At 44.9% G+C, this 72,089-nt stretch overlaps 3 protein-coding genes across 3 annotated transcripts; all 3 read left to right on the top strand.

The window, feature by feature from the left end:
* Positions 1 to 35,295: 35,295 nt before the first annotated feature.
* On the top strand, positions 35,296 to 36,213 carry LOC144601138 (putative G-protein coupled receptor 139; the record flags this gene model as incomplete). Its single annotated transcript, XM_078413094.1, has 1 exon — positions 35,296 to 36,213. A coding segment is annotated over one exon (918 nt), but the record flags the coding sequence as incomplete, so codon positions are not given.
* A 6,320-nt stretch (positions 36,214 to 42,533) lies between these two features.
* On the top strand, positions 42,534 to 49,896 carry LOC144600800 (putative G-protein coupled receptor 139). The gene is made up of 2 exons (XM_078412692.1): positions 42,534 to 42,641; positions 48,955 to 49,896. Exons 1-2 carry the CDS (start codon positions 42,534 to 42,536, stop codon positions 49,894 to 49,896), a joined length of 1,050 nt encoding a protein of 349 aa, XP_078268818.1.
* An 11,484-nt stretch (positions 49,897 to 61,380) lies between these two features.
* Positions 61,381 to 62,301, top strand: LOC144601137 (putative G-protein coupled receptor 139; the record flags this gene model as incomplete). The annotated part of the gene is made up of 1 exon (XM_078413093.1): positions 61,381 to 62,301. A coding segment is annotated over one exon (921 nt), but the record flags the coding sequence as incomplete, so codon positions are not given.
* Between the last annotated feature and the right edge of the window lie 9,788 nt (positions 62,302 to 72,089).

The raw sequence follows: 72,089 nt of genomic DNA on the forward strand, positions 1-72,089 counted from the left end.
GCAAATGACCGGAGAAAAAGTACACAAAAACAAGAAGGTTGCCAATGTTCGCATTCATGTTAAACGTGACGATAGAAAATAGTGATTATGAATATAGAAAATAGTGCTTTCTAAACTATTAATTAGATGTATTTATGGTTCATTTGTCTGAAACTACGATGATTTTGATGGTTTAATTGGCTTTTCCTTGGTCACTTGCTGGCCCGCGTTGGTGAGTAATCACTATTTTCTATAATCAGTACTCCATTCGCATTCATAGGTCGTCTAAAATGGTTTATCATCCTGATAAACACTTTACCCATCACTTTAGTTCCGCATATTGATGACATTTTCAACGTCTGCGCAGCATTATGTAATCCACTGCCTCCTTTGGTGTGCAAATGAGATGTTGTTGCACTTGCAGATCATTTTGACCAGAAGTTCAAATTTATGTTCAACCAGATTTGATATGAACTGAAATCCAGAACTCAATCAGTAAATGTACAGAAGTTCATACAACTCTTAATTTCTTTCATTTCATTTAATCATTAATCAACCATTTTCAGTGTACATTATCCATTAAGTTACATGTATATGTTTGGAAGTAGTTAAACAGAGTTCCACCCAATACATACACAGAGTTTATACAGCGCTGCGTTCGCGATCACTAGCAACGCTCTTTGTTTATCCCGAATGTCCTTTGACAAATCCCATGATTCTTTGCGTTTATCAAGCTACCCAACTCGCTTATAGGTTTATAAGTTAATTGGTTTTCGTATAAATGTAAATGGTCCCTAGTGTGGGTAGGGTAGTGCTAATATGTGGGTATCGCTGGTCGGCGAAGACTCGGTGGGCCGGAGGGCATCTTTGGTTACCTTAGATTCTACCTTAGATTCCCTCATAGTTTACTGAAGAGGGAGTTACTACAACAAGTTTAAAATACATTTGGACAGGTACATCCATTAGAAAAGTTTGGAGGGATATGGGCCTAGCGCGGATGAGTGGGATCGGCATCCTGTTCGCCATCGGTAAGTTGGGCAGAAAAGCTTGTTTCCATGATGTATGACTCTATAAGATCACACCTTAGTTCCCTGGGCTCCGATGAATAATGTCTTAACCTGCCCCACCTCTCTATAGTTCAGGCCCTCGTGGCCTGGTAACATCCAGAACAATCTTGTCCACACCCTTTCCACCAAAATGGAATATTTCCTGTAGCAGGACGACCATCATTGAACACAATACTCAAAGTGCGACCTCGGCAAAGTCTTGTACAACTGTGACGTATCGTTCTGTCGTCTAAACTCAGTTCACTGACTGAAAAAGGCGAGCATGCCAAAAGCATTTTGCACACGTCTCGTCGCAAAGCTCCAGTCCGTAACCGCCCCCCCCCCCCCCCCACCACCACCACCATCCGGTATTTCTACCATGAAGCCATTTCTGCATCCAGTTAGCTACCAATCCCATGCGATCTAACCTTCCAGATCAGCCTACCATGTGGAACCTGAAGCAAGCGTCTTACTGAAGTTCATATAGGCTACGAATACAGCTCTACTCTCGCCAAACTTATTGGTTAACTCTTGACAACATTCAATCAAATTCTTGTTGTACGATCTCTCTCTCTCTCTCTCTCGCACAAAATCGACACTCGTTTATCCCCAATCAACGTCGGGCTTTCCGAACGCATATATATATATCTTATCCTCAGAATCCTCTACAGCAACTTTTCGGCTTGCTGATCCATAGTTCCTAGGTTTCTCTTTAAAGCCCTCCAGAAGTGCATCGTTAGTTGCCCCTCCGGTTTCTGGTCCCTCGTTCCGCTTAATGATGATTCGTACACATTTGTCAGTACTCTTGCAATTTCATGTCTAGCTTCCCTTGCATTGACCTGATTAGGCCAGGAACACCCATCTACCTTTATATGTCTTACGAAATGAGTCAGTGTGAGGTGTTGCATTTTGGGAAGTCAAACGAGGGCAAGACGCTCACAGTGCACGATATCGCTAACCCCACGGCGAATTTCCATCAATGTATTAACTGTACCGAGGAAGCAGTGTTCTATTATTAGACCCCAAACACTAGTGGAATCACGGAAAGACGCCAAATGCTGGAGTAACTCAGCGGGTCAGGCAATATCACTGGAGTACATGGATAGGTGATGTTTCGTTTCGGAACGTTTCGGGTGGAGTACCAAGACAAACCATGGCCGATCGTGGGTGAATACAGGTGTGTGGGGGGGGGGGGAAGAGAGAATAGGCAGATGTTTGGACAAAGACCAGAGATGAAAACACACAAAGTGTTGGAAAACGGATTAGAGGGTTGTGAATTGTGAAACTAGGGGATTACCAGTTCATGCACCGTTATATTTGGATGGCATGATTGACTCGTATTTTATAACTATCATGTGCCTATTGTACAAATGCCGTTTTAACATGTAAGTTCGAGGACAAAGAACAACTGCGACATTCGTTTTGAGAGCATTCGAGGCAAATGTGGGCCACGCAAACTCTGAGAAGACGAATGAAATTAGGTTGATGTCCACTAGCTTTCACTAATTTCCTATGATGTCCCAAACAAAATTATTCTATCTGAGCACATCTTAGTTTGGATTGGCAAAACCTCTGCCCCAAACCGCAAGAAATTGCAGAGAGTTGTGCCTGAAGACCATTCCATCAAGTAAACCAACCTCCCATTTCCCTGCTGTATCTAAACTGCACTCTTCCTCGGGGAAACGCAACCAATATAATTCACTGCCATACACACCGCAATCATTCTCTCGCCTCCAGTCTCCGTTCCGGCGGACGATAAAATGCTTGAAAGCACGCACCAAAAGATTAATAAACAGTGTAATTCCCTCTGTTATAAGACGACTGAAGAAACCTCTCTGAAGCAGACTCTGCTTCGCTCTAGCATTTTCATACCTTTAGTTTCCCTCTCCCCTGACGACTCTCAGTCTAAAGAAGGGTTTCGATCAAAAACGTCACCTATTCACTTTCTCCAGAGAAGCTGGCTGACCAGCTGAGTTGCTCAAGCTTTTTTGTCTACCTCTTAAGCAAAAGATGTGATACCGATCTGCCAACCTCATTGTGGTCCTTGCGGTTTTTTTCTTTTTATATATCCAGTTTATCCGTAGCTATAACACTGTAACATTGTAGCGCTATGTTCTGACCTCTAGTTGTTTTTCTGCTAAACATGCGTTTGGATTGAATGGAATCACGTGTGGTATGATTTGACTAGTGAGCAAGCCAAACAAGATTTTCACTGTAACTAGGTACACGTGTTAATAATAAACCAACGCCAATGGCCGTGACCGACACGGTGGTGCAGAGGTAGAGCTGCTGCCTTACAGCGCTTGCAGCGCCGGAGACCCGGGATCGATCCTGACTACGGGGGCTGTCTGTACGAAGTTTGTACGTTATCCCCGTGACCTGCGTGGGTTATCGCCGAGATCTTCGGTTTCCTCCCACACTCCGAAGACGTACAGGTATATGGATTAATTGGCTTGGTTGAATGTAAAATTGTCCCTAAGTCCTGTTGCATCGTGTTGAGCGGGGATTGCTGGTCGACGTCGACACGGTGGGCCGAAAGGCCTGTTTCCGCGCTGTAAGCTATAAGCTCAACTATATTAAACCAACAATTGTGCCGTGTCCGGTGTCGTATTCTTGTTCTTCTTCAGGTTGTTTGTTCTATCCTGCCTGGATTCAACAGAATCCCTCCCTATTCTAAACTTAATCTAAGAGTACCATCACCCAAACGTATAAAGTCCTCTGGTGGTGGGAAAGCCAAACTGATTCCCATTTCATTGCCCTTGATACAGGAACAATTCGCTCCTATTCAGTTTTTAAGAGCTAATCGTTTTCACGAGAATGGGTGCAGGCAGCGCATTGAATAAAAGCCACGTCTGGCAGCCCGTTCCGTGGACCTTCCAGCTTGCCAAAGAAAGAAATGTCCCTCAGATTCTTTGAATATATTTACCTCTCACCTTGCACCTAAGCCATACATGCTATCCCGCACCCTGGGAAAAAAAGATTGTGCCCCTCATTATTTTACAAACCTCAATGAGATTACCCATGTTTTCTGTTCCAGGAAACCAAATGAAAGCCTATGCAGTCACTCGTAATTTCAGACCTTCAGTCGCAGAGGCGTGAACCTTGTAAACCGGTACCAAACCAAAAACTTTTCCGTCAATGTCAGCAGGACAAAGCAGATGTAGATCGAATTCAGGAATTGAAGCGATGCACGTATCCCAGTATAATGGAAGAACATGAAGTGGTTGAGAGCGTTAGAGTAAATATCACCCGCAACGTGTGCTGTACCAATGGACAAGAAAGCACAACAACAACTACACTTCCTTAGAACACCTGGGAACTTCAAGGTGTCCCCAACAACTCTTATCAACTTCTACAGATGCGCCGCAGAGCGCACTTTAAAGGGATGCATTATAGCATGGTTTGGGGACAGCTCCATTCAAGACCGCAAGAAATTGCAGGGAATTACGGACGCAACCCAGACCCACAGGCTGCGAGGGAACACGAGAGCCCATGGTATTAAAGGGAAGATACTAGCATGGATAGCGGGTTGGATGGATGACAGAGGCAAAGAGTTGCAATAAATGGCGCATTTTCAGGTTGGCTGCCAGTGACCTGTGGAATTCCGCAAGGGTCGGTGTTGAGGCCAATACTCTTAACGTTGTATATTAATGATTTTGATCAGGGAATTGAAGGCTTTGTGGCGAAGTTTGCAGATGATGCTAAGACAGGTAGAGTGGCAAGCAGTGTAGAGGAAGCAAGGACTCTGCAGAAGCGCTTGGACAGGTGAGGAGAGTGGGCAGAGAAGTGGCAGAAGAGGTTTAGTGTATCAAAGTGCGGGGTGCATTTTGGTAAGAAGAATAAAGGCGTAGATTGTTTTCCAATTGGCGAGAGAATCCAGAAATCGGAGGTGCAGAGGGACTTAGGATTACTGGTGCAGGCCTCACAAAAAAGTTAATTTGCAAGCCGAATCGGTAGTAAGGAAAGCAACTGCAATGTTAGCGTTTATATTAAGAGTATTGTAAAACAAAAACAGAGATGTATTGCTGAGGCTCTATACGGTGCTGGTCAATCCGCATTTGTAGTACTGCGAGCAAATTTGGCCCCATGTCTGAGGAAGAATGCGCTGGCTCTCGAGAGGATCCAGAGGAGGTTTACAAGAATGATCCCAGGAATGAGTGGGTTAGCATATGATGAGCGCTTGACAGCACTGGCCCTCTACTCGCTGGAGTTTAAGAAGGTTGAGGGGGGGACCTCATTGAAACTTAAAGAATAATAAAACGCACTTAAAGAATAATAAAAGGTGGATGTGGAAAGGATTTTTCCACTGGTGGGCGAGTCTAGGACCAGAGGTGAGGAGGAACTTAGTGTTAGACGGTAGTTAATCCGTGGAACTCATTGCCACAGGGGGCTGTGGAGGCCAAGTCATTGGATATTGTTAAGGCAGAGATGGCCAAATTCTTGATTAGAACGGGTTTCAAGAGTTTTGGGGAGAAGGCAGGAAAATGGGGTTAGGAGGCAGAGATCAGCCATGATTGAATTGCGGAATAGACTCGATGGGCCGAATGGCCGTATTCCACCACTATAAAGTGAGCTCGTGAATAATGAAGGACCAATCTCACATCGGACACTCCCTCTTCTGCCTTTTCGCATCACTCAAGAGGTACAGAAGTGTGAAAATGCATGCCTCCAGATTCAGGGACAGTTTCTTCCCAGCTGTTATCAGGCAACTGAACCGCCCTCTCACCAACTAGAGAGCTGTCCTGATCTACCATCGACCTCATTGGAGACCCTCGGACTATCCTTAATCGGAATTTGTTGGACTTTGTCTTGCACAAAACGTTATTCCTTCATCCTGTGTCTGTACTCGGTGGACGGCATAATTGTAATCACGTATAGCCTTTCTGTTTTCTGCGTAGCACACAATAAAATCGCTTTCAATGTACCTCGGTACACGTAACAATAAACTAAACTAAACTTAACTTTTCCTGATATGTCTTTATAATTTGGATGTAGCGAGGAGCTTTTCAAATTTTGCAGAAGTGGGAGCACTTGAAAGTGTAGTAAAGAGCGAGAAGGAGTAAATACTTCAATTGCCTTTTGGACGGGTGGAGTCAGATGTCACGCACTTCAATGCGAAGCGATAAATGTTGACAAGAAATAACATGTATACACTGTATACACTGGATAGGCTTGTATACACTGGAATTTAGAAGGACGAGAGGGGATTTTATCGTAAAATATAAGATTATTAAGGGGTTGGACACGTTACAGGCAGGAAACATGTTCCCAATGTTGGGGGAGTCCAGAACCAGGGAACGTTCCGCCACATTGGGAACATGTTTCCTGCCTGTAACGTGTCCAACCCCTTAATAATTTTATATGTTTCGATAAAATCCCCTCTCATCCTTCTAAATTCCAGTGTATACAAGCCTATCCAGGGTATACAGTGTATACATGTAATTTTTTGTCAACATTTATCGCTTCGCATTGAAGTGCGTGATATCTGACTCCACCCGTCCCCACGCAATTGAAGTCTTTACTCCTTCTCGCTCTTTACTACACTTTCAAGTGCTCCCACTTCTGAAAAAAATTGAAAAGCTCCTCTCTACATCCAAATTATGAAGACATATCACGAAAAGTTTAGCTTACTTTAAGAATAAGGGGTAGGCCATTTAGAACGGAGATGAGGAAAAACTTTTTCACTCAGCGAGTTGTACATCTCTGGAATTCTCTGCCTCCGAAGGCAGTGGAGGCCAATTCTCTGAATGCATTCAAGAGAGAGCTAGATAGAGCTCTTAAGGATAGCAGAGTCAAGGGGTATGGGGAGAAGGCAGGAACGAGGTACTGATTGAGAATGATCCGCCATGATCACATTGAATGGTGGTGCTGGCTCGAAGGGCCGAATGGCCTACTCCTGCACCTATTGTCTATTTTCTATTGTCTATTGTAACATTGTAATTTAATATCTAAAGCTAACATGCTTTCAAAACGATGGCATTTGCATTCATCCATTTTACTGCATTAAAAAACGAAACTCAAATTAACTGCAATAATCTGTTTGTTTCATGAATATATATTTTTTAAAGCTGTGATGCAACATACATCGACGGTTCGACGAATTCAACAGGAAAACAAAGCTATTATCTAATTGCACCTCTCAGGAATTGATGGGGTGCAATGCTCCATAAAGACGGCAAATAAGGAGGGATGTTAAGAATGTCGAGTAGACCGAATGTGTGATCCGGATCAGACTTCGCTCACAGGAAGAAAATGCACAATCCGCCAGAACTACCCCTTTGTTGTATTGGACAAAATAATAAAAAAGTAGTAGTGTAAATGTAAAAATAGATTCTGTTTTATAAAAAGTTTCCCTATACGTTTCGGGGTTCAGACACATATTTACAACATTTTCATTCGCTGAATGTCAAATGTTTGTTGTTATTTTGCAAATATGATTAAAGCGAGGAAATGAAATCAGAAAATACCGAAAATATTCAGCATAACTTCCCTGCTGTTATATTCAGTCCCCCGACTAACGAAGACCAATATCCCCCAACCCAACAACTCCATTTACCCCCGCTTCTACCTTCAAGGTTTGACTGTTCCACAATTGGGTTCTAACACTCACGGTGTATGACCAAGACACGTTAGTATCGAAACTGCATAACCTAGCCTTTACCTCCAACATTGGATATTGCATAAAATATGCAAATCCTGAAACACCAAAATGTTGAGAGTTATTTAACTTAACTTTTTGACAACACGACTCTCAGTAATCCTGTGGGACCGAACTGGCCAGGCTCAGCACCAGGCCCACAGCATCTACCATGCACACTCCGACAGCAGGGGGTCTGACTCTGCTGTGTCATACTGCTCGCCCGCGTCCACAGAGAACCTCAGTAATGATGGGACTTCCCTTCCCCCTCTTTCAACCAAATTACCCCGACCACACCCCACTCATACAAGTCCTCACGCCACTTCCTCTCTGAACACCCACCATCCCCCCACCAAACTGTGCCTCGTCCTTTGTCCAATCCCAGACCCTTCTCTGACCACAACCCCCTCACCCCCACCCCTCCATTGGCATGTCTTTACCATCCCTCTTGACACCCTCCCTTTCTGATAAGGAACAGTCTGTCCACAACAGAGGCCTCACCTGTGTTCTCCCCGCCCCCAGCTCAACGGGTTCCGGGTCCGCCAAGACGTAGAGCTTTTATTCCGTTAGCTCCACCTCAGTGCCTTTATCTATGGGAAGGAGTCCTCGACACTCAGTTCTGACCCCTTCTCCCGTCTCTACCGGTCCCCCTCCTCTTGGACTTCCCAATACGGCCTTCTACCCTCTGTAGACCTCTTTATTTCTAACTGCCAGCGTGACATCAAGCGTCACAACTTTTTCCATTCTTTTTACCTACTCCAGGCTCACCCCCTGTGAACTACAGCCCTCCGCTCACTCTGCAGCAACCCTGACATTCTAATCAAACCCGCCAACAAGGGAGGTGCTGTGGTAGTCGGGCGCGCTGACCACTACCGGGCTGCCATGCGACAAATTTCAGACACCTCCTCCTACTTATCCTTGGACCATGATCCCACAGATGAGCACATGGTATACAAAAATGATGGAATGAATAGATCGGGTCGAGGCATAGAGTCTTTCGCCCAGAGTACGGGAACCGAGCACCAGAGGACATAGTTTCAAGGTGAAGGGGAAAAGATTTAATAGGAATCCGAGCGGTAATTTTTTCACACAAAGGGTGGTGGGTGTATGGAACAAGCTGCCAGAGGAGCCCGTTGAGACTGGGACTATCCCACAGTTTCAGAAACAGTTAGACATGTACATGGATAGGACAGGTTTGGAGGGATATGGACCAAGCGCAGGCAAGTGGGGCTAGTGTAGCTGGGTCATTGTTGGCCGTGGTGGGCGAGTTGGGCCGAAAGGTCTGTTACCACATTGCATCATTCTATGACTCTATGACTCTATGATCAGGCCTTAATCTCAAACAACTACTGATTTCATCACGTCTGGCTGTCTGCCTTCCATCGCCTCCAACCTTATTATTTCCCAGAACCCTCACAGCCCATTTTTACCTTCTCCTCAAAATGCACAAACACAACTGCCCTGGCAGGTCCATTGTTTCTGACTGGTCCTGTCCCACGGAAATGATTTCCACGTACCTCGACTCCATCCTATCCCCCCTGGCCCAATCTCTCCCGACCTATCTGCAAGATACCTCGCGTGCCCTCTTCACTTCAATTACTTCCGCTTTCCATGCCTCCACTCCTTCATCTTTACTATGGAAGTCCAGTCACTATAAACCACCCCCCCCCCCCCCACCAGGAAGGCCTCAAAGTCCTCCGTTTACTCCTCACCAGCAGAAGTAAGCAATTCCCCTCTACTAAAACTCTACAACGCATCATGGAGCAGGTCCTCCGCCTCAACAACTTCTCCGTTGACTCTTCCCACTTCCTCCAAGTCCAAGGCAATCCCTGGCCCGGGCGTACACTGGCCCTATCCCCGAACTCTATCTCCGTTACATTAATGACTGCATCTGTGCTACCGCCTGCACAGATGCAGAACTCATGGCCTCCACCACCACTTGTCATCCTGCACTTCACCACCATTTGTCATCCTGCACTCAAATTTACTTGGACCATCTCCGGCACCTCCCTCACCTTTATTGATCTCACAGTCTCCATCACAAGTGATTGATTATTGACTGATGTCTATTACAAACACAGTGACCCCCCATAACTATCTCATCTACACTTCTTCCCACGCTGCTTCCTGCAAAGCCTCTATCCCCTACTCCCAATTCCTCCATCTACGCCGCATTTGCGCCCAAGATGAGGTGTTCCACGCGAGAGCATACGACATGCCCTCATTCTTTTGGGATCGGGGATTCACCTCTCCCGTCATAGATGAGTCCCCCACTCGTGTCAACTCGGTACCCCACAGCTCCTCCTTTGCTGCCACCCCCCTAGTCGCAACAGAGGCAGAGTCCCCCTGGTCCTTATCTTCCACACCATCAACCGTCGTATACAACACATAATCGTCCGAAATTTCCACCACCTCCAATTGGATCCCACTACTAGCCACATTTTCCCATCTCCACCCCTTCCCGCCTTCCCCAGAAACGGTCCCCTCCGCAGCGCCCTGGTTACCTCATCCCTTCCCACCCAAAACACCACCTCCCCAGGTAACTTTTCCTTGAACCGCTGAAGATGCGCCATCCGTTATCATTTTCACCTTACAAACAGCTTACAATGGCCTATTTCCTTTATCATCGTTACTTTTTTTCCATATCTTTAATTCATTGTTGTTTATCTCATCACATTGCCATATCTTTCCCTCGTTTTTGTCATCCCTAACCAGTCTGACGAAGGGTCTCGACCCGACCTGCCTGACCTGCTAAGTTATTCCAGCATTTTGTGAATAATCGCCACCTATCGCTATACCTCCTCCCTCGACTCTGATCAGGGACCCCGACAGTTCATTCAGGTTAGGCAGAGATTCACTTGCACCTCCTCCAACCTTGTACCTAATATACGCTTTATATATGCAGATTTATAAGAGGACTCTTATGCATCGGCGAGACCAAACGCACACTGGGCGATTGTTTCGCGGTACGCCTTCGCTCAGCTCGCGTAAACCAATTTGATCTCCTGGTTGCTGGACACTTTAATTGTCCTTGACTTTGCTACATAATCCTTTCTGATCGTTGGCTCCTCCATCGTCAGAGTGAGGCTCGACGCAAATTGGAGGGACAGCATGTCATATTTCGTTTGGGCAGTTTACAATCCAAAGGGATGAATATTGATTTATTTCACTTCAGGTCGCCCGGACATTCCCTCCCTCTATTCCCCCCCCCCCCCCCCCCCCCCCCCACGAGGTTATCATTTTCACCCTACAAACAGCTTACAATGGCCTGTTTCCTTTATTATCGTTACTTTTTCCCATATCTTTCATTCATTGTTCTTTATCTCATCACATCACCATCTCTTTTCCTCGTTTTTCTTATCCCTAACCAGTCTGAAGAAGGGTCTTGACCCGAAACGTCACCCATTTCTTCTCTCCAGAGATGCTGCCTGTCCCGCAGAGTTACTCTAGTTTTTTGTGTCTATCTCTGTCCAGGGTTTATTCAGCTCACAATCCATCGAGACCAAATGAAAACATAATGCAGGTAACTGGAAGGGTGATCTTTGGTACGATTACGTAGATAAACCATGTTCTCAGGTACATGTATAGGAAAGGTTTGGAGGGATATGGACCAAGCGCACGCAGGTGGGACTAGTGTAGCTGGGATATGTTGGCCGGTGTGGGCAAAATGGGCCGAAGGGCCTGTTTCTATAACTCTGACCATTCGAGTCAATTACATTTGAAGGCATCAACATGGTTGGGAAATGGTGCCTCAAGGAAACCAAAAGAACTGCAGGTGTGCATTTAAAACAACACAAAGTGCTAGAGTAACTCAATGGGTCGGGCAACATCTCTACAGGATATAGATAGGCGATGCACTGGGTGGGAATCCTTTCTGATTGCCGTCGGGGGAGAAAGTTGGAGAAGAGAGATGGGCGGGACGAAGTCTGGCAAGTGCTCGGTGGATAGATACATAAAGCTCGAGTAACCCAGCCTGTCAGACAGCATCTATGGAGAAAATGTGTAGGTGATGTTTCGGGTCAATAGACAATAGACAATAGACAATAGGTGCAGGAGTAGGCCATTCAGCCCTTCGAGCCAGCACCGCCATTCAATGCGATCATGGCTGATCACTCTCAATCAGTACCCCCCTCCTGCCTTCTCCCCATACCCCCTCACTCCGCTATCCTTAAGAGCTCTATCCAGCTCTCTCTTGAAAGCATCCAACGAACTGGCCTCCACTGCCTTCTGAGGCAGAGAATTCCACACCTTCACCACCCTCTGACTGAAAAAGTTCTTCCTCATCTCCGTTCTAAATGGCCTACCCCTTATTCTCAAACTGTGGCCCCTTGTTCTGGACTCCCCCAACATTGGGAACATGTTATCTGCCTCTAATGTGTCCAATCCCCTAATTATCTTATATGTTTCAATAAGATCCCCCCTCATCCTTCTAAATTCCAGTGTATACAAGCCCAATCGCTCCAGCCTTTCAACATACGACAGTCCCGCCATTCCGGGAATTAACCTAGTGAACCTACGCTGCACGCCCTCCATAGCAAGAATATCCTTCCTCAAATTTGGAGACCAAAACTGCACACAGTACTCCAGGTGCGGTCTCACCAGGGCCCGGTACAACTGTAGAAGGACCTCTTTGCTCCTATACTCAACTCCTCTTGTTACGAAGGCCAACATTCCATTGGCTTTCTTCACTGCCTGCTGAACCTGCATGCTTCCTTTCATTGACTGATGCACTAGGACACCCAGATCTCGTTGAACTCCCCCTCCTCCTAACTTGACACCATTCAGATAATAATCTGCCTTTCTATTCTTACTTCCAAAGTGAATAACCTCACACTTACCTACATTAAACTGCATCTGCCATGTATCCGCCCACTCACACAACCTGTCCAAGTCACCCTGCAGCGTTATTGCATCTTCCTCACAATTCACACTACCCCCCAACTTAGTATCATCTGCAAATTTGCTAATGGTACTTTTAATCCCTTCGTCTAAGTCATTAATGTATATCGTAAATAGCTGGGGTCCCAGCACCGAACCTTGCGGTACCCCACTGGTCACTGCCTGCCATTCCGAAAGGGACCCATTTATCCCCACTCTTTGCTTTCTGTCTGTCAACCAATTTTCTATCCATGTCAGTACCCTACCCCCAATACCCTTTTCAGACTCTCGAATGTTTTCGAGCTGAAACTTCATCAATTCCTTTTCTCCAGAGATGCTATCTGACCCGCTGAGCTACTCCAGCTTTTTGTGTCTATCTTCGATTTAAACCAGCATCTGCAGTTCCTACCCACACAAGTGCCAGATGGATACAGGTCAACGGAGTTTGATTGGCAGATGGCTGGACAAAAGATAGAGATGAAAAATAGACAAAGCGGTATCAGAAAAGGAGATATGAGGAGTGAACTGCAATGCTGGTGAGAGGGGGTGGTTGTAGCTGGAAGTGGACGAGGGGCAGGGGAAATGAATCACGAGAGAGTGGGGCTTAACATAGAAACATAGAAAATAGGTGCAGGAGCAGGCCATTCGACCCTTCGACCCAGCACCGCCATTCAATATGATTATGACTGATCATCCAAAATCAGTACCCCATTCCTGCTTTCTCCCAATATCTTTACATTCATTAGCTCGAAGAGCTATATCCAGCTTACGAACTGAGAAATAGAACGGCAGCAAAGTGAGGGATAAATTGGAGACATACCAGAAGTACAGTAAACCCACGTTTTAACAGACCTCTTTATAACCGACTTCGGTACAGCCGACCGAATCTGCTGTAGACCGATTCGTTGTTGCACGGGATGACCACTGTGTGGACAGGGCGAATGGTCCTTTGAACCATTTTAGTTTAATTTAGTTTAGTTTAGAGATACAACGTGGAAACGTCGAGTCAGTGACGACCAGCGATCACCCATACACTCGTTCTAGCCGAAGATAGGCACAAAATGCTGGAGTTACTCAGTGGGACAGGCAGCATCTCTGGAGAGAGCGAATGGTTGATGTTTCGGGTCGAGACCCTTCTTCAAACTCTTCACCCATACCTTCTCTCCCAAGCACCTGGGCAGACCACAAACCTGCACGTATCCGCAACGCGGGTCTCTGGCGGTGTAACTTAGCAACTGCCGGCCGCAAGGTGTTGTTTATTTTGTATCCTTTACTGTTTATAGTGTACTGTATGTTTATTATCTGTTTTTCGTACAGCACTGTACACATTATCCCATTATTCTGTTACAACAGATAATCGGCAATAACAGACACCATATCCCTGTGTCATCCATTGGAGCGATGGTTTACTGTTATTTAGGATGGCAAGAGGCAAAAGGATTCTGGCCACTTTAGCCAGCTCAGAAGGGAGTCGTTGGTGTCCATATTCCCACGTAGTAGTCATTGGTGATATGCGATGTTTAGGATATTCATGGACAGTGGTGAAATAACAGTTGCTGGGGAAATGGATATGGAATTTTATTATATGAAATATTATATGAAATATTAAGTGTTAGTAGAGGGAAATTGGATGGTTCCGTGGCCGAGCAAGACACGGAGGGCTTTCAGACCCTCCTGGTGGGGGGTGGAGGTGCAGAGTGACTGACGTCCATGGTAAAGATGAGGGAGTAGGGCCTCGGAAAGCGGAAGTAATTAAAGCGACAAAGGGCATGTGAGGTTTCTTGGACAAAGGTCGGGAGACATTGTATCAGGGGGATAGGATGGAGACGAGGTACGTGGAAATCATTTCCGTGGGACAGGAGTAGGCAGAAACAATGGGCCCGCCAGGGCAGTTGTGTTTGTGGATTTTGGGGAGAAGGGTAAAACGAGTTGTGCGAGACTGGGAAACGATAAAGTTGGAGGCTGTGGAAGGCAGACAACCAGAAGTGATGAAATCAGTAAAGGTGTTTGAGATTAAGGCCTGGTGCTCATCTGTGGGATCAGGGTCCAAGGGTAAGTAGGAGGATGTGTTAGAGAGTTGTCACCTGGCCTCAGCCCCGATAGAGATCCGTGCGCCAGACTACCACTGCACCACCCTTGTCAGCTGGTTTGTTTAGAATGTCAGGGTTGCTGCAGAGTGAGCGAAGGGCTGCACATACAGATGGGGTGAGGCTGGGGTCGGTAAAGGGAGTGGAAAAGTTGAGACGGTTAATGTCCGCCGGCTGTTAGAAATATAGAGGTCCAGAGAGGGTAGAAGGCCGTTGTGCAGAGTGCAAGAGGAGGGGTGCCGCTGGACGGGAGAAGTGGTTATAACTGGGTGGTGAGGACACCTTCTTATAGAAAAAGGCACGGAGGCGTAGGCGATGGAACAAAAGCTCTACATCGTGGTAGATGGGGGCGGACGGCACCGAAGGTGAGGTCTCTGTTGAGGACAGACCTTTCCGTATCAGAAATTGGGAGGTCAGGGGGATGGCGAAGTCACGACAAGTGTGGGAGGTTGGGGGTCAGAGGAGGAACGGGGAGTGGTCAGAGCCCGAGGCGAGATCTGGTGGGGGGGATTGTCGGTGTTCAGAGAGCAGAGGGGCGTGTGTAGTATTGTATGGGTGGGGTGTGTCGCGATAACCTGGTTAAAAGTGGGGGGAAGACGAAGACTCGTCACTGCTGAGGTTCCCAGCAGGAGGGGGGGTGCAGTCGGACCCAGGAGTGTCATGCCACGTGCTGTCCGAGTCTGCATCGTGCAGGTTGTGGATCTGGTGCTGAGCGTGGAGCTCAGGTGAGGCGATGGCTCCGGCCCGCTGGTGAGCGGTTGGGGGCGAGGGTCGGTGGAGTCGCTGATGGAGGCCCGTGGGTGGTTTGAGTAAAGGTACGGGTCGGCGGCAGAAGCATCAGAGGCTCCGGGGAGACAGTGAAGGTGGGCGACATCGACGTCTTTGGCGGGAAGGTGAGGAGAGTTGGCGACAATTGCTGTGGCCCCAGGAAGACGGCGAGAATCGGCAGCCGCGACAGTTTCGGTCGTCCGGGCCTGGGTTCGGCCGGGAAGGCGGCGATGGTCGGAGAGGCGCGGATATTGTTGTTGCTCCTCGTGGTGGCACTCTCGGCATCGTGGTGTTCGCTCAGGCCACCACGGACTGTCCAGGGGTGGATCCGCGGTCCTGCGGGCGGTCGAATCGAGGAGTGTCGGTGGACGGACCGGTGTAGAGTCGGGCAACCTTGTCATACTTGGTAGAGTCCAGATAAGCGAGGAAGCGTTTGTTGAGGGCATGGATCTGGCGTTGAATGAAGTACAGTTTGGGTCCATTGCAGGTCTGGGTGATTGAGGCCCGGAGCTATGGGAGAGTCAGAGTTAGGGCCTGCTAGTACATGCGCATCATCGCCAGTGTAGAACACAGGGCACGGAAGGAGAACCGTTGCGAAAAGTGGTAGATCGACTGACAGTACCTGTAATCCGGGTTGGGTCCGGACTAAGATCGGGTTGGGTCCGGACTAAGATGTCTGGAACCAGAGATGGAACCAACGAGTTAGAAGATGGTGCAGGCAAACACAGAGAGGACACACGTGGCTGTGGTAGCGAGTCTGAGTTGAAACATGGTCGTAGAGTCGGCGAGCAGGAGGAATCACAGAGGGTGAGCAGCGAAAGAGGATGTGGTAGAACTCTCGTCGGAGACAGGAGGAGCACTTCTTCAAGTCAAGTCAAGTCAAGTCAATTTTATTTGTATAGCACATTTAAAAACAACCCACGTTGACCAAAGTGCTGTACATCTGATTAGGTTCCAATAGAAAAAAAATGAAAACATACAGTAGCACGCAAACAGTTCACAGCACCTCCTCAATGAGCCTCAAACGCTAGGGAGTAGAAATAGGTTTTGAGCCTGGACTTAAAGGAGTCGATGGAGGGGGCAGTTCTGATGGGGAGAGGGATGCTGTTCCACAGTCTAGGAGCTGCAACCGCAAAAGCGCGGTCACCCCTGAGCTTAAGCCTAGACCGCGGGATAGTGAATAGCCCCAAGTCCGCCGACCTGAGGGACCTGGAGTTAGAGAGGGGGGTTAGAAGATTTTGGATGTAGGGGGGGAGTGTCCATTTAGGGCTTTATACGTGAATAGGAGGAGCTTGAAGTTGATTCTGTACCGTACAGGGAGCCAGTGGAGAGAGGCCAGAATCGGGGTGATGTGGTCCCTTTTACGGGTACCCGTCAGGAGTCTCGCTGCGGCGTTTTGGACCAGTTGCAGGCGGGACAGGGAAGATTGGCTGATCCCAGTGTATAGGGAGTTGCAGTAGTCTAGGCGGGAGGAAATGAAAGCGTGAATGATTTTTTCTGTGTCGTCGAATTGGAGGAAAGGTTTGATTTTAGCTATGGTTCGAAGTTGGAAGAAGCTGGCTTTTACCACAGCGTTGACTTGCTTATCAAATTTTAATGCAGTCAAATATCATGCCGAGGTTTTTGACATGCGGTTTGACTAGGCAGGATAGACTTCCAAGACTGCCTGTTATCAATTTTATGGAGTCGGGGGGGGCCGAATAGGATGACCTTAGACTTGCTCTCATTTAATTGGAGGAAGTTCTGTGCCATCCAACATTTTATGTCCTCAAGGCAGTGTAAGAGGCTGTTTAAATTTGACTGGTTGTTGGGTTTCAGGGGGAGGTAAAGCTGAGTGTCATCGGCATAGCAGTGGAAATAAATGCCGTGCCTTTGAATGATTTGGCCAAGGGAGAGCATGTATAGAGAGAAGAGAATGGGGCCTAGGATGGAGCCTTGTGGAACTCCGCAGGAGAGGCTAGCTGGAGCAGAGGAATAACTGCCTATGTTGATGGCGAAACTCCTATCTTTGAGGTATGAAGCGAACCAGCTCAGGGCAGTGCCATCAATGCCAACCGCGTACTGGAGACGGTCAATAAGGATGGTGTGGTCCACTGTATCGAACGCTGCGCTGAGGTCGAGAAGGAGCAGGATTGCACAGCCGCCGGTGTCGATGGCGAGAAGCAGGTCGTTGTGTACCTTCAACAAGGCAGACTCTGTGCTGTGGTGGGCTCTGAAACCTGACTGGAAACTTTCCAGGATGGTGTTTGGTGCAGGTAGGGCACTAATTGGTTTAGAATTGCCTTTTCAAGGACTTTTGACAGGAATGGCAGTTTGGAAATGGGTCTGTAGTTGCTAGGCAAGGTGGGGTCTAGGTTAGGTTTTTTCAGTAGGGGCTGGAGCACCGCGTGCTTGAAACTGGTTGGAACAGTGCCAGTGGCCAGAGAACTGTTGATAATAGAGAGGATGCTGGGACCGGCTATTGCAATGAAATCCTTCAGAAGGGCAGTGGGGGCAGGATCAAAGGGGCAGGTTGCAGGTTTCATAGCGGAGACATGCTTTGCAAGGGAGGATAGAGTAGACATGCCTTGAGGAAATTTCTCAGTGGAGCAGACGAAATGTGAAAGAAGGAACTGCAGATGCTGGGTTAAACAGAAGACAGACACAAATAGCTGGATAACTCAGCGGGACAGGCACCATCTCTGGAGAGAAGGATCAAGACCCTTCTTCACACTGGTTAGGGGAATGAGTGAAACGAGAGAGACAGACGGTGACGTGGAGAGATAAAGAACAATGAATGAAAGATTTGCAAAAAAGTGACAATGATAAAGAAAACAGGCCATTGCAACTGTATATAGGGTAAAAATGAGAAGCTAGTGCGACTTGGGTGGCGGAGGGATAGAGAGAGTGAATGGCGGGCCTACCTGAAGTGGGAGTTATCAAATTTCATACCATTGGGCCATCAGCTGCCCAAGCCAAATATGAGACGCTGTTCAATTTGCGTTTAGCCTCATACTGACAATGGAGGAGACCGAGGACAGAAAGGTCTTTATAGGAATGGGAAGGAGAATTAAAGTGTCCAGCAACCGGGAGATCAGGTTTGGTTCACGTGGGCTGAGCGAAGGTATTTCGCGAAACGATCGACCAGTTTGCGTTTGGTTCCACCGATGTATGAGTCCACAACTTGAACAACGGATACAGTAGATTAGGTTGTAGGAGGTGCAAGTGAACCACCTAACCTGAAAGGACTGTCGGGGTCCCTGGACAGAGTCAAGGGAGGAGGTAGAGCGTCAGGTGTTGCAACGTCTGCGGTTGCAGGGGAAGTTGCCTGGGGGGAGGGATGGTTTGGGTGGGAAGGGATGAGTTAACGAGGGAGTTTCAGAGGGAATGGTCTCTGCGGAAGGTGGAAAAGGGTGGAGATGCGGAAATTTTGCAAGTGTGGGGATCCCTTTGGAGGTGGCGGAAATTTCCGAGGATTATGTGTTGTTTGCGATGACTGATAGGTGGAATGTAAGGTCTAGGGGAAGGGGGAGCAAGGACGGAGCTGCGGGGTACTGAGGAGACACCAGTGAGGGGCTCATCTATGATGGAAGTGGGGAACCCCCATTGCCTAACGAATGAGGTTATATCGGATGTTCTAGTATGGAACACCTCATTTTGGGCGCAGATGCGGCGTACACGGAGGAATTGGGAATAGGGGATAGAGTCTTTGCAGGAAGCAGGGTGGGACGAAGTGTATTCAAGACAGTTCTGGGAGCCAATGGGTTTGCAATAGTCTATGTCTTGTGATGGAGACTGTGAAATGACGAAAGAGGAGGGAGGTGTTGCAGATGGATAAACTGTCGGATTAACTGTGAGGTCTAGTTACTTTTTGTAATAAAGTGCTTAAGTCCACGCAAAGATACAAAGCATCATTTTATTGAAGCACTTACATCATAGGACCTGCAGTACATTACAGCTCCGAGCTGCTACATCTACTGCCTGACGTAGGCGAGTTCTTAATATTATAAAGCACATACTAGGCGGGACTACTACTAACAAGCACTACGATTGGCTAGCATGCAATAGCCCATCTACATCTCTTCTTGTAGAAATAAAGAAACAACGGTAGCTTATGCAATGAAAAACAAAAATGTGAAGAATATACTAGCAAAGTTACACAAAATCGCCATATCTAACGGGTGGCCTACAAACCCGTCCGGCCCTCGTGCGGTAAGAGACCGCCTACCCTCCTTTCACGGGAGAACAAGGGGAGCAGAGTGGGGACGCAACAGGCGACTTGACAGGACTAGTAGGAGATGACATGGGCACACCAGATACCGACCGACACGGGGAGCCCGCGGCAGGAACAACGGTTGGTGGTAAATCAACTGTGGGAGTGAACACGAGATGCGGGGCGTCAGGACCCGGAGTCGCAGGACGTGGTTCCTTCACCGGAAGGATGTGTTGACGGTTGCGTCTGTGGATGACCCCGTCCACCTACCAGGTATGAACGTGGCTTCTTGGAAGTGCCGTAAATGTGTCCCAGTCGTGCATGGCCCTTGTCGGTTTGCAGACGAACCACTCGTCCACGTGCAAGAGGTGTGAGTGGCTTACTGGACCTGTCGAAAAACCGCTTCTGTGTGTCCCGTTGACGTTGTAGTTGCTTCTGCACCACGGGCGGGGACCGAACATGCGGCTGGAGTAGCTCCTGGGAGACAGGCAGGGGAGCACGGGTTTGGCGAGACATTAGTCGCTGGGCTGGCGAGCCTAGGACAGGATCCCGTGCAATGTTCTGTAGATTGAGTAATGGACTGTGGGAATTCGGGGCTGGTGGTAATGTGTTGGAAGTCCCATCGTTTAGCAAAGTTCTTAAATGCTTCACTGGTGAATTGCCTGCCGTTTTCAGACTGAATACGTGCAGGGGAGCCATGTACGGAGAGGTGCCGTTGCAGCTTCTCGATCACAGCCTTTGAGGAAATGGTCTGCAGAAGGTCTACCTCGAACCAGCCCGAGTAAGAGTCAACCAAAACCAGGTAGTGTTTTCCATGCCATTCGAAGATGTCGGTAGCCAACGAGGACCATGGACAAGGCGGAACAGGTTGGGGCAGTAGGGGCTGCTTCTGCTGACGTGGCGCCAGGCTGTTGCAGACAGCGCACGTTTCGGTTCTTCCACATATGTATTTAGTCATCCCGGGCCAGTAAAACATGCTTTGCGCCCGTTGAAGGGTTGCCTCAGCGCCGGGGTGGCCCCTGTGGACGTCGTTGTAGTATTCATCCCGGAGTGCGGCTAGGACCACCGCTTTGTGGCCCTTGACTATAATTCCGTCCTGGAGCACTAGTTCGTCGCGAACCAGGAAGTAGGGGCGTAGCTCAGGCGGGGTGTTTGACTGTTTGTGGGGCCAACCGCCCCGTATGACTGTGGACAGCAATTGTAAAGACTCATCAGCAGCCGTGTGTTCGGCTAGGCGGCGACGATCAGTCGGCACAAACGAGACCTTCATGACCGAGAACTCATCCTGTTCGGAGAGGTGCTGTTCATTGATTCTGCGCGGGGCTCTGGATAGCGTGTCTGCTATGTGCATGTCTTGCAGCCGAAATATTTGTGCTCGGGAAAAACAACTTCCAAACGTAGCATCTTAACAAGGGAAAAGGGATACCAAAAAAAAAAGAGTCATTCAAGTTTCTACCGCAGGATAGCTACAGAAAATCCCACTTCTGACACCATGTAATAAAGTGCTTAAGTCCACGCTAAGATACAACGCATCATTTTATTGAAGCACTTACATCATAGGACCTGCAGTACATTACAGCTCCGAGCTGCTACGTCTACTGCCTGACGTAGGCGAGTTCTTAATATTATAAAGCACATACTAGGCGGGACTACTACTAACAAGCACTAGCATGCAATAGCCCATCTACACTTTTCAATGTGAGAGAACGCGGGAGTGGGTGCAACAAAAGGAATACCTGGTGTGGAGTGAGACCAGATGTGGTAATGGGGGGAAGCGCTAGTGGGAGTTAGAAGTACATTACGTTTCTTCATCTGTATAATCTGTTCTTGATAGTGGAGTTGTTCGACGTAGCTAGCAGACAAGACTAGATGAATGGAATATGAATGAATGTAAACGTAAATAAATCCCGTCGTGGTTCACTGTAGAGGTAGGTAACACAACAAGTTTAAAATACATTTGGACAGGTACATAGATTAGAAACGTTTGGAGGGATATGGGGCGGGTAGGTGGGATGGGCATCCTGTTCGCCGTGGGCAAGCTGGACCGAAAAGCTTGTTTCCATGATGTATGACTCTATAAAATCACACCCTAGTCCATTGGGCTCCAAGGAAAAACATCGTAATCTGCCCAACCTCTCATTATATTTAAAGCCCACGAGTCCTAGTAACATCCAGATCAATCTTCTCCACATACTTTCCACCTAAACGGCATCTTTCCTGTAGCAGGACGACCATAATTGAACACAATACTCAAAGTGTGACCTCGCCAAAGTCTTGTAAAACGGTGACGTATCGTTATGTCATCTAAACTCAGACTGAAAAAGGTGAGCATTCCAAAAGCCTTCTCCACACCAGAAGTCGCGGACGTGCAGTCCGCAAAACTACCCCCACCACCACCCGGTATTTCTACAATGAAGTCAATTCTGTCTCCAGTTAGCCAACTATTTTTGGAACCCATGATATCTAAACTTCCAGTTCAGCCGACCATGTGGAACCTTAAACAAGCGTCTTCCTGATGTTCATATAGACTGCGAATACAGCTCTACACTCGCCAAACTTTTTGATTATCTCTTGACAACACTCAATCAAATTCTTGCTATACGATCTCTCTCGCACAATATCGACAAACGATTAACCAAACCAACCTTTGGCTATCCGAACGCATATATATCATACCCTCACAATCCTCTACAGCAAATTTCCCAGCATACGTTTTGGGCTTGTCCAAATTTCCAAGGTTCCAAGTTTTGTGAGAACTCCTGCAATTTCGCGTTTGGCTTTCCAGTGTCTTTGGATAGATCTGATTAGGCCAGGAACACCCATCTACCTTTGTACGTCTTAAGAAATTGATCAGTGGTGGCTGTTGCATTTTGGGAAGTCAAACCAGGGAAAGAAGCTCAGTGCACGATAACGCGACCCCCCCCCCCCCCCCCTGCGAATTTCTATTAATGTATTAATTGTACAGATGAAGCAGTGTACTATTGATAGACCACAAATACTAGTGGAATCATGGAAAGACGCCAAATGCTGGAGTAACTCAGCGGGTGTGTCACCGGAGTACATGGACAGGTGATGTATCGGTTAGGAACGTTTCGGGTGGAGTACCAAGATAAAGCATGGCCGGTGGTGCGTGTACACAGGTGTGGGAGGGAGTGAGGTGAATATGCAGATCTTTGCACAACGACCAGGGATGAACAAACACAAGATGTTAGAAAACGGATTAGAGAGTTGTGAATTGTGAAACTAGTGGATTACCGGTTCATGCACTGTTACATTTGGATGGCATGATGGATTCGTATTTTAATAATTATCATGTGCCTATTGTACAAATGATGTTTTAACTACAACATGTAAGCTCGAAGACAAAGAACAAACGTGACATTCGTTTTGAGAGCATTATAGGCTCGCAAACTCTGAGAAGACGAATGAAATTAGGCAGGTGTCCATTGTCTTTCGACTAATTTCCACTGATGCCCCAAACAAAACTATTCTGACTGAACACATCATTGCTTCTATTGGCACCAGCTCTGCCCCAAACCGCATTGAATGGGGGACAGTTGTGCGTGAAGACCATTCCATCAAGCAAGCCAACTTCCCATCTACCGGCTACGTTGGGCAGAAGATAAAATGCTTGAAAGCACGTACCAGCAAATTCATAAACAGTATATTTCACTCTGTTATAAGGCGACTGAAGACCTATCTTCAGCAGGCTCTGGTTCACTCTGGCATTTTCAAACCTGCATTTTCCCTCTATCCTGACTCTCAGTCTGAAGAAGGGTTTCGACCCGAAACACCCATTCACATTCTCCAAAGATGCTGTCTGACCCGCTGAGTTACTCCAGCTTTTTTTTATTTTTTTAATATTTTTTATTTTTGAAAAGCATATGTACAAATAGAAATAAGAAAAAACACATTTGTTACAAAGTTCTTACATAGCTTCAATTTTTAAATTTTTGAAGAAAGAAAGTAAAAATAAGAATAAAAAACTATAAATTTGGGGAGAGAGAATAAGAGGGTTAAAAAAAAAGGATCTAACAATAAAAATTAACGGGAGTAGATCCGGGAGACAATAACCACAGTTGTACAACCAACCCCTAACTCAAGTTTCAACTTTTAATTTAAAATTTTTGTTTTAGTCCTGTGCCAAACCCAATTACTTTTCTAAAAATTCAATAAATGGAGACCATATTTTAAAAAATAACTCAGGTTTGTCGATTAAGGCAAACCTTATTTTTTTCCAAATGCAGGGTCTCTGTCATTTCCGTAGTCCACATTTTAATTGTGGGGGTTACTGGTTTTTTCCAAAATTTAAGTATTAATTTTTTCGCAGTTATTAGACTGTAACAAAGAAAATGTACCTGACTTACTGTAAAATTTGTAGTATGTTCTGATAATCCTAATATAATTAATTTGGGGTCCATATCTAATTTTTTATTAATAACTTTAGAAACTATTTTAAAAATCTCCAACCAGAAGTTTTGCATTTTTATACAAGGTACGAAAATATGAGTTAAATTAGCTTCTTGAAATTGACATTTATCACAAATAGGAGAGATACTAGGAAAAATCCTATTTAATTTCGTCTTCGAATAATGTAATCTATGTATTATTTTAAATTGTATTAAGGAATGTCTAGTATTCAATGAACATTGATGTATATGTTGTAAACTTTCATCCCATATATCTTGCATTATAAATTGATTCAATTCGTCCTCCCATGCTCGTCTATAAGATTCTGATGACGGAATGTTAGTGTCAAGGAGAGTATTGTAAATAAAGGATATTAATTTATTTGAGTTATAATGTCGATTCAGGCATACATCAAGTGTTTCTGGACCTCTAAACTTATATTCTTGCATGTGTGATTTTACATAATCTCTAAGTTGTAAATATCTAAAATAATTATTAACATGTAATCCGTACTTCTGCTGTAACTCCTGAAAAGAGAGAAAAGTTCCCTTATGATATAGATCTCCCACCCTTTTGATTCCATAACTTTTCCATTGAGCAAAGCCTCTATCTAAGACAGACGGTTTAAAAGAAGGATTATTCGCAATAGGAAGGAAAACAGATAATTTACTCAATTTTAACGTAAGCTTTAATTGTTTCCCAGTACGGATAACACTATGTATAATGGGATTACCTCCATATGTTTTTTTATTTAACTTTATTGGAGCTAAGAGGATCGCACCAATATCGCATGGTAAACAATCCTCTTTCTCCATCTTTAACCAATCCGGTTGTTGATCAGAATCATCCAACCAGCAGGTTATATTTTTAATATTAACCGCCCAATAATAAAATAAAAAGTTAGGTAAAGCAATTCCTCCATTAATTTTAGACTTACATAAATGTCTTTTATTTATTCTATGAGTCTTGTAATCCCAAATAAAATTAGTAACAATTGAATCAATTTAAAAAAAAAACTTTTTTGGAAGATAGATCGGAATTGCTTGAAATATGTATAGTAACTGTGGAAGAAAGATCATCTTTATAGCATTACTACGACCAACTAATGATATAGGGAGTGTTTTCCAAAATTGGATATTTCTGTGTAATTTAGCGAGTAAAGGAGGAAAATTTAATTTAAATAAAGAAGTATATTTCCTAGTCACGTAAATTCCAAGATATTTAAACTTTTCATAGGCAATTTTAAAAGGAAATTGTTGAAGTATGGCCGGATTATGCTCCATTATTGGCATAATTTCACTTTTATACCAGTTAATTCTATAACCTGAAAATGAACCAAATTGAGTTATGAGATTTAATAAATTCGGAATGCTAATTTCTGGCTTTGTAATATATATTAATACATCATCCGCATATAAAGAAATTTTATTGGTTGTATGTTTAGTGTTATAGCCATGAATATCTGAATTTGATCTAATACTCTCAGCAAGTGGTTCTATAATAAGGGCAAATAGAAGTGGTGATAGTGGACATCCTTGTCTACAACCCCTAGCTAAATGAAATTTAGATGACAGCATTTGATTAGTTAATATCCTAGCTGTTGGGGATGTATATAAAAGTTTCACCCATGAACAAAAATTTTCACCTAATTGAAATTTTTCCATCACTGAGAAAAGATAGGGCCATTCTACTTGATCAAATGCCTTTTCAGCATCTAGCGAGATGATTGCTAAATCTTCATTTAATAGTCTATTTGAATAAATTATATTAAACAAGCGTCTCAAGTTGAAAAATGAATATCGTTTGGCTATAAAGCCTGATTGATCGGGGTGTATCAATTTATCTATAACTAGACTTAATCTCTGAGCTAAGATTTTCGCTAATATCTTCTGATCAGTATTTAAAAGAGCCATCGCCCTATACGAACCAGGGTCTTCAGAATCCTTATCTTTTTTAGGAATAAGGATTATTGTTGATTCAGTCAGAGTTTGTGGTAATCTCTGTTGTTTAAAGGCGTGACTATATACAGTTTGCAAACGTGGAGAGATCAAACCACTGAATTTTTTATAAAATTCATTATTTAAGCCTTCAGGGCCAGGAGTCTTCCCATTTTTCATGGATTTAATGGTCTCTTCAACGTCTTTCATAGTTATTTCTGCGCCCAGTAAATTTCTATCACTCACATTCAAACCAGGAAGGTTACATTCCTGCAAAACAAATTGCATCTGCGCAGAAGTATCTGTTATTTTTGATGAATATAATGACTGATAAAATTGCAAAAATCTCTGATTAATATCCTTAGGTAGTTTAAGCAAATCTCCATTTTCTGATCTAATTTTATGAATTGTAGAATCATCTTCTAATTTACGGAGTTGACGTGCTAGCAATTTCTGTGGTTTATCTCCAAATTCAAAATGTTTTTGTTTAGTATATTGAAAAAGCCTTAAAATATGAGCTGAGAGGATATAATTTAACTTATATTTGAGAGCTGCAATTTTATTATGTATTTCAATAGAGGGAGCGATGGCATTTGTTATGTCTAATTGTTTTATCTGACTTTCTAGGTCATTTTGTTCAGCTCGCTTCTTCTTGTTTTGAGACGCTTGAAAAGCAATAATACATCCTCTCACAAACGCTTTAATTGTTTCCCAAAGCAGGGACGCAGGTGTTTCAGGAAGGTCATTTGCGTAAAAAAAAGTCTCAAATTGCGATTTAAGATAGTCATAACATGCTTTTTCATTTAAGATTTGCGGATTAAATCTCCAATTAGTCTGTTTCCCCGTTACTCCTTGGAGTTTTACCCTAAATGTTAAAGGGGCATGATCGGATATAATAATATTATGATATTTTGAATTATACGTATAAGGAATAAGTTTGGAGTCCACCAAGAAATAATCAATTCTTGAATAAGTTTTATGCACAGGTGAATAAAATGAATATTCTCGGCCTGAAGGATTATCAATCCTCCAAACATCTTTTATATTTGCACTATTTATATAAGAGTTTAATAATTCACACGACTTGGATTTTGTTTTCCTTTGAGTTGAAGATCTATCCAAATAAGGATCTAATGTACAATTTAAATCTCTTCCAATTATCAAGTTATATTGTCCAAATTCTGGAATGGTATTAAATATATATTTTTTAAATAACGGGTTATCAAAATTTGGTGCATAGACATTCACCAATATCAATTTTGTAGAATATAGTTCTCCCACTAATATAACATATCTACCTTCAATGTCGACTATAGAGGAAGTATGTATAAATGGTATACCCTTACGAATTAAAATAGCAACACCTCTTGATTTAAAGGGAAACGATGAGTGAAATACTTTATCAATCCATTTGCCTTTCAGTCTATTATGTGCTACATTTTTTAGATGAGTTTCCTGAAGGAACATTATGTCTGCATCAATAGATTTTAAATGTGAAAGTACTTTACCTCTTTTAATTGATTCATTAACACCCTTGACATTCCAACTACAAAATGTAATACCTTTACCCCCTGTTTTCCTAATAGAATCTTGCATCTTAACCGATAAATAGTCTATAATAAAGCAAATGGTCTGGCACCCGGACTACAACATTTTTCTTGAATGAAGGGTGGATGATCTTTTGTACAACGTAGAGTGTTTCCCGGAAATATCTCCCAAAAGTATATAATTTCTGAAAAATGACATAGTAATAAAAGTTAAATCTAAAAAAAAAATCAATATATAAAAGGTTAAAAGAGTGCAGGAAAGAAGAAAAGACAACTAAAACTACAACTACAATTAGTGCAGTTAGTGTTAGCCACCCTAAGGTGGCAAAAAATCTAAGGACTTCCGTGAGATGTAAAAAAATATTAATACTAGCTCCGTTTTTTAACAAAATTATTGGGTTTTTTTGTTTTAAAAAAAAAAAAGAGAGATAAACGGGGCAGGCCCGAAACTAATTAGTCCATAATAAATCGATTTTTCTATCTAAGGTGTATTAATTAAGTATTCAAAATAAAGTTTACATAAATCAAATATTACTTATACTTCTTATTAGTAATGATTAATAAAAATATATATGTTTTTTAATTAATAATTATTAGTTACGGTTAATATTCGTATAGTATATACACTAAACTTAAATCTTTAAATTTTAATATTTTTAAAGACCAATTAGATGTCTGCCAATTAAGATAGCCGTGAAATCATAATCAAACCTTCAGCGACCTTTCGATCTCCCGAGCAAATTCCAGTGCTTTATTATGGTCAGTAAAAAAGGATTCATTTTGATTGTAGGTCACTCGAAGTTTTGCTGGATACAACATACCAAATCTGAGCGCTGGAATCTTCCTGAGAATAGATCTTGTCTCATTAAACAGTGCTCTTTTCTTAACCACCTCAGAGGGGTAATCTCTGAAGATGCGAATCTCGTCGCCTTGGAATGATAAAGCTCTGTTACTAGCAATTCTTGACAGCATATCTTCTAAAACGTGAGCATTATGCACCCTCAGAATCAAATGCCTTGGAGGCGCATTAGCACCTGGCCGTGCTCTCAGTGCTCTATGGGCTCGATCCAGCAAGGGTTTTGAATCCATTTTCAAAACTACTTGTAATAACTCAGCAGTAAAATCCCGAAGGTTTTTATCTTTTTCTTTGCCTTCTTTAACTCCAAGGATTCTTAAATTTTGTCGTTTTGAATAACCCTCTAAGTCAGTACATTTTTCGGTTAATCTCATCAATAAATCAGAAAAACGCTGAGTCTCCGACAGTACTACTTTTGTAGTTTCAGCACTCGTCTCGGCTAAAGTTTCCAACTCACCTATAGCCTCATCATGTTGTTCTATTGACGCCGTGATGTGGTTCAGCTTACCGGAAAAATCAGAGTCCAACTTTTGTAACTTGGAGGTTACTTCCTCCATGTGTTCATTCATAATTACACACATTTCAGCCTTTGATTTATCCAACTGATCCTTAATAGTAGATAGTATTTCCCCCTTCATTCCTTTAAGGGATACTAATTCAGCTTTCATCTCTTGTAATTCAACTATCATTTTTGCAACTTGAGACTTCATACCTGAAAGCTCCTCACCAACAACGCTGCGAAATTCTTCCAATCCAATTTTTTTAGGCTGTGGATTCCGGGTTGTTCGTTTGGCAATTTCTTCCTGAGCCGACGCTGAGATTTGAACTGTAGCAGAGGCTTCCATCTGTCTTGATTCTTCTTCTTCCACGGGTCTTGTTTTACCCGTTCCTTTTTTAACGGTTTTTAACGGGGGGGTGCGACTTGTCGACATTTACTAATAAAAGTCGCGATCTGAAGACGTCACCCACCCTTCGTTGAAAATTGCCGGTAAGTTGCAACGGGCCCGACCCGTTCCTCTCTTCTTAGATCGAAATGTTCACGGAGCTAGTTTGACGTGCGACTTGCTCAGTCCATAACGCCACCGGAAGTTCTTACTCCAGCTTTTTGAGTCAACCTCTTCAGCAAAGGTTGAGAAACCGATCTACCAACCTTCCTCATTGTGGCCCTTGCGCTCTTTTTTTCCTTTTTTGTATCCAGTTCCTCTGTAACTGCAGCACTGTAACATTGCTGCAAAGACGTACAGGTATGTAGGTTAATTGGCTGGGTAAATGTAAAAATTGTCCCTAGTGGGTGTAGGATAGTGTTAATGTACGGGGATCACTGGGCGGCACGGACTTGGAGGGCCGAAAAGGCCTGTTTCCGGCTGTATGTATATGATGATATATGATGATGATTGCAACACTGTATTCTGCACTCTGGTTGTTTTTCAATCTGCGCTACCTGCTAAACATGTGTATTGCTTGATTGTAATCACGTGTGGTATGATTTGACAAGAGAGCAAGCCAAACAAAAATTTCACTATAACTAGGTACACGCAGTAATAATAAACAAACGCCAATGGCCGTGCACGACACGGTGGCGCAGCGGTAGATGAATTGGATTGGTGTAAATGTAAAATTGACCCTCGTGCGTGTAGGATAGTGTTATTGGAATCGCCGGTCGGTGTGGACTCGGTGGGCCGAAGGGCCTTTTTCCGCCCTGTATCTCTAAACTAAGCTAAACTAAACTAAACCAATAATTGCGCCTCATCCGGTGTTGTATCTTATTCTTCATCAGGATCTTTGCTCTATCCTGCCTGGATGCAACAGAAGGGCCCCTTATTCTAAACGTAAACTAAGGGTGCCAAAAGCCAAACCTACATAGTACTCTGGTGGTGGCAAAGCCAAACTGATTCCCATTTCATTGCCCTTGACACAAATACATTTGTCCTCATTTCAGTTTTCAATAGCTAACCGTTATCTCGAGAATGAGTGCAGGCAACGCATTGAATAAAAAACACTTCTTACACTTCTTCTGGCAGCCCGTTCAGTACAACGACCAGCCTCCGACAGAAATTCCAGACCTACCAGCCTCCCAAAGAATTAAATGCCCCTGAGGTTCTCTGAATATATTCCCCTCCCGCCTTGCACCTATGCCATCTATGTCATCCCGCACCCTAAACAAAGACCGTGCCCTCATTATTTTACAAGCCTTCCTGAGAGGCATTGAGACCCTTTGGCCTCCTCTGTTCCAGGAAACGCAGTTATAGCCTATCCAGTCACTCCTCGTAATTTAAAACCTCCAGTCCCAGAGGTGTGAACCTTGTAACCTCCTGCCAAGGCAAAAACCTCTCCCTCAATGTCAGCAGGCCAAAGGAGATTGTGATCGAATCCAGGAATTGGAGCTATCATATACTTGATAGCGCTGAAGTAGAGATGATTGAAAGCGTTAGGTTCCTAAGAATAAATATCACCAGAACCTTGTACTGCACCAATGGACAAGAAAGCACAACAAACACGCTACCACCTAAGAAGGCTTGGGAGCTTCGACGTGTCCCCAACAACTCTCACCAACTACTACAGATGCGCCGCAGAACGCATTCAAACGGGATGCATTATAGCATGGTTTGGGAACAGCCCCATCCAAGACCACAAGAAATTGGAGGGAATTGCGGACGCAAACTAGACAAAGCCAGAAACTGGTCTCCCTTCCATTGACTTCAAGGACACGTCAGGCTACTTCGGCAAGGCCATCAGCATATAAAAAGTAAAAAAGTGGCAAGAGTGGACGTTGGGCCGCTGGGCAATGATGTAAGAGAAGAGATAACGGGAAATCAAGAAATGGCAGAGGAATTGAATAACGTTTTATGCATCACTCTTCACAATGGAAGGCACCAGCAGTGTCCCTGCAATCCTAGAGAGTCAGGGGGTGGAAGTTCGTGGAGTGGCAATTACTAAGGAGAGTGTGCAAGGAAAACGGAAAGGTCGGGGGGTGGATAAGTCACGTGCACTGGATGGACTGCACCCCAGTTTTCTGAAGGAGGTTACCTGAGAGATTGTGGAGGCATTAAATATGATATTTCAAGAATCACTAGAGATCCTGAAGAATATAAAATTGCGTATATCATCCCGTTGTACATGAAGGGAGCAAAGCAGAAGAGCGGAAACGATAGGCCACTTAGCCTGACTTCGGTAGTTGGTAAGATTTTCTAGTCAAATATAAAGGATGAGGTTACGCAGTCGTTAGAAGTTCACGATCAAATAGGCCGAACTCAGCATGGTTTTCTGAAGGGAAGGTCTTGACTGAAACGTCTGCTGTTCTTTGAGGAAGTTAATAGCAGGACGGACATAGGGGAAGCTGTAGATATTGTTTACCTAGATTGTCAGAAGGCCTTCCATAAGGTGCCGCGCGTCAGGCTGTGAGGTACGATGAGGGCCCATGGTATTAAAGGGAAGATACTAGCATGGACAGCGGATTGGCTGGATGGCAGAAGGAAAAGAGTTGCAATAAAAGGCGCACTTTCAGGTTGGTTTCCAGTGACTTGTGGAGTTCCGCAACGGTTGGTGCTGGCGCGTTGTATATTACTGATTTGGATAAGGGGATTGAAGGCTTTGTGGCCAAGTTTGCAGATAATGCTAAGACAGGTGGAATTGCAGGCTGTGTAGAGGAAGCAAGAACACTGCAGAAGGACTTGGACTGGTGAGGCGAGTGGGCAGAGAAGTGGCAGATAAAATTGAGTGAATCAAAGTGCGGAGTGCATTTTGTTACTAAGAATAAAGGAGTTTTCTTGTTTTCTATATGGAGAGAGAACCCCGAAATCGGAGTTGCAAGGGGACTGAGGAGTGCTGGTGCAGGACTCGCAAAAAGTTAATTTGCAAGTCGAATCGGTAGTAAGGAAAGCAATTTCAGTGGTAGCATTTATATTAAGAGGACTGCAATACAAAAACTGGGATGTAATGCTAAGGTTTGGAGTACTGTGAGCAAATTTGGGCCCCATGTCTGAGGAAGACTGTGTTAGCTCTGGAGAGGATCCAGAGGAGGTTTACAAGAACGGTCCCAGGAATGAGTGGGTTAGCATATGATGAACACTTGACAGCACTGGGCCTCTGCTCGCTCGAGTTTAGAAAGTTCAGGGGGGGGGCCTGATTGAATGTTAAAGAATAATGAAAGGCATAGATATAGTGGATGTAGAAAGGATGTTTCCACTGGAAACTGCACTTAATCTTGCACGAAACGTGATTCCCTTCATCCTGTGTGTAGGACCAGAGGGCGCTCATTTAGAAAGGAGGTGAGGAGGAACTATGTGTCAGAGGGGAGTTAATCTGCCGAACTCATTGCCACAGCGGGTTGTGGGGGCCAAGTCAATGGGTAGTTTTAAGCCAGAGATAGACAAATTCTTGATTAGAAGGGGTGTCAAGAGTTATGGGGAGAAGGCAGGAAAATTGGATTAGGAGGCAGAGATCAGAATCGATGGGCAGAATTGTCTACTTCTACTATAACTCGTGAACTTGTGCATAACCAACGACCAATCTCACATCGGACATTCCCTCTTCTACACTCTCGCATCATTCAAGAGGTGCAGAAGTGTGAAAATGCATGCCTCCAGAATGAGGGACAGTTTCCTCCAAGCTGTTATCAGGCAACTGAACCATCCTCTCTCCAACCGGAGAGGTGTCTTGATGTACAATCGACCTCACTGAGGACCCTCGGCCTACCTTTAATCGGAATTTACTGCACTTTATCTTGCACGAAACGTTATTCCCTTCATCCTGTGTCTGTACTCGGTGGACGGCATGATTGTAATCACGTATAGCTTTTCCGCTGTCGGCGTAAAACGCAACAAAATAGCTTTCAATGTACGTCGATGCACGCGACATTAAACCAAACTAAACTAAACATTTCCTGATATGTCTTTATAGCTTGAACGTTGAGAAGATCATTTCAAACTTTGCAGATGTGAGAGCACTTGGAAATGTGGTAAAGAGCGAGGAGGAGTAAAAACTTCAAATGAGTGGGGACGGATGGAGGCTGAAGAAGGGTCTCGACCGGGAATGTCACCCATTCCTTTTCACCCGAGATGCTGCATGACCCGCTGAGTTACACAAGCATTGTGTGTTTATCTGCGGGTGGGGGCATGGTCTGTTGAGTGAAATGTCACGCACTAAAATGCGTAGTGATAGATGTTGACAAAAATAACAATGTAATTTAATAGGCACCGTATATCTAAAAGGTGACATGCGTTCAAAACTAGATGGCATTTGCATTCATCCATTTTACGGCATTAAAAAATGACACTCAAATTGACTGCAATAAGCTGTTTGTTTCATGAATATAAATAAAATCTGTGATGCAACACACTCCAACGGGGAGACGAATTCAACAGAAAAACAAAGCTATTATCTAATTGCACCTCTCAGGAATTGATGGGGTGCAATGCTCCATTTGGACACATATAATAAGGGATGTTATGAATGTCGAGTAGGCCGAATGTGTGATCCGGATCACACTTCGCTCCGAGAAAGAGAATGCACGCTCCGCCTCGTGGTGCCGTGTACGCCGTTTACTACACTGCTCTTGCAGCTTGCGCTATTCCAGGTGAAACTGTTCAGCGAGATATTGTTATTTACAGTGCTCAGGTTGATGGATAACAGGAATTAAAATTTGTATTCTCGTCTTGATTCCGTTGCATTCCACTTGCTGCAGTCTAATTTTGTGTTTACAGTGGATAGTAGATGTGTTTCATTCACCGTCTGTAGCTAAAAAGCACTTCGAAATAACATATTGTAAACCGCTTAATGTTATGTAATTTGCAATGCTGAATCGATTGAACTCGTTTAATTTATTGTCGGCACGAAATACACCAAAAGGTATTCTACCTGTTGCATTCATGAGAATGTAGCATTTCCGATGGAGAGAAGATAGGTTTCAACCTTCTGCTTTTAACTAAAAATAACGTTAAATTTGTTTTAAACGCCATAATTTTAATCAATTCGTTATCCCGAAACGATGGGAAACGTTTCTTTTTTTCAATACATCAAACATTTGTGCGAAATAGATCAAATCGTGTCGGAAGGAACAGCAGGTGCTGGCTTACACCGAAGATAGACACAAATTGCTGGAGTCACTAAATGGGGCGGGCAGTATCTCTGAATAGAATGAATAGGCGACGTTTCGGGTCGAGATCCTTCTTCACATTGAGAGTGAGGGGAGAGGAAGTCACAAGAGATAAGGACGGGTAAGGTGTGAAAACGAGACGAAAGGGGATGGCAGATCAAGGAAAATGTACAATAGATCAATGTTAGCTCATAGTGATATCATTGTAAGTGTCTCGATCCGAAACCTCGCCCATTCCTTCTATCCAGAGATGCTGCCTGTCCCGCAGAGTTACGCCAGCATTTTGTGTATGTATTAGATCAAAATGTATTCTACCTGCAGCAGTCTAATCTAGATTTAAATTAGTTCCAATCTAATCTAGGTTTCAAGTGTATCCAATGTAGTGTAGTTGTTTCTTCGTCGTTAACTAAATGCACTTTGAAATAACTTACTGTAAACCGCTTTATTGTGCTTGATTCGTATTCATTGATCGACTGATAGCATTTATGATCTCGTAAAAGCTTTCCGTGATTTTTCCCCATTATCCAACAATGGTTTGAAATAGTTTGTAGTAGGCCACATTATTTCATGTAATTCACGAACCCGAATCGATTGGAAACATTTATTTTGTTGTACGCCCTCAACATGAAAATTTATAGTAAGATACACCAGCTTGTATTCCACTTGCAGCAAATAATATAATTTAGCATTTCCAATCCAAAGTAAATAAAGAACGGGAATAGGTCCATCGATCTACCTAGTTCACGTCATTGATCACACATTTTTTAATGAAACCCATTTTGTATTCTCCACTCCTTCTCAATGTATAATGTCGCTGCAAATAACTGCGATGCGAATTCCACTTGATAATACTCTTAATCTCTCTTTCTGTCTCTTTTTATAGTTAATCTAATGGCCATCGTGACCCTTTCCCGTGGAAAGTGCGGTTTGTCCAAATGTATAACTAAGTACCTCGTGTCGATGGCGGTGACAGATCTCTTAGTCATTATCACCGCTGTTTTAGTAAACCGGATTCCTGCGATCTATTTCCCAGGAAGCTTCCTATCCATCACGCCTGTGTGTAGTCTCTCCATTACTTTAATCCAAGCAGCCAGGGACAGCTCCGTCTGGTTAACAGTCGCCTTCACTTTTGATCGATTTGTGGCTATTTCTTGCCAGCAAATGAAAACAAAATATTGCACAGAGCAGACGGCTGTTGTGGTGATAGCAACGCTGTGCGCAGTGGCAAGTTTGAAAAGCGTGCCCTGGTACTTTATGCACGAACCCCTGTATATAATCAACGGGGTTCCCTGGTATTGCAGAGTGAAGGAAATCCGTTACATCTCAACGCAGTGGAAAGTATTTGACTGGTTGGATCGTATTTTTACCCCATTAGCCCCGTTTCTTCTGATAATCCTGCTCAATGTTCTGACTGTCAGGTTCATTCTAGCAGCGAGTAAAGCGCGCAGGAGACTTCGGGCGCAGAGCAACGGAGAGAAACAAAGCGATCCAGAGATGGAGAACCGGAGGAAGTCCATCGTTTTACTTTTTGCCATCTCAGGCAGTTTCATCATCTTGTGGTCGGCGAATGTTGTACAATTTGCGTACAAACGCCTTACGATGTATAAAGTCACCAGCTTCAATGATCCCAGATATATACTGCAAGAGGGCGCAAATATGCTTCAGTTGTTAAATTCTTGTACTAATACGTTTATTTACGCAGTAACTCAAAGCAGCTTCCGAAAGGAGCTAAAGGATGCGATGAAATATCCATTTATTGTATTGGGCAAAATAATCAAATAATGACAGCCTTAATGTAAAATTAGATTATGTTTTACAAAAAGTTTCCGTGTAAGTTTCGGGGTTCTGAATCGTATTTACTATATTTTCATTTGCTGAAAGTGAAATGTTTGTTGGTATTTTTCGGCTGTGGCAAATATGATAAATATGAGGAAATGCAAAAAGAAAACACTGAAAATACTCAGCATGACTTCGCCGCTGCTGTATTCAGTCCCTCAACTAACGAAGACCAATATTCTTCACCCCCCACCCCCCACCCACACACACACACCCGCAATCAGAACAAACCCCAAATACCTCCGCTTCTACCATCAAGGTTCGACTGTTCGCCAAATGGGCTTCTACCATTCAGGCTGTATCATATCATATCATATCATATATATACAGCCGGAAACAGGCCTTTTCGGCCCTCCAAGTCCGTGCCGCCCAGCGATCCCCATACATTAACACTATCCTACACCCACTAGGGACAATTTTTACATTTACCCAGCCAATTAACCTACATACCTGTACGTCTTTGGAGTGTGGGAGGAAACCGAAGATCTCGGAGAAAACCCACGCAGGTCACGGGGAGAACGTACAAACTCCTTACAGTGAAGCGCCCGTAGTCAGGATCGAACCTGAGTCTCCGGCGCTGCATTCGCTGTAAAGCAGCAACTCTACCGCTGCGCTACCGTGCACGAGACACGTTAGTATCGAAGCATCACATTGCATTTACCTGGATCAAAGTATATCTCCAATTGCCCAGCCTATTTCATTAAGACGTCATTATTACCCTGTAACTTATTTATGCAAGTCTGCCGGAATATTAATAAAATAACATTGGATATTGAATAAAATATATTAATCCAGAAACAGCAAACTGTTGTGAATTGTTCAACCTAAATCGCTGAAAATACGACTGACAGTAAGCCTGGCCGTATTACTGCCAAGGGTTTAGTCAGGCCACAATCCTCTTAGACCAACTGAAAACATTCTGCACGTAACTTGAAGGGTAATCTTCGTGTTGATACATTTAGGTAGACGAACCATTCCAGTCAATAATCTGGTGACGTCAACATGGTCGAAAATGTTGCCTTAAGGAGACAAAGGGAACTGCGGATGTGCTTTTAAAACAACACAAACTGTTGGAGTAACTCAACGGGTCAGGCAAGATCTCTACAGGACGGAGCAGCGATGCTCTGCGTGGGGATCCTTTCTCAGACTGATTGCCGTAGCGGGGAGGGGAGCTGAAGAAGAGAGGTGGAGCGGGACAAAGTCTGGCAAGCGCTAGGTGGATAGACACAAAAAGTTGGAGTAATCCAGCGGGTCAGACAGCATCTCTGGAGAAAAGGAACAGGTTGCGTTTCGGGTCGAGACCCTTCTTCCGACATTCGGTTCTCGACCTGAATCGTCGCCTATTCCTTTTCTCTAGAGATACTGTCTGACCCTCTGAGCTACTCCAGCTTTTTGTGTCTATCTTCGGTTTAAACTCGCATCTGCAGTTTCTACCCACACAAGTGCCAGGAGGATACAGGTAAATTGAGTTTGATTGGCACATGGCTGAAGAAAAGATAGGGGTGAAAAACAGACAACGCGGCATCCGATAAGGAGAGAAGAGGAGTGAACTGCAATGCTAGAGGGGGGGGATAGGTGGAAGTGGACAAGGGGCAGGGGAAATGGATCACAGGAGAGTGGGGGAAATATGTGCGCATCACAATGAGGCATAACGTAGAAACATAGAAACATAGAAAATAGGTGCAGGAGTAGGCCATTCGACCGTTGGAGCCAGCACCGCCATTCAATATGATCATGTATGATCATCCAAAATCAATGCCCCGTTCCTGCTTTCTAGTCCCCTGGGCTCCAAGGAAAAACATCGCAATCTGCCCAACCTCTCTTTGTAGTTCAGGCCCTCGAGTCCTGGTCGCATCCAGATCAATCTTCTCCACTCCCGTTCCACCTAAATGGCATAATTCCTGTAGCAGGACGACCATAATTGAACACAATATTCAAAGTGCGACCTCCCAAAAGTCTTGTAAAAATGTGACGTGTGGTTATGTCGTCTAAACTCAGTTCACTGACTGAAAAAGGCGAGCATGCCAAAGGCCTTCTCCACACCAAAAGTCGCAGACCTCCAGTCCGCAAAACAACCCCACCACCACTTGGTATTTCTACAATAAAGTCGATTCTGTCTCCAGTTACCCAACTGATCGAACCCATGCGATCTAAACTTCCAGATCAGCCTACCATGTGGAACCTTAAAGAAGCGTCTCCCGAAGTTCATATAGACTACAAATACAACTCTACTCTCGTCAAACTTCTTGATTACCTCTTGACAACACTCAATCAAATTATTGCTAAACGATCTCTCACGCATAAAATCGACACACGATTATCCCGAATCAACCTCTGGCTTTACGAAAGCATATATATATATATATATATATATATATCGTATCCTCCGAATCCTCTGCAGCAACATTCCTAACATGTATTTTGTGCGAACCGATCTATTGCTTCAACTCGTGTAATTTCGCGTCTAGCTTCCGAGAGTGCCCTTGGATAGATCTGATTAGACCAGGAACGCCCATCTACCTTTATAAGTCTCAAGAAATCGATCAGTGTGAGGTGTTGTTCTTTGGGAACAAAAACCAGGGGGGAAACGCTCATTGTGCACGATAACGCGACCCCCGCCGCGAATTTCCATCAATGTATTATATTAATTGTAGCGAGGAAGCAGCGTACTATTTAATAGACCCCAAACACTAGTGAAATCATGGGAAGACGCCATATGCTGGAATAACTCAGCGGGTCAGGCAGCGTTACTGCAGTACATGGATAGGTGATGTTTCGTTTCGGAACGTTTCGAGTGAAGTCCCAAGACAAAGCAGGGCCTGTCGTGTGTGTACACAAGTGTGGGGGGGGGGGAGGGAGGTGAATAGCGAGATGTTTGGACAAAGACCAGAGATGAATACGACTTAATACAGAGATGAACACAAGATGGAAGAAAACGGATTAGAGAGTCGTGAATTGTGAAACTCGGGGATGACCCGTTCGTGCACAGTTATATTTGGATGGCATGATTGATTCGTGTTTTATAATTATCATGTACAACTTGTACAAATTATTTTTAACTGCAACGTGTAAGGTCGAAGACAAAGAACAAACGTGACACTCGTTTTGAGAGCATTAGATGCTAAAGTGAGCCACGCAAACACTGAGAAGACGAAAGAAATTATGCAGGTTTCCATTGCCTTTCACTAATTTCCACTGATGCCCCAGACAAAATTATTCTATCTGAACACATCATAGCTCCGATTGGCAACAGCTCGAAATCGCAAGAAATGTGCGTGAAGACCATTCCATCAATCAACCCAACTTCCCATCTACCGGCTACATTTAATCTGCACGCTCCCTCGGATAAACACAGCCAACATAATCCACTGCCACTCTATCGCCCCCAGTCTCCCGTCGGACAGAAGATAAAATAATTGAAAGCACGTAGCAACAAATTCATAATCAGTGTATTTCCCTCTGTTCTAAGACGACTGAAGAAACCTCTCTTCAGCAGGCTCTGGTTCGCTCTAGAATTTTCATACGTCCTTTTTCCCTCTCCCCCGACTCTGAATCTGAAGAAGGGTTTGGACCCGAAATACCTATTCACTTTCTCCAGAGATGCTGTCTGACCCGCTGAATTACTTCAGCTTTTTGTGTTAACCTCTTCGCAAAGGTTGTGATACCGATCTACCAATGTACCTCACTGAGGCCTTTGCGCTTTTTTTTCTTTTGTGTATCCAGTTTCTCTGTTGTGGTAGCACTGTAACATTGCAACACTATATACTGAACTCTGTTTTTTAATCTGTGCTACCTGCTAAACATGTGTATGGTTTGATTGTAATCATATGTGGCATGATTTGACAAGAGAACAATCCAAAGCAGTGTTTCACTATAACTAGGTACACGTGGTAATAATAAGCAAACCCTAATGGCCATGGGGGACACGATGGCGCAGCGGTAGTTTAATTGGCTTGATGTAAGTGTAAAATTGTCCCTAGGTCGTGTAGGATAGTGTTATTGTGCGGGAATCGCGGGTCGGCGTGGACTCGGTGGACCGAAGGGCCTGTTTCCGCGGTGTATCTCGAAACTAAACTAAACTAAACCAACAATTGTGCCTCATCCCATGTTATATCTTATTCTTCAGATTCTTTGTTCTATCCTGAACAATGGCTGAATGGGAGATACCAGAGGGTAACGGTTGACAATTGCATGTCAGGTTGGATGCCAGTGTCTAGTGGAGTACCCCAAGGATCTGTGTTGGGTCCACTGTTGTTTTTCATTTACATTAATGATCTGGATGATGGTGTGGCAAATAGGATTAGTAAATATGCAGATGATACTAAGATAGGTGGTGTAGTTGATAGTGAGGTAGATTTTCAAAGTCTACAGAGAGACTTGGGCCTTTTGGAAGGGTGGGCTGAAAGATGGCAGATGGAGTTTAATGCTGATAAGTGTGAGGTGCTGCATTTTGGTAGGACAAATCAAAATAGGACGTACAGGGTAAATGGTAGGGAATTGAGCAATGCAGTGGAACAGAGGGATCTGGGAATAACTGTGCATTGTTCCCTGAAGGTGGAATCTCATGTGGATAGGGTGGTGAAGAAGGCGTTTGGTATGCTTGCCTTTATAAATCAGAGCATCGAGTATAGAAGTTGGGATGTAATGTTAAAATTGTACAGGGCATTGGTGAGGCCGAATCTGGAGTATGGTGTGCAGTTCTGGTCGCCAAATTATAGGAAGGATGTCGACAAAATGGAGAGGGTACAGAGGAGATTTACTAGAATGTTGCCTGGGTTTCAGCACTTAGGCTACAGAGAGAGGTTGAACAGGTTGGGTCTTTATTCTTTGGAGCGTAGAAGGTTGAGTGGGGACTTGATAGAGGTTTTTAAAATTTTGAGAGGGACGGACAGAGTTGACGTGGGTAGCCTTTTCCCTTTGAGAGTGGGGAAGATTCCAACAAGGGGACATAGCTTCAGAATTGAGGGACAAAGGTTTAGGGGTAACATGAGGGGGAACTTCTTTACTCAGAGGGTGGTGGCTGTATGGAATGGGCTTCCGGTGGAAGTGGTGGAGGCTGGCTCGATTTTATTATTTAAGAGTAAATTGGATAGGTATATGGATAGGAGGGGATTAGAGGGTTATGGTCTGAGTGCAGGTAGATGAGACTAGGCCAGGGAGAATGGTCGGCGTGGAATGGTAGGGCCGGACAGGCCGGTTTCCATGCTGTAGTTGTTATATGTTATATGTTATATACTGCCTGGATTCAACAGAGCCCCCCCCCCCATACTAAACTTAATCCAAGGGTACCAAAAGCCTAACGTGCATAGTCCTCTGGTGGTGTGAAAGCCAAACTGATTCCCATTTCAATGCCCTTGATACAAAGAAATTTCTCCTCAATTCAGTTTTCAATAGTTAACCGTTGTCTCGAGAATTAGTGCAGGCAGCGCATTGAATAAAAACACCTCTTCCACTTTCGTAGACCTACCAGCCTCCCAAAGAATTAAATGCCCCTCAGGTTCTCTGAATATATTTCCCTCCCGCTTTGTACCTAAGCAATCCATGTCATCTCGCACCCTGGAAAAAAAGACCATGCCCCTCATTATTTTACAAGCCTCGATGAGATTACACAATGGCCTCCCTGTCCAAAAAATATATAGTTATAGCGTATCCAGTCGCTCGTCGTAACTTAAAACCTTTAGTCCCAGATGTGTGAAAGTTGCAACCTCCTAACAAGGCAAAAAACCTCTCCCTCAATGTCAGCAGGACAAAGGAGATTATGATCGAATTCAGGAAATGGAGCGATGCACGTTCCCAACATATTTGATGGTGCTGACGGAGAGATGATTGAAAGCGTTACGATCCTAAGAGTAAATATCACCAGCAATTTGTACTGCACCAATGGACAAAGAAGTACATCAACGACTCTACTTCTGGAGAAGGCTTGGGAACTTCGACTGTCCCCAACCACTCTCACCAACTTCTACAGATGCGCTGTAGAACGCATTTTAACAAGGTGCGTCATAGCACGGTTCGGGGACAGTCCCATAAAGACCGTAAGAAATTATAGGGAATTGCGGACGTAACCCCGACAGCCTCACAAACCGGACTCCTTTCCATTGACTTAACCGATACGTCAGACTGGCTCGGCAAAGCCACCAGCATATAAAGAGTAGAAAAAAGGCAAGAGTGGACGCTGGGCCGCGGGAGAATGATGCAGGAGAAGAGATAACGGAAAACCAAGAAATGGCAGAGGAATTGAATACATTTTTGCATCAGTCTTCACAATGGAAGGCGCCAGCAGAATGTCCGCAATCCTAGAGAGTCAGTGGGTGGAAGTTAGTGGATTGGCGATTACTAAGGAGAATGTGCTTGGAAAACTGAAAAGTCTGAGGGTAGGTAAGTCACCTGAACCGGTTGGACAGCACTCCAGTGTACTGAAGGAGGTGACCTGAGAGATTGTGGAGGCATTAATTGTGATATGTCAAGAATCATTAGAGTTATGAATGGTTCCTGAAGATTTTAAAATTGTGTATATCATCCCGCTGTACAATAACGGAGCAAAGCAGAAGAGCGGAAACGTTAGGCCAGTTAGCCAGACTTCGGCAGTTGGTAAGATTTTAGAATCAGTTATAAAGGATGATGTTACGCAGCCCTTAGAGGTTCATGATAAAATAGGCCAAGGCCAGCATGGGTTTGTGACTGAAATATCTGCTAGAGTTCTTAGAGGAAGTTCATAGCAGGACGGACAGAGGGGAAACTGTAGATGCTGTTTACCTAGATTTTCAGGCATTTGATAAGGTGCCACATATCCGGCTGCGATGGAAAGATGATAGCCCATGGTATTAAAGGGAAGATACGAGCATGGATAGCGGGTTGGCTGGATGACAGAAGGCAGAGTTGCAATAAATGGCGTATTTTCAGGTTGGCTGGCAATGACTTGTAGAGTTCCGCAAAGGTCGGTGCTGGGGCCAAGTCTCCTCATGTTGCATATTAATGATTTGGATAAGGGGATTTAATGTTTTGCGGCTAAGTTTGCAGATGATGCCGAGACAGGTGGAGGTGCAGGCTGTGTAGACGAAGCAGGGACTCTGCAGAATGACTTGGACAAGTGAGGAGAGTGGGCAGAGAAGTGGCAGATGAAATTGACTGAAGCCAAGTGAGGAGTGCATTTTGGCAATAAGAATAATGGAGTTTTCTTATTTTCGAAATGGAAAGAGAATCCAGAAATCGGAGTTGCAAAGCGACTTAGGAATGCTGGTGCAGGACTCGCAAAAAAAGTTAATTTGCAAGTCGAATCGCTGGTAAGGAAAACAAATTCGGTGGTAGCATTTATATCAAGAGGACTGCAATACAAACATTGGGATGTAATGCTAAGGTTCTACAAGGCGCTGGTCAGGCCGCATTTGGAGTACTGTGAGCAAATTTGGGCCCCATGTCTGAGAAAGATTGTGCTGGCTCTGGAGATGGTCCAGAGGAGATTTACAAGAATGATCCCAGGAATGATTGGTTTAGCATATGATGCGCGCTTGACTGCACTGGGTCTCTGCTCGCTGGAATTTAGAACGTTGAAGGGGGACCTCCTTGAATGTTAAAGAATAATGAAAGGCATATTTAGAGTGGATGTGGAAAGGATGTTTCCACTGGTGGGAGCGTCTAGCCTCAGAATGAAAGGGCGCTCTTTTACAAAGGAGGTGAGGGAGAACTTCGTGTCAGAGGGTAGTTAACCTGCCGAACGCATTGCCACAGCGGGCCGTGGAAGCCAAATCAGTGGGGCAGTTTTAAGGCAGAGATAGACAAATTCTTGATTAGAACGGGTGACAAAGATTTCTGGGGAGAAGGCAGGAAATGGGATTCCGAGGTAGAGATCAGCCATGATCGAATGGCGGAGCACACTCGATGGGCCGAATGGCCTACTTCTACTATAACGTGTGCTTGTGAATAACCAAGGGCCAATTTCACATCAGACACTCCCTCTTCTCCCCTCTCGCATCACTCAAAAGGTACAGAAGTGTGAAAATGCATGCCTCCAGATTCAGGGACAGTTTCTTCCCAGCTGTTATCAGGCAACTGAACCGTCCTTTCTGCAGCTAGACAGCTGTCCTGATCTACCATCGATCTCATTATCTTTAAGCGGAATTTATTGGACTTTATCTTGCACGAAACGTTATTCCCTTTATCCTGTATCTGTACACGGTGGGCGATATGATTGTAATCACGGCGAGCCTATCCGCTGTCTGCGCAGCACGCAACAAAATAGCTTTCGGTACAAGTGAAAATAAACTAAACTAAACTTTTCCTGATATATCTTTATAACTTGAATCTAGAGAGGAACGTTTCAAACTTTGCGGATGTGGGAGCCCTTGGAACTGTAGTAAAGAGCGAGAAGGAGTAAAGACTTCAATTGAGTGGGGACGGGTGGAGGCTTGGTCTGTTGAGTGAAATGACACGCACTTAAATGCGAAGCGATAAATGTTGAAAAAAAAGCAATGTAATTTAATTGGCACCGTAAAGTTAACATGCTATCAAAACTAGGTGGCATTTGCATTCGTCTATTTCATCCCATTAAAAAATGAAAGGAACTCGACTGCAATCAGCTGTTTATTTCATGAATGTAAATAAAAGTTGCGATGCAACACACTCCGACGGTTCGGCGACTTCAACAGAAAAACAAAGTTATTATCTAATTGCACCTCTCGGGAATTGATGGGGTACAATGTTCCATAAAGACGGCATATAATGAGGGATATGAAGAATAACGAGTAGACCGAATGTGTGATCCGGATCAGACTTCGCTCACAGGAAGAAAATGCACATTCCGCCTCGAGGTCCGGTGCACGCCGCTTACTACACTGCTCTTGCAGCTTGCGCTATTCCAGGTGAAACTGTTAAGCGAGATGTTGTTATTTACTGCACCCTGTTTCCTTGAGAATAGGCTGCTCAGCGCTCCGGTTAATGGATATCAGGAATTGATATTTGTACTCTTGTCATGATTGCGTTGCTTTACTTTCATGCGGTATCTTTACCATGGCGTTGAATGGAGGAAGGTGACGGGTGCATTGGCAGCATAAAAACATTTCAACGAATACCTCCGTCTATCACCTGCGAGCAGCCATGCAGTTGGGGCAAGCTGTATCCAAAGGCATTCCACTTGCTGGAGTCTGATTTTGTGCTTACAGTGGGTAGTAGATGTGTTTCATTCACCTCCAGTCGCTAAAAAGCACTTCGAAATAACATATTGTAAACCGCTTAATGTTATGTTTGTAATCCTGCTTGTAATCCTGAATAGATTGAAATCGTTTCATTTATTGTAAAAATCCTACCATGAACCGTTGGCACAAAGTACATCAAGAGGTATTCTACCTGTTGCATTCACGAGAATGTCGCGTTCCCGATGAATTGCAGACATGTTTTAACCTTCTGCCTTTAACTAAAAAGAACTTTCAAATAATTCGTTTTAAACGCTATTATTTTATGCAATTCGTTATCCCGAATCGATGGGAAGCGTTTCTTTTTTTCCAAAACATCAAACATTTGTGCGAAGTAGATCAAAACCTGCAGAGGGAACTACAGATGCTGGCTTACACCGAAGATAGACACAAACTGCTGGAGTGACTCTACGGGACAGTAAACATCTCTGAATAGAATAAATGGGTGACGTTTCGGGTCGAGATCCTTCTTTATACTGAGAGCCAGGGGAGACGGAGACACAAGATATAAGGCAGGGTAAGGTGCTAAAACGAAGCATCAAAGGGGATGCGGGTCAAGGAAAATGTAGAATAGATCATGTTCATTTTAAGATCATTGTAAGAGTCTCGACCCGAAACGTCACCCATTCCTTCTATCCAGAGGTGTTGCATGTCCCGCCGACCTACGCCAGCATTTTATGGACAACAGACAATAGACAATAGGTGCAGGAGTAGGCCATTCGGCCCTTCGAGCCAGCACCGCCATTCACCGTAATCATGGCTTATCATCCACGATCAGTACCCCGATCCTGCCTTCTCCCCATATCCCTCAACTCCGCTATCATTAAGAGCTCTATCTAACTCTCTCTTGAAAGCATCCTTCGAATTGGCCTCCACTGCATTCTGAGGCAGAGAGTTCCACAGCTTCACAACTATGAGTGAAAATGTTTTTCCTCATCTCCGTTCTAAATGGCCTACCCCTTATTCTTAAACTGTGGCCCTGGTGCGGGACTCCCCCAGCATCGGGAACATGTTTCCTGCCTCTAGCCTGTCCAATCCCTTGATAATCTTACATGTTTCAATAAGATCCCCTCTCCACCTTCTAAATTCCCGAGTATACAAGCCATGTCGCTCCAGTCTTTCAACGTACGACAGTCCCGCCACTCCAGGAAATAACCTCGTGAACTTACGCTGCACTCCCTCAATAGCAAGAATGTCCTTCCTCAAATTTGGAGACCAAAACTGCACACACTACTCCAGGTGTGGTCTCACGAGGGCCTTGTACAACTGCAGAAGGACCTCTTTGCTCCGATACTCAACTCCTCTTGTTATGAAGGCCAGCATGCCATCAGCTTTCTTCACTGCCTTCTCTACCTGCATGCTTACTTTCAGTGACTGATGAAGTAGGAGACCCGGATCTCGTTGTACTTCCCCTTTTCCTAACTTAACACCATGCAGATAATAATCTGCCTTCCTATTCTTACCACCAAACTGGATAACCTCACATTTATCCACATTAAAATGCATCTGCATTCATCTGCCCACTCACACAACCTGTCCAAATCACCTGCATCCTCATAGCATCCTTCTCACACTTCACACTGCCACCCAGCTTTGTGTCATCTGCAAATGTGCTAATGTTACTTTTAATCCCTTCATCTAAGTCATTAATGTATATTGTAAATACCTGTGGTCCCAGCACCGAGCCTTGCAGTACCCGACTAGTCACTGCCTGCCATTCTGAAAGGGACCCATTTATTCATACCCTTTGTTTCCTGTCAGCCAACCAATCTTCTATCCAATTCAGTACCCTACCCCCAAGACCATATGTTCTAATTTTGCCCACTAATTTCCTATGTGGGATCTTATCGAATGCTTTCTGAAAGTCCAGGTACATTATATCCACTGGCTCTCCCTTGTCCATTTTCCTCGTTACATCCTCAAAAAATTCCAGAAGATTAGTCAAGCATGATTTCCCCATCGTATATCCGTGCTGACTCGGAACGATCCTGTTACTGCTATCCAAATGTTCCGCAATTTCTTCTTTTATAACTGACTCCAGCATCTTCCCCACCACGGATGTCAGGCTAACTGGTCTATAATTTCCCGTTTTCACTCTCCCTCTTTTCTCCAGTGGAATAACATTAGCTACCCTCCAATCCACGGGAACTAATCCTGAATCTATAGAAACTTCGAAAATGATCACCAATGTGCCCACAATTTCTAGAGCCACTTCCTTAAGTACCCTGTGATGCAGACCATTTGGCCCAGGGGATTTATCAACCTTCAATCCCATCAGTCTACCCTACACCATTTCCCGCCTAATGTGAATTTCCTTCAGTTCCTCCATCACCCTAGGATTTCTCGCCACTAGAACATCTGGGAGGTTGTTTGTGTCTTCCTGAGTGGAGTCAGATCCAAAGTACCTGTTCAACTCGTCTTGCCATTTCCTTGTTCCCCTTAATAAATTCACCACCTTCTGTCTTCAAGGAACCCACATTTGTCTTGACTATTTTTTCCTCTTCATGTCCCGAAATAAGCTTTTATTATCCTTTATATTCTTGGCTTACTTCCCTTCTTCGTACCTCATCTTTTCTCCTCTTTGCCTTTTGCCTTTTTAGTTATCTTCTGATGCTCTTTAAAAGAGTCCCAATCCTCTGGCTTCCCGCTCATCTTTATATGTTAACATCTTCTCTTTTATTTTTATATAACCTTGACTTCCCTTGTCAGCCACGGTCGCCTCTTACTCCCCTTAGAATTTTTCTTCCTTTTTGGAATGAACCGATCCTGCACCTTCTGTATTATTCCCAGAAATACCTGCTATTGTTATTCCACCGTCTTCCCTGCTAGGGTCTCTTTCCATTCAACTCTGGCCAGCTCCTCCCTCATGCCCCCAGTGTACCCTTTTTTCAACTGTATTGCTGACACTTCCGATTTCCCCTTCTCTCTCTCAAATTGTAGATCAAAACTTATCATATGATCACTACCTCCTAATGGCTCTTTTACCTTGATTTCCCTTACCAAATCCGGTTCATTACACTACTATAAATCCAGAATTGCCTTATACCCGATAGTCTCCAGTACAAGCTGCTCTAAGAATCCATCTCGGAAGCACTCCATAAACTCCCTTTCTTGGGGTCCAGTACCAACCTGATTTTCCCAGTCTACCTGCATGTTAAAATCTCCCATAACCACCGTAGCATTGCCTTTGCGACATGCAAATTTTAACTCTTGATTCAACTTGCACCCTATGTGCTGGCTACTGTTTGGGGGCCTGTACATAAATCCAATTAGGGTCTTTTTACACTGACAATTCCTCAGTTCTCTCCATACTGACTCTACATGTCCTGATTCTATGTCATCCCTTGCAAGCGACTGAATATCATTCCTTGCCAACAGAGCGACCCCACCCCCTCTGCCCACCTGTCGGTCTTTTCGACAGGACGTATACCCCTGAATATTCAGCTCCCAGCCCTGGTCTCGCAGCCATAACTCTGTAATTACCACAACATCATACTAGCCAATATCTAACTTATCTCTCTTTTTATCTCTTTCAATAGTTAATCTAATGGCCATCGCGATCCTTTCCCGAGGAAGATGCGGCTTGTCCAAATGTATAACTAAGTACCTGGTGTCGATGGCCGTGATGGATCTCTTAGTCATTGTCACCGCTGTTTTATTAAACCGGATTCCTGCGATCTATTTCCCGGGTAGCTGCCTGAACATTACGCCTGTGTGTAGTCTCACCATCGCTTTAATCCATGCAACCAGGGACAGCTCCGTCTGGTTAACAGTCGCCTTCACGTTTGATCGATTTGTGGCCATTTGTTGCCAGCAAATGAAAACAAAATATTGCACAGAGCGGACGGCTGTTGTGGTGATAGCAACGGTGTGCGCACTGGCAGGTTTGAAAAGCGTTCCCTGGTACTTTATACATGAACCCCGGAATATAGTCAACGCAGTTCCCTGGTATTGCAGAGTGAAGGATATCCGTTACATCTCACCGGCGTGGAGAGCATTTGACTGGTTGGATCGTATTTTCACCCCATGTGGCCCGTTTCTTCTGATAATTCTGCTCAATGTTTTGACCGTCAGGTTCATTTTAGCAGCGAGTAAAGCGCGCAGGAGGCTTCGGGCAAAGAGCAACGGAGAGAAACAAAGCGACCCAGAGATCGCGAACCGGAGGAAGTCCATTATTTTACTTTTTGCCATTTCGGGCTGTTTTATCTTCTTGTGGACGGCGAATGTAGTAAAATTTGGTTTAAATCAGATCACCTTTGGTTACAAAATCACCAGCTTCAATGACCCCAGATATATACTGCAAGAGGGCGCTAATATGCTTCAGTTGTTAAATTCTTGTACTAATACGTTTATTTACGCAGTAACTCAAAGCAGCTTCAGAAAGGAGCTAAATGATGCGATGAAATATCCGTTTGTCGTATTGGGCAAAATAATTAAATAATGGTAATCTAAATGTAAAAATAGATTCTGTTTATAAAAAGTTTCCGTGAACGTTTCGGGATTCAGAAACCTATTTGCTATATTTCCATTCGCCGAATGTCAAATGTTAAACATCGCCCGTCTCCGTCCATCCCTCTCCTCCACAGCTGCAGAAACCCTCATCCACGCCTTCATCACCTCCCGTCTGGACTACTGCAACAGCCCCCTCTATGGCTCGCCCTCAAAAATCATCAGTAAACTTCAATACATTCAAAACTCCGCTGCCCGACTACTCACCCACTCCCCGATCCGTGACCATATCACCCCCGTCCTTTACAAGCTCCACTGGCTCCTCATCCCCCAGAGAATCCAGTACAAAATCCTCCTCATGACCTACAAAGCCCTCCATAACCTGGCCCCATCCTACCTGACTGACCTCCTCCACAGGCACACTCCCACCTGCACCCTCCGCTCTGCTGCTGCCAACCTCCTGTCCCCGTCCCCCCCTCCAATCCGGACCAAACTCAGATCCTGGGGGGACAGGGCTTTCTCCATCGCTGCTCCCACCCTCTGGAACTCACTACCCCAAACCGTCAGAGACTCCTCCTCACTCACCACATTCAAAACATCACTGAAGTCTCACCTGTTCAGCACTGCCTTCAACCACTGACCGTCACCTCACCTTCTGTCTCCTTTTTCTGTTCGTTTACTTATTTATCTATTTATTTTCTTCTCTATGTTCTAGTAATCCCTGTAAAGCGCCTTTGAGTGTTTGAAAAGCGCTATATAAATGTAATGCATTATTATTATTATTATTATTTTGAAAATATGATTAATGAGGAAATACAAACAGAAAAAAACCCTGTAAATACTCTGCGTTATGTCCCTGCTGTTGTATTGTCCCCCGACTAAAGAAGACCAATATCCTCCCCCCCCCCCCCCCCCCCCCACCTCCCACCCCCTCTTAACGACAGCATTTACCTCCGCTTCGACATTCAAGGTTCGACTGTTCCACAATAGGGTGTTAACAGTCATGGTGTATGACCAAGACACGTTAGTACTGAAACTGCATCATCTGGCATTTATCTGGATTAAAGTATATCTACCATTGCTCAGCCCATTTTAGTTTCAGAAAACCCACCACCCCCGCACCAGGTCTCGCCTCGGTCATTGTCCACTCTCCGGCCCTCCTCTGACCCCAACCCCTTCGCTTGTCGTGTCTTCACCATCCCCCCTGACATCCCGCTTTCTGACACGGAAGGGCCTGTCCTCCACAGAGGCCTCACCTTCCTTCCCCTCCACCCCCACCTCAACGAGTTCCGGTCCGCCATGAAGTGGAGCCTTTCTTCCGTCGCCTCCGCCTCCGCGTCTTTTTCTATGGGAAGGAGTCCTCACCACTCAGTGCTGACCCCTTCTCCCGTCTCTACCGGCCCCCCTCCTCTTGGACTTCCCAATACGGCCTTCTACACTCTCTAGACCTCTTTATTTCTAACTGGCGGCATGACATCAACCATCTCAACTTTCCACTCCGCTTACCTACTCCAACTCCAACCCCTCTGAACGTACAACCCTCTGCTCAATCAGCAGCAAACATGACATCATAATCAAACCCACCGACAAGGGAGGTGGCGTGGTAGTCTAGCGCCGTGGTAGTCTAACACGCCGACATCTACTGGGCTGAGGCCAGGTGACAACTCTCAGACACCTCCTCCAACTTATCCTTGGACCATAATCCCACAGATGAGCACCAGGCCTTCATCTCAAACCCTATTACTGATTATATCACTTCTGGTTGTCTGCCTTCCACAGCCTCCAATCTTATCGTTTCTCAGCACCGCACAGCTCCGTTTTTACCTTCACCCCAAAGTCCATAAACACAACTGCGCTGACAGACCCAGTGTTTCTCCCTGCTCCTGTCCCACTGAAATGTACCTGGACCAGGTACCATGTACCTGGACTCCATCCTATCTCCCCAGTCCATTCTCTCTCGTCTTATGTCCAAGAAACCTCACAGATACATATACAATAGGCGCAGCAGTGGGCCATTCGGCCCTTCGAGCCAGCGCCACCATTCATTGTGATCATGGCTGATCATCCACAATCAGTAGTATAAGAAAATAACTGCAGATGCTGGTACAAATCGATTTATTCACAAAATGCTGAAGTAACTCAGCAGGTCAGGCAGCATCTCGGGAGAGAAGGAATGGGTGACGTTTCGGGTCGAGACCCTTCTTCAGACAGTACCCCGTTTCTGCCTTCTCTCCATATCCCTTGATTCCACCCGCCCTAAGAGCGCTATCTAACTCTCATTTGAATGCATCGAACGAATCGACCCCCACTGCCTTCTGAGGCAGAGAATTCCACAAATTCACAACTCTCCGTGTGAAAAGGTTTTTCCTCATCTCAGTTCTAAATGGCCTACCACTTATTCTTAAATTGTGGCCGCTGGTTCTGGATTCCCCAACATCGGAAACATGTTTCCTGCATCTATCGTATCCAATCCCTTAATAATTTTACAAGTTTCGATATGATCCTCTCTTACCTTTCTAAATTCCAGTGAATACAAGACTAGTCGGCTCCATTCTTTCATCACATGATAGTACCGCTATCCCAGGAATTAACCTCGTGAACCTACGCTGCACTCCTTCAATAGCAAGAATGTCCTTCCTCAAATTAGGAGACCAAAACTGCACACATTACTCCAGGTGTGGTCTCATTAGAGCCCTGTAAAACTGCAGAAGGGTTTGCACTCTGCTCCTTTTCTAAAGTCCTTTCGTCACGAAGGCCAACTTGCCATTACTTTTTTTACTGCCTACTGTACCTGCGTGCTTGCTTTCCGTTACTGATGTATAAGGACACCCAGGTCTCGTTGTAATTCCCCTTTTCCTAACCTGACACCATTCCGATAATAACCTGCCTTCCTGTCTGGCCACCAAAGTGGATGACCTCACTTTACCCACATTATACTGCATCTTCCATGCATCTGCCCGTTCACACAACCTGTCCAAGTCATCCTGCATTCTCGTAGCATCCTCTTCACAGTTCACACTGTCACCCAGCTTTGTCTCATCTGCAAATTTGTTCATGGTATTTTTAATTCCTTCATCTAATTCATTAACTATATTGTAAATACCTGTGGTCCCAGCACCGAGACTTGCGGCACCCCACAAGCCACTGCCTGCCATTCTGAAACGTACCCGTTAATCCATACTCTTTGTTTCCTGTCTGCCAACCAATTTTCCATCCATGTCAATACCCACCCTCAATATCATGTGCTCTAATTTTGCCCACTGATCTCCTGTGTGGGACATTGTCAAATACCTTCTGAGAGTCCAGGTACACTACATCCACTGGCTCTCCCATGTCCATTTTACTTGTCACATCCTCAAAACATTCCAGAAGATTTGTCAAGCATGATTTCCACTTCGTATATCAATGCTGACTTGAACCGATCCGGTTACTGCTATCCAAATGCGTCACTATTACATTTTTAAAAATCGACTCCAGCATCTTCCCCACCACTGATGTTAGGCTAACTGGTCCTTTATTCCCTGCTTTCTCTCTCCCTCCTTTCTTGAAAAAAGGGGTAACATTAGCTACCCTCCAATCCACTGGAACTGATCCAGACTTTATAAAATATTGGAAAATGATCACCAATGTGTCCACGATTTCTAGAGCCACCTCCTGGGATGCAGGGCATCAGGCCTGGGGATTTATCAGTCATCAATCCCACCCTCTACTCAACAGCATTTCCTGACAAATTTCCGTCAGTTCCTCCGTCACACTAGGTCCTCCATCCGCTAGGACATCCGGGAGATTGTTGGTGTCTTCCTTAGTGAAGACAGAACCAAAGTACCTGTTGAACTCGTCTGCCATTTCCTTGTTCCCTTTAATAAACCAGTTTCTGTGTTCAAGGGGCCCACATTTGTCTTATTCTTTTCCTCTTCACATACCTAAATAAGCTTTTGCTATCCTCCTTTATATTTTTGGCTAGCTTACCTTCGTACTTCATCTTTTCTCTCCATATTGCCTTTTTAGTTACCCTCTGTTGATCTTTAAAAGTTCCCCACTCCTCTGGCTTCCCGTTCATCTTTGCTATGTTATACATCTTTCACTTTGGTGGTAAGAATAGGAAGGCAGAGTATTATCTGAATGGTGTCATGTTAGGAAAAGGGGACCTACAACGAGATCTGGGTATCCTAGTGCATCTGTCACTGAAAGGAAGCATGCAGGTACAGCAGGCAGTGAAGAAAGCCAATGGAATGTTGGCATTCATAACAAGAGTTGAGAATAGGAGCAAAGAGGTCCTTCTGCAGTTGTACAGGGCCCTAGTGAGACCTGACCTGGAGTACTGTGTGCAGGTTTTGTCTCCAAATTTGAGGAAGGATATTCTTGCTATTGAGGGCGTGCAGCGTAGGTTTACTAGGTTAATTCCCGGAATGGTGGGACTGTCGTATATTGAAAGACTGGAGCGACTAGGCTTGTATACACTGGAATTTAGAAAGATGAGAGGAGATCTTATCGAAACGTATAAGATTATTAAGGGGTTGCACACGTTAGAGGCAGGAAACATGTTCCCAATGTTGGGGGAGTCCATAACCAGGGGCCACAGTTTAAGAATAAGGGCTAGGCCATTTCGAACAGAGATGAGGGAAAACATTTTCAGTCAGAGAGTTGTGAATCTGTGGAATTCACTACATCAGAAGGCAGTGGAGGCCAATTCTCTGAATGCATTCAAGAGAGAGCTAGATAGAGCTCTTAAGGATAGCGGAGTCAGGGGGTACAAGCTGCTCTAAGAATCCATCTCGGAGGCACTTTACAAACTCCCTTTAGAGTCATAGAGTCAAAGAATCATAGAGTGATACAATGTGGAAACAGGCCCTTCGCCCACACTGGCCAACAATGTCCCAACCACACTCGTCGCACTTGCCTGCGCTTGGCCAATATCCCTCCAAACCTGTTCTATCCATATACCTGTCTAACTGTTTCTTAAACGATTGCATAGTCCCAGCCTCAACTACCTTCTCTGGCAGCTTGTTCCATATACCCACCACCCTTTGTGTGAAACAGTTACCCCTCAGATTCCTATTAAATCCTTTCCCTTTCAACTTGAACATATGTCCTCTGGTCCTTGATTCCCATACTCTGGGCAAAAGATTTTGTGTATCTACCTGATCTATTCCTCTCATGATTTTGGATATTTCCCCTCATCCTCCTGCGCTCCATGGAATGGAGACCCAGCCTACTGAACCTCTACCTCTCGCTCACACCCTCTAGTCCTGGCAACATCCTCGGAAAATATTTTCTGAACCCTTTCAAGCTTGACAATATCTTTCCTATAACATGGGGCCCAGAACTGAACACAATATTCAAAATGCGGTCTCACCACCGTCATGCCCAACGGCAACGTGACGTCCCAACTTCTATACTCATTTGGGGTCCAGTACCAATCTGATTTTCCCAGTCTACCTGCATATTGAAATCACCCATAAACACAGTGACATTACCTTTGTTGCATGCCATTTTTAACTCCTGCTGCAACTTTCACCCTATCTCCATGCTGTTGTTTGAGGGCCTGTAGATAAGTGTCATTAGGATCTTCTTACCCTTGCAATTTCTCAGCTCTATCCACAATGATTCTACATTCTCTGATTCTATGTTACATCTCGCAAGATAATTAATTTATTCCTTACCAACAGAGCCACCCCACCCACTCTGCCCACCTATGTTTCTTTTCGATAGGACGTCTGCCCCAGAATATTCAGTTCCCAGCTCTGATCCGCTTGCAGCCATGTCTCTATAATTCCCAAAACAACATGCTTACCAATTTCTAACTGAGCCTCAAGCTCATCCATTTTATTTCTTCTAATTCGCTCAAACATACATAACACTTTTAATTCGGTATTCACCTCCCCTCTCACACCGGTTCCTATTTCACTTGAACTTACTCCCTTCTTAAACTTTCCGTCCTCAAATACCCTTCGTCTCTTTTATGACTTTCGCTTTCATAAAACATAAAACACTCCCACGTCTTTACTATGGGCATTCAATCACTCTACACTCCACACTCTACACGTCCACCCCTCAACAGCAAGGCGTTAAAGCCATCCATTCCTTCCTCGACTGCAGAACCATCCAAATTTACCTCTGCTAACACTCCGCCTATCGGAGCAGGTCCTCACCCTCAACAACTCCTTTGACGCCTCCCACTTCCTCCAAGTCCAAGGCGCAGCTATGGGCACCCGCATGAGCCCCAGCTATGCCTGCCTCTTTGTAGGGTACAATCCCTGTTCCAGGCGTACACTGGCCCTATCCCCGAAATCTATCTCCGTTACATCGATGACTGCATCGGTGCTACCTCCTGGACTCATGGACTTCATCAACTTCACCAACTTCATCAACTTTTTGGGGGTGTAATTTTGATGCTTATTTAATGCTTTTGTTGTTGGACTGTGGGTGATTGAATTAACATTTTGTTCAAGATGGCCGCGCCGTTGTGTTTGGCTGCCTGCCACTGTATGTTTCTTTTTTTTCCTAGTCAGATGTGCAGCACTTTGGTCAACGTGGGTTGTTTTTAAATGTGCTATACAAATAAATTGACTTGACTTGACTTGACCAATTTTCATCCTGCACTCACATTTATTTGGACCATCCCCACATCTCCCGCCACATTCTTGATCTCACAGTCTCCTTCACAAGAAATAGAATTTTCACTGACGTCTATTATAAGCTCACTGACTCCCACAACTATCTCCACTACACTTCTTCCCATCGTGCTTCCTGCAAAGACTCTCTCCCCTACACCCAATTCCTCCATCTACGCCGCATCTGCGCCCAAGATAAGCTGTTCCATACTACAACATCTGAGATGTCCTCATTCTTTAGGGACCGGGGGTTCCCCTCTCCCATCATGAGGTCCTCACTTGTGTCTCCTCGGTACCCCGCAGCCCCGCCCTTGCCCACCTCCCCCTAATCGCAATCGAGACAGAGTTCGATTAGTCCTTACCTTCCAACCCATTAGCAATCGCACACAACCTCCGAAATTTCCGCCGCCTCCAACGGGATCCCAGCACTAGCCACATTTTTCCATATCCACCCCTTTTCGACATCCGTGGAGACCGTTCCCTCTGAAACTCCCTGGTTAACTAATTTCTTCCCCTGCAACCGCAGAAGATGCGAATGATCGTTTCGCGGAACATCTTCACTCCACCTGCGTGAACCAACATGATCGCCCGATTGCTGGACACCTTAATTATCCTTCCCATTCCAAGCCAGATCTTTCTGTCCTCGGTCTCCACCATTTCAGAGTGAAGAGAAACGCAATTTGGATGAAAAGCATCTCATATTTCCCTCGGGCAACGTCCAGCCCAGTGGTATGAATATTGATTTCTCTCACTTCACGTAGACCCGGCATTCTCTCTCTCTCTCTATCCCTCCCCAGCCCAAGTCGCACTAGCTTCTCATTTTCACCCTACAAACAGCATACCATGGCCTGTTTCCTTTATTATCGTTACTTTCATTTATTGTTCTTTACCTCTGCACATCGCCGACTTTATCTCTCGTTTCCCTTATCCCTAACCAGTCTGAAGAAGGGTCTCGCCCCGAAACGTCATCCATTCCTTGTCTCCAGAGATACTGTCTGTCCCGCTGAGTTACACCAGGTTTTTGTGTCTATCTCTGGCGAGGGTTTATTCAGATCGCAATGCTCCGTGACCAACTGAAAACATTATGCAGGTAAATGGAAGGATGATCTTCGTGTGATACGTTTAAGTAGATGAACCATGTAGACAGGTACATGGATAGGACAGGTTTGGAGGGATATGGACCAAGCGCTGAAGGGTCTGTTTCCACGCTGTAAGATTCCATGACTCTAACGATTCGAGTCAATTAAATTGGTGGCATCAACATGGTTGGGAAATGTTGCCTCAAGGAGACCAAAAGAACTGCAGGTGTGCGTTTAAAACAACACAAGTGCTAGAGTAATTCAGCGGGTCAGGCAACATCTCCACAGGACATGGGCAGGCGACGCTCTGGGTAGGAATCAGACTGATTGCCGTAGGTGGAGAAAGCTGGAGAAGAGAGATAGGGAGGAACCAAGTCTGCCAAGTGCTTGGTGGATAAACACAAAAAATCTTGAGTAACCCCGCGGGTCAGACAGCATCGATGGAGAAAAGGAATAGGTGACGTTTCGGATCAAGACCCTTCTTCAGACTCTCGAAGGTTCTCGACCTGAAAGGTCACCTATTCATTTTCTGCAGAGATGCTGTCTGACCCACTAAGCTACTCCAGCTTTTTGTGTCTATCTTCGGTTTAAACCAGCATCTAAAGTCGCGTCCTACACAAGTGCCAGGTGGAAGCATGTGAAGGTAGTTTGATTGGCTCATGGCTGGTCAAAAGATAGAGATGAAAAAGAGACAAAATGGTATCATAAAAGGAGAGAAGCAGAGTGAATAGCTATGCATGAGGGGGGAATGTGGGTGGAAGTGGACGGAGAGCAGCGGAATTGATCACGGGAAAGTGGGGAAAATATATGCACATCAAAGTGAGGCATAACATAAAAAACATAGATACATAGAAAATAGGTGCAGGAGTAGGCCATTCGACCCTTTAGAGCGTGGAAACACCGAGTCCGTGCCGACCAGCGATCACCTATACACTAGTTCTATCGCAAGATAGACTCAAAATGCTGGAGTAACTCAGCGGGACAGGCAGCATTTGTGGAGAGAAGGAATGGGTGATCTTTCGGGTCGAGACCCTTCTTCAGACTTTTCACCCATTATTTCTCTCCGGAGAACCTGGACAAACCACAACCCTGCATGTCTCCGTAATGCTGGTCTCTGGCGGTGCAAGGCAGCAACTCTGCCGCGGCGCCACTGTGCCTCCGCCAAGGTATTGTGTATTTCCTGTCCTTTACTGTTTGTAGTTTAGTGTATGTTTATTTGCGTTTTATCGAATAGCACTGTTAATATTATCCCATTATTCGGTGATAACGGAAAATTTGTAATAACGGACACCATCTCCCCGTGTGGTCCATTGTTGCGAGTGTTTACTGTACTTTAGTCTGTTGAGTGAAATGTCACGCACTTAAACGCGAAGCGATAGATGTTGACAAAAATAACGATGTCATTTAATAGGCACCGTACATCGAAAAGTTAACATGCTTTCAAAACTAGATGGCATTTGCATTCATCCATTTTACTGCATTAAAAATGAAACTCAAATCGATTGCAATAAGCTGTTTCTTTCATGAATGAGCGACTAGGCTTGTATCCACTGGAATTTCGAAGAATGAGAGGAGATCTTATCGAAACGTATAAGATTATTAAGGGGTTGGACACGTTAGAGGCAGGAAACATGTTCCCAATGTTGGGGGAGTCCAGAACAAGGGGCCACAGTTTAAGAATAAGGGGTAGGCCGTTTAGAACTGAGATGAGGAAAAACTTTTTCAGTCAGAGAGTTGTGAATCTGTGGAATTCTGCCTCAGAAGGCAGTGGAGGCCAATTCTCTGAATGCATTCAAGAGAGAGTTAGATAGCTCTTAATGATAGCGGAGTCAGGGGGTATGGGGAGAAGGCATGAACGGGGTACTGATTGAGAATGATCAGCCATGATCACATTGAATGGCGGTGCTGGCTCGAAGGGCCGAATGGCCCCCTCCTACACCTAATGTCTATTGTCTAAATAAAATCTGTGTTGCAACACACCCCGTCGGTTCGACGAATTCAACAGAAAAACAATGCTTCTATCTAATTGCACCTCTCCGGAATTGATGGGGTGCAATGTTCCATTAACGCGGCATATAATAAGGGCTGTTATGAATGTCGAGTAAACCAAATGAGTGATCCGGATCAGATTTCGCTCGCAGAAAGAAAATGCACGCTCCGCCTCGAGGTGCCGTGTACGCAGTTTACTACACTGCTCTTGCAGCTTGCGCTATTCCAGGTGAAACTGTTCAGCGAGATGTTGTTATTTACAGTGCTCAGGTTGATGGATAACAGGAATTGATATTTGTACTCTCGTCTTGATTGCGTTGCATTCCAGTTGCTGCAGTCTAATTTTCTGTTAACAGTGGATAGTAGATGTGTTTCATTCACCGTCAGTAGCTAAAAAGCACTTCGAAATCGCTTAATGTTATGTAGATTGTAATCCTGAATCGATTTAATTTATTGTTGGCACGAAATACATCGAGGTATTCTGCCTGTTGCATTCATGAGAATGTAGCATTTCCGAAGAAGAGCAGATATGTTTCAACCTTCTACCTTTAACTAAAAATAACGTTTAAATAATTTATTTTAAACGCCATTATTTTATGCAATTCGTTATCCCGAATCGTTGGGAAACGTTTATTTTTTTCCAAAACATCAATCATTTGTGCGAAATAGATCAAAACGTGTAGGAAGGAACTGCAGGCGCTGGCTTACACCGAAGATAGACACAAACTGCTGCAGTAACGCAGCGAGACAGGCAGCATCTCTGAATAGAAGGAAATTGGCGACGTTTCGGGTCGAGATCCTTCTTCATACTGAGAGTCAGGGGAGAGGAAGACTCAAGAGGTAAGTAAGGGCAAGGTGTGAAAACGAGACATGAAATGGGATGTGCGATCAAGGAAAATGTAGAATAAATCAATGTTAGCTCATTGTAAGTGGCTCGAAACGTCACCCATTCCTTCTATCAAGAGATGCTGCCTGTCCCGCTGAGTAACGCCAGCATTTTGTGTCTGTGTTCGCAGTCTAATCCAGATTTCAATCATTTCCAATCTAATCTAGATTTGAGTAGGAAAATAACTGCGGATGCTGGTTCAAATCGAAGGTATCACAAAATGCTGCAGTATCTCAACAGGTCAGGCAGCATCTAGGGAAAAGGGAATGGCTGACGTAAGTAAGTGGCTCGACCCGAAACATCATCCATTCCTCTCTCCTACATGCTGCCTGACCTGCTGAGTTACTCCAGCATTTTTGATACCTAATCTAGATTTGAAGTGTTTCCAACGTAGTGTAGTTGTTTCTTCGTCGTTATCTAAATGCACGTTGAAATAACTTGCTGTAAACCACTTTATTGTGCTTGATTCATGTTCGTGCATCTATGATCTCTTAAAAGCTTTCCGTGGTTTATTTATTTTTGAAAGATATAGCAAAAGGTATTCTACTTGCTACAAAAAAATCCACTTCATTTGCCATTATCTAACAATATTTTGAAATAGTTTATAGTAGGCCACGTTATTTCAAGTAATTCACGAACCCGAATCGATTGGAATTTTTAATTTTGTTGTAAACCCTCACCATGAGAATTTAGAGTAAAATACAATTTGCTGCAAAAGAATACAATTTAGCATTTCCAATGCAAAGTAAATAAAGAACGGGAAGAGGTCCATCGGTCTACCAAGCTCACGTCATTGACCACCCATTTTTTAAGGAAACCCATTTTGTATTCTCCACTCCTTCTCAATGTATAATGTCGCTGCAAATACCTGCGGTGCGAATTCCACTTGATAATACTCTTCATCTCTCTTTCTGTCTCTTTTTGTAGTTAATCTAATGGCCATCGTGATCCTTGCCCGAGGAAGATGCGGTCTGTCCAAATGTATAACTAAGTACCTAGTGTCGATGGCGGTGACGGATCTCTTAGTCATTATCACCGCTGTTTTATTAAACCGGATTCCTGCCATCTATTTCCCAGGAAGCTTCCTATTCATTACGCCTGTGTGTAGTCTCTCCATTACTTTAATCCAAGCAGCCAGGGACAGCTCCGTCTGGATAACAGTCGCCTTCACTTTTGATCGATTTGTGGCTATTTGTTGCCAGCAAATGAAAACAAAATATTGCACAGAGCGGACGGCTGTTGTGGTGATAGCAACGCTGTGCGCAGTGGCAAGTTTGAAAAGCGTGCCCTGGTACTTTATGCACGAACCCCTGTATGTAATCGACGCAGTTCCCTGGTATTGCAAAGTGAAGGAAATCCGTTACATTTCACCACAGTGGAAAGCATTTGACTGGTTAGATCGTATTTTTACCCCGTGGACCCCGTTTATTCTGATACTTCTGCTCAATGTTCTGACTGTCAGGTTCATTCTAGCGGCGAGTAAAGCGCGCAGGAGGCTTCGGGCGCAGAGCAACGGAGAGAAACAAAGTGATCCAGAGATGGAGAACCGGAGGAAGTCCGTTATTTTACTTTTTGCCATCTCGGGCAGTTTCATCCTCTTGTGGACGTCGAATCTTGTACAATTTGCTTTCAAACGCCTTACCATTGGTTATAAAATCACCAGCTTCAATGACCCCAGATATATACTGCAAGAGGGTGCAAATATGCTTCAGTTGTTAAATTCATGTACCAATACGTTTATTTACGCAGTGACTCAAAGAAGCTTCCGAAAGGAGCTAAAGGATGCGATGAAATATCCATTTATTTTATTCGGCAAAATAATCAAATAATGGCAGTCTAAATGTAAAATTACATTCGTATTTACTACATTTGCATTCGCTGAAAATCAAATGTGTGTTGTTATTTTCCGACTGCGGCGAATATGCTGAACATGAGGAAATGCAAACAGAATATACTGAAAATACTCAGCATAACTTCCCTGCTGTTGTATTCAGTCCCTCGACTACCATTTACCTCCGCTTCTACCTTCAAGGATCGACTGTTCGCCAATTCAGTCCCTCGAACACCATTTACCTCCGCTTCTACCTTCAAGGATCGACTGTTCGCCAATGGGGTTCTATCATTCGTGGTGTATGACCTAGACACGTTAGTATCGAAGCATCACCTCGCATTTACCTGGACTAAAGTATATCTACTCAGCATATTGCTCAGCCTATTTCAGTAAAACGTCATTATTACGCTGTAACTTATTTATACAAGGCTGTTGGGGTATTAATAAAATAACATTCGATATTGAATAAACTATGTTCATCCAGAAACGCCAAAATGTTGTGAGTTATTTAACATAAATCTCTGAAAATACGACTGTCAGTAAGCCTGTAGGACCATACTGGCCAGGGTTTAGTCGGAACACAATCCTCTTAGAACAACTGAAAACATTATGCACGTAACTGGAAGCGTGGTCTTCGTGTTGATACATTTAGGTATGTAGGAGCCATTTATGTTTAGGGTAGCTACTGTTGGCATATTATATTATTTTATCTAGGTATATCTTGCCGTATTACTTTGGCCACTTGGGGACGGTCGTTAGATGTATTGGGTGGTGTATATATATATATATATATATATATATATATATATATATATATATATATATATAGGCATAAGGGACTGGGAGTGCTAGATACAGGGAGGGGGAGTATACAGTTCGTAGCAGACCTGCGACCAGACCTGGGAACAGAACTGGGAACAGACTTAGGAACAGACCTGGAGAGACCATCGACTGGAAAGACCTTGAGACCTGGGTCCAGACTAGGGACAGAGCAACCAACTATGACTTGTGTGCGAAATAAGTATAGCCTGGTATGTTCATCGCCTTGTTTGTACAACTACTTCAATAAACAACTAATTAAACTGAAAATAACGACTGGAAGATGTGTCCTGTTGGGTTTGCGTAAGATCACTCCGACTCCTTGTGTAGTAATGGCAATTGGAAAATGAGTAATTGGAAATGTCGTAGAGTACCCATTACAAGGTTGATGAACCGTTCCAGTCAATTATATTGGTGGCATTAACATGGTCGGAAATGTTGCCTCAAGGAGGCAATGGGAACTGCAGGTATGCGTTTAAAACAACACAAACTGTTGGAGTAACTCAACGGGTCATTTCTACAGGACATGGATAGGCGACGATCTGTGTGAGGATCCCTTCTCAGGCTGATAGCCGTGGGAGGTGGGGCGGGACAAGGTCTGGCAAGTGCTACGTGGATAGACACAAAAAATGTAGTAACCCAGCGGGTCAGACAGCACCTCTGGAGAAAAGGAATAGGATACGTTTCGGGTCGAGACACTTTTTAAGACTGTCGATTCGCAACCTGAAACGTCACCTATTCCTTTTCTACAGAGATGCTGTCTGGTCCGCTGAGCTACTCCAGCATTTTGTGTCTATCTTCGGTTTAAACCAGCGTCTGCAGTTCCTTCCTACACAAGTGGCAGGTGGATAAAGGTGAAGGGAGTTTGACTGGCAGATGGCTGGATAAGAGTTGAACAACAGAATAAGCGGTATCAGATAAGGAAAAGGAGGAGTGAACTGTCATGCGAGGGGGGGGGGGTGTAGGTGGAAGTGGACGAAGGGCAAGGGGAAATGGATCACGGGAGTGTGGGAGAAAAATGTGCGTATCAAAGTGGGGCATAACAGAAAAATCGAATATACGTTGCAGGTATAGGCCAATCGGTCCTTCCAGCCAGCGCCGCCATTCAATATGATCATGGCTGATCATCCAAAATCAGTACCCCATTCCTGCTTTCTTCCCAGTTCCCTTGGTTCCGTTCGGCCTAAGAGCTATATCTAACTTACTAACTAAGAAAGAGAGCAGGGTAAATGAGAGGATATGTTATCTAGAATTGAATAACTTAATGTTGGGTCCAAAGGAGGCGTGCAAACGAGACATACCAGAAGTACCATAACCCCTCGTTTTAACGGACCTCTTTATGACGGATTTCGGTTGAAGCCGACCGAATCTGTTGTGGACCGTTTCGTTGTTGCACGGGGCAAATAGTGTTTTTGAACCATTTTAGTTTAGATCCGTTTAGTTGTGCTTAGAGATACGGCGTGAAAACACCGAGTCCATGCCGATCAGTAATCACCAACACACTAGTTGCATCCGATAAACTAGGGACAATTCATACAAACATAAAAAATATTTGCAGGAGTAGACTGTCCGGCCCTTCGAACGAGCACCGCTATTCAATATGATCTTGGCTGGCCATCCAAAATCAGTATCCTGTCCCGTCTTTTTCCCCATATCCCTTGATTCCATTTGCCCGAAGAGCTAAATCTCGCTCTCTCTTGAAAATATCCAGTGAATTGGCCTCCACTGCCTCTGTGACAGAGAATTCCTCAGATTCACAACTCTCAGGGCGAAAACAAGTTTCCTCATCTCAGTCCTAAATGGCCTACCCCTTATTCTCAAACTGTGATACTTGGTTCTGAACCACTGGTCCCCAACATCGGGAACATTTTTCCTGCATCTACCCTGCCCAATCCTCCAAGAATTTCATATGTTTCTATAAGATCCCCGCTCATCTATCTAAATTCCAGCAAATGCAAGCCCAGTTAACCAATTCTTCCAGCATATGTTAGTCCCACCATCCCGGGAATTAAGCTGGTGAACCTACGCTGCACTCCCTCGATAGCAATAAATTCTCTCGCAATGCTAGCCAACAATATAAAGGTGGATAGTAAAAGACTTTTTAGGTATGTGAAGAGATGTCAAGGCAAATGTGGGTCCCTTGAAGACAGAAGCAGGGGAATTTATTATGGGGAACAAGGAAATGGCAGACGAGTTGAACCGATACTTTGGATCTGTCTTCACTAAGGAGGATACAAAACGCACCCATCAAAAATAGCCAACTCTCCAACTACGAATCCCCTAAAAGGAAAATCAGACATATTCTATCAGATTGCGAACACTAGTTGATGGATATTAAGAGGAGGGGGTGGGGGAGATGGGCGAAGCGGTTAATGTATGATTGTGGCAGGACTCGGGAACGGAATATTCGCCCCCTCCGTCAATAACGAAGATGGTGAGCCTCGGGTTGCTCTTGGGACAAGATGTAAACGAAATCATTTGATCGATTTATTGATAGACATCATGACCTCTCCCCAAACTGTCCCTATCAACTGATCGACCACATTACCTAGTTTATGGCTCCCCCACCTCTCCCCCCCCCCCCCCCCCACCCCCACCCCCCACCCACCCTCCGAGCAACCCTGGCCTCGCCCCATCAGAGATACGCTGTTTGCCCCACCCCTCCCACCTTCCCCATCCTCTATACAAGTTATTTTATCTGTTTCACAGTTATTCAGAATGGCATTTGACCTGTAGCACCTGAAAAATAATAAGTTCCGGAGCACATGTTTTCAGTAAAAATACTTGAATGCTGTCAAGGTCCATCATCCGATATATCCAATGCCTTGAGTAGTTTGCCGATTTCACGTGAAGTGAATTGAACTGTCTGAATACTGGCATCTACCATCCTGGAGACCACTGGATCAGGCCCGGAAGGTTCATCCACTCGGCACTTTACGACTGAAGATTGTTGCCAATGCTTCATCGTTTTTTTTCATTTGCGCTGATCTGTTGCACCTCCCTCCTTCTCCACCACCAGCACCGCCACTGCCCCCACACCATTGGATAAGTTTGTGAATCTTCGATTTCAAAGAGTTGTTTGTGTACCGCCATTCACGACTGGACGTGGAAGCTTAGATCCCGTTCCTTCGGTTGTGGGTTCCATTAGCTGTGTCTATTGCTTGCTGTGTGTATTGTTTGGCGCGCAAGACGTCCTATCCGACAGGTTAGCCAGTTTGATCCCTCATTCAGAAGTATTATCTTGTGCAGATCCTGACATCCCCTCATTCGCATGAACAAGTATATCATACTCCAACATTGGGCAAACCTCAGCTGAAGAACCCCGGGCAGATCTGGCCTTCACATTGTAGGAAGGTCGTCCGAGAGGATGCAGGGGATACTCAGCGGGCTGTTGCGCGGGGTGGTGCCTTTCACATGAGGGGATATGGGAGAGGCTAGGACTATTATCCCTGCCCTAGAGGAGCCTAGGGGGAAATAGTATTGGGGGATATAAATCCTGGGAGGTTCCGCTTGGGCAGCTTACAACCCACCGGTATGAATATTGATTTCTGTAATTTCAAAGTTACCCTTGCATTTCGTCTCTACCCCAAAATCTTGTTGTTTTGCTAGTTTCACTGTTCGTGTTCTTTCGTTATCACCTCTTCCACAGCCAACGACAGACCATTATTGGCTTCGCCGACTCTGATTTGTCCTGTACCTTTTAAATACCTCTAGTTTCCCTCTCACCCTGACTCAGTCTGATTGAGAGTCCGAACCGAAATGTCACTTATTCCCTTTCTCCAGAGATGCTGCCTGGCCCATTGAATCACTCCAGCATTTTTGTGACTTTCTTGTGAGGTTTCGATAAGGTTGACTGCAAGAAATCTTTCCCCTCATCAAAGTGGTATGAAACGAGCGGACATTGATGTTGGGTATACGGTCAGGGATTTAGACTGTTCTGATGATGTTCTGATGGACTCAGAAAGTGAAGAGAAACTGGGAAGCGCTGCATAACAAATTGGTAGAAACAGAGTCGCCGACGGCATTTAAGGATTATCTAGGCGAGTATTCGAATCGCCTCGGCATAGAATGCGTAGGTGGAACTGCTGAAAGATGGCATTAACTCGGACAATCTCCCACTGGTTGTCGTGGACATGGTAGGTTGATTGTACTGTTTCCATGTTCTATGAATCTTTGAAAACTTAACAATAGTTCTCTTTCCACAGATGCAATGTAACTAGCTGTGAGTTTTCTGCATTTTCTGCCGTTGCCCCCGTCAATATCCAAGGATTAAATAACGATGAAATTTCCAAGTTCCCACAATCGTTTTCCCAGAATAACAACTACTGCCAGTCAGTTTAGGCAGCATTGGAGTGCACCAGTTCCGAATCAATTGGGCGAAATAGGCAAACAAGTTAATATTGTGCTCTCATTCCGGTAAGAAGACAATGTGGCGTCGCATGAATGTACATTGTGGGAAAAGAAAAACTCGGTAGCGGAGGGATCGTGTTTGTTTAATGTGTCTAGCGAACTGTCAAGTTGATGTAATCTTAGTTTGCTCCATCGCTGATGCGGTCTAATTGTCTCTCTTGGCCTTTGCAGTTAATATATAAATGAAGCTTTTGAATATAACGGCGTCAGAGAGTTAAAAGTCAGTCGATAAGGCAGGACTGAATGTGAGGGAGGATGCACGGGCAGGTAACGGGGCTGGCATACGCGATTTTTTATTCTCTTCTGGCGGCTCTCGGTGTTCCAGGTAAAGTCCTGTGACGAGTGATGTGTTTCCAAGCGCAGTCAAAGGGCACAGAACATCATTTATTTTCCTCCGACAAAACTGCAAGATTTCTTATACCGTTGGATAACCTTTTTTAAATTGTTCAACGTAATATTTTACAGAAAAACTTACATTTATTTTATTTCAGCAGATTTAAATTAACGGGTTATTTAAACAAACCAGCATATGTCCTGTCATTTGTGTGCCTGGCTATAGTGAATTGAACAACTTTCACGTCTTGATCATTACTGCTATTCTTTGACTCGTTGAACGTCGCCCGAAATGTTCCAGTCGGTATTGGTATCGGTTTTGATTTATTATTGTCATTTGCACCGAGGTACAGTGCAAAGAAAACTTGTTTTAGATTCGAGATTCGTGCAAATTAATATTCGAGCAAATCTTACTATACAACAGATAGTGAAAACAAGGAAGGAAACTGAGTACAGATTTAGAGAAAGTGCTGTTTAATGCAAGTGCAAGGGCAGCAAAGGGTATGTTGGCAGGTCAGGAATTCATCCACGTGTACTTCGTTTCATCAGTCTTTTGCTTACCGCTATCAGATTTCATAATCCGCGCTGTCGGAGCAAAAATTCCGAGGCTCGGCATGACAACTCTAATTTTCCAAACCATTGTGTCCTTTCTTAATGATGTACCGGTGGCAACAACTAGCAATCTGGGTGTCTAGAGAAGAGACAACACACACAAGAATCGCCTGGATTTGAGGAGTCCAGTCTCGGCTAATCCAATATAAACTAGAAGTGACCCAGCTGGTGAATTTGCTGCCTCGCAGTGCAAGAGACCCGGGTTCAATCTTGATCACGGTGTCGTCTGTGTGGGGTTTGCAGGTTCTCCCTGAAGCCGCGTGGGTTTTCCACCCGGCGCTACGCCACCCCACCACTCCCCACCTCCCCATCCCAAATGCATGCGGATTTGTAGGTTAACTGGCGGATGTAAACTCCTTTGGTATGTTGGTGAACTCCTTTGGTAGGTTGGTAGGGAGTTGAAGAAAATGTGTGAATTAAATTATTGCAGAATTAATGTAAATAGATTGTTCGTGTTCGGACTCGGCGGGAAGGGGATTGGGGTTGAAAGGGAACAATAGATCATCCATGGTCGAAAGGCGGAGCAGACTCGATGGGCCCAATGCCTGATTCTACTCTCATGTCTCGTGGTCTTTTGGCTGAAGAGCCTGTTCCCGTACTGTATCTCTCTATGACTCTTAAGTACCGTCTGAATACAACCTTGTGGGACCTACTGTTTCTGAGGTGAAGGTTAAACGGCGCAGCGTTCGAATTGCAGCCTTATAGCGCCAGAGACCCGGGTTCGATCACGCCAAAGGAAGGTTGCCTGTCCGGAATGTGGACATTGTCCCCGTGACCTGCGTGGAGTTGCTTCGGGATCTCCTATTTCTTCGCACACTCTAAAGACGTAAAACTTTATGGCATGATTGTTAAATTGTCCCTAGTGTGTATAGCATAGCGCTAGTGTACGGGAATGGCTGGTCGGCGCGAAATCGGTGGGCTAAAGGCCCTGTTTCCACGCTGTATCTCTCAAGTGAACTTAACTAAACTAAATTCAACATGACGGCCGTTCTCTGATGGGACAGGTATTCCATAGAATGTGATCTCTGGACGATTATCACGCAATTCAATGTCTGCTTTTGTGCGTGGTCTCGATAATAAATAAAACACTTATGTTTCTCTCAGGTAACCTGGTGACTATCGTGATCCTATCCCGCGGAAAATGCGGTCTGTCCAAGTGTATCACTCGCTACCTGGTTGGCATGGCGGTGACGGATCTCCTGGTCCTCATCACGGCGGTGATACTCAACCGGATGAGTATTATTTAATTCCCCGTTTACTTTCTCTCCACCACTCCCGTCTGTAGCCTCAAAATCGTTCTAATCTACGCGGTCAGAGACAGCTCAGTTTGGCTCACGGTCGCTTTCACCATCGATCGCTTTATAGCCATTTGTTGCCTGAAATGGAAAGCAAAATATTGCACCGAGAGAGTGGCAGGTGTGATTATAGGAACAAGCTGCGTTGTGAGTTGTATCAAAAACCTGCCGTGGTACTTTGTTTATGAGCCTTTGTATATACTTAAGGGCGCCCCTTGGTTCTGTAACATTAAATTAAGCTTTTATTCCGAACTGATATGGACAATATATGACTCGGTCGACCGCTTTGTGAATCCGTGCTTTCCCTTCCTCCTGATGTTGCTGCTCAACGCTCTGACCGTCAGGTACATTCTGTTGGCAAACCGAGCCCGCAAGAGGCTCCGAGCCCATAACACCATAGACAAGCAGAGTGATCCGGAGGTGCAGAGCCGAAGAAACTCAATCATACTGCTCTTCACCATCTCGGGAAGTTTCCTGCTATTGTGGACGACGTTTGTCGTGCATTTCCTCTTCGTGCGACTTACCAAGAACAATTACTCGACGGGTTCTAACGCCAAAGACCCGGGGTTCATTCTTCAGGAAAGCGGGGATATGTTGCAGCTTCTGAGCTGCTGCACCAACACTTGCATTTACTCCGGCACTCAGAGGAGATTCAGAGAGGAGATCAAAAGAGGTTTGAAGTATCCGCTGAATCTGATCAGGAAACTGGCAAGGTCGTGAAGACAGAGGGGATGTTTGCTTATCTTGGAAGCAGTTGCGCTTTCGTGTTTGGTTTCCTTTCTATTGTCGTATTCATTGCGTCTCGCCGCTTAGCCTTCTTGGTCATTCTGTCGCCCTCCCAGATCCCCAGAAAGTGGTTATTCCCAAACAGACAAGGGCTGAACGTAAATGAGAGGGAACCGAAGGAAGCACAGTGGTGCCGCCATGTTTAGTTTAGTTTATATATACAGAGCAGAAACGGGCCCTTCGGCCCACCGAGTCGGCACCGATTAACGATCCCCGCTATCCTACACACACTGGGAACAAGCTAATTAACATACAAACCTGTACGTGTTTAGGATGTGGGAGGAAACCGGAGCACCTGGAGAAAACCCACGCGGGTCACGGGGAGAACATAGAAAGTCCATACAATCAGTACCCGTCGTCAAGACCGCACCCGGGTCTCTGGCGCTGTCAGGCAACAACTCTACCGCTGCCCAATTGTAATTGCGTTCAGATACATTGAAGAAAATTCTTGAGTAATGACCAATAATCTAGAACAGGTGGGTCTATGGAAACGCCGGTTTAATTTCGTGGTCACTCCCATGCACACCCTTCCCCCGGACTCATTCTTGCCACTGTCGTAGTTGCCACCGACTGTAAAGATGGTTCTTGGACACCATTGTATCTTTAACTACTTTTATTAACACACATCACTGCCCTGGCCGTACATGGTCTGTCACGATCACTAGAGAGGGAGCTAGGGGTGGGGAAGCTACAATTATACCCACCGGTGAGGGAGTGGTTAACATGGACCTCGTCACTATTAATTAAAGGAGTACACACATATCATCTACATCCTTCCTCTACAAAACAGACAGTGAGTGACAGGGCGACCACGTCTCATGCACTAGGGTAAATGCAGACAGCAAGGCACAGGAATACAGAATCACACGTAATCGCCGTAACGCACAGGCGGCCTGACCAGGCGACCAGACCGGGTCCGAACCTCGCCATCACCTCCTTCACCGACGGGAACAAGTGGGGACGGCGCCGTGGCACGTGGTGGGCTACGGACGGGAGAACCCCTGGGAGATGAAGGCTGCGGGGTGGGCTGCGAGGAAGAGGAGGAGGTCGAGAAATCCGGAGAAAACGGGACCGCAGCCGGAAGACGGACAGGAGAAGGACCAAGGGGGGGGGTTTGCCCCAGAGGAGCGGGCAAGGCACTGGGCCGCGAAAGTGGCAGTGGAGGGGCATACGGAGCCGCCGGGGGAGGGACTGGCTCGTCCACGAGCCGGAGGTGCTGGCGGGACCGGCGGTACACCGTGCCGTCGTGGTTGACCAGGTACGAACGGGGGGAGCCAGCAGAACCGATGACTACGGCCAGTCTGGAGCGGCCAGAAATGGACCTCATGCGGACGACCTGGCCGGGAAGAAGAGGGCGGAGGACACGGCAGGACTCGTCGTGGGAGCGCTTCTGAATACCGTGTCTGCGGGCAATGCGTTCCCGGACTAAGGCAGGTTTAAGGGCAGAGGGAGACAGGGACTGTTGGGACACCGGGACCGTGGGCCGCGTGACACGGGACATGAGACGCTGAGCCGGGGAACCCAGGACATG

Source organism: Rhinoraja longicauda, chromosome 16 (assembly GCF_053455715.1).
Source record: "Rhinoraja longicauda isolate Sanriku21f chromosome 16, sRhiLon1.1, whole genome shotgun sequence".
NCBI lineage: Eukaryota > Metazoa > Chordata > Chondrichthyes > Rajiformes > Arhynchobatidae > Rhinoraja > Rhinoraja longicauda.

Bases quoted from the DNA above. Each gene is read 5' to 3' on its own strand.
- LOC144600800 (XM_078412692.1), top strand. From the start codon at position 42,534: ATGGAAGGCGCCAGCAGAATGTCCGCAATCCTAGAGAGTCAGTGGGTG. The intron at 42,642-48,954 runs GTAGGTAAGTCA...ACATCATACTAG, and splicing joins GAAAACTGAAAAGTCTGAGG to CCAATATCTAACTTATCTCT.